Source organism: Symphalangus syndactylus, chromosome X (assembly GCF_028878055.3).
Source record: "Symphalangus syndactylus isolate Jambi chromosome X, NHGRI_mSymSyn1-v2.1_pri, whole genome shotgun sequence".
Classification (NCBI taxonomy): domain Eukaryota; kingdom Metazoa; phylum Chordata; class Mammalia; order Primates; family Hylobatidae; genus Symphalangus; species Symphalangus syndactylus.
Window position 1 is genome coordinate 95062556 of NC_072447.2, and position 72089 is coordinate 95134644.

Here is a 72089-nt window from a genome sequence, read left to right on the forward strand (position 1 = left end):
ATGAAGAGATGTCCTATCATGTATTTTGTTGAATCTACATATACAGATCATTTGGGGGAGAAATTTAACTTTATAATATTGTTTTCTAATTTGTGGTCATAATATATCACTTAATTCAAGCAGGAATTTTTCTTGGACCAGTTAGAGAATTGAGGTGACAGTGCCAAACTGCCACTGAAAACTTGAAGTGAATGATGAATTCAGAAGCCACAGCAGATATCAGCTTACCCAGAGCAGAAGATAGAACCATAAACTGACAGGATCACTAAAACAGTAATTATAAAAAATTGATGGAGGCTGAGTGTGCACTACAGCAAAAGTGATAAATGTCTTGGGGTCATATTTCTAAGGGAAAGTCCACATTTTTGTAAGTTTTACCTCCAGGAACTCACCAGTTTCTCATGGTAAAGAGAGAAAAAAAAAAAAAAAACCCTAAAATCTTCCTTTGTATGGCAAGGAGATGGAAAAGTTAACCATTTAAAATATGCACAACATATTCAACATGACAAAGGCCATTTCTGCAAAAGAAAGAATTTCACCAGGGTCTCATCCAAACTAGAAGAAAGACACTGAACCAAGTTTATCTCCTTCTAGGCTTTCTGTCTTATCTAAGCGGAAAACAAATAGCTATAGAACCACAGAGGAAATGTGAAAGTCACAACCCAGGGACACAAGCACTCTAAGAGACTAAGATTCTTCCCAGCTTCACTGAGGTATAACTGACAAATAAAAATTGTATATATTGAAGGTCTACCACATGATGTTTTGATATATGTATACATTGTGAAATGCTTACCACAATAAAGCTAATTAACATATCCATTACTCACATAGCTACTTTTTCTTGTGTGTGTAGTAAAAACTTAAGATCTACTCTCTTAGCAAGTTTTACGTATACAATACATTGTAATTAACTGTAGTCCCCATGCTGTACATAAGATCTTCAAAAGTTATAAATCTTATAACCTCAAGTTTGTACCCTTTTACCAATATCTCATTTCCCCCATTCTTGATCTCTGGTAACCACCCTTCTAAACTGTAAAATGATATAGTGTTATGTGAAAGTAAGCTACATTGTGAACTCTGGGGAAACCAATAACAAAATCAAGAATAAGAATAATTGATGTGATAAAAGAGAAGAGAAAATAAAGATACATAAAATGATGAATTAAAATAAAAAAGACAGAAAAAAGATAACAAAACTAAAAACAAAGAACAAGTGTAAGAAATAGAAAACAATTAACAAGTGTGTTAGATATTAATCCCATTATATCAATAATCACTCTAAATATGAATGGTTAAAACTCATCAATGTAAAGACAGACTTTCAGAGTAGATAAAAAGAAAGACTAAACTGTGGTTTATAAGAAATCCTCTCTAAATATAAAGACACAGATAGATTAAAAGTATAGAAATGTAGGAAAAGATGCCATGATAACACTAGTTTAAGAAAAGGATGCTTAGCTACACTGATTTCAGACAGAGTAGATTTCAAAACAAGAAATAAAACATTAAAAGAGGTATTACATAACAAAAAAGGGGCTGGGCACGGTGGCTCATGCCAGTAATCCCAGTATTTGGGGAGGTTGAGGTGGGTGGATCACCAGAGGTCAGAAGTTCGAGACCAGCCTGGCCAATATGGTGAAACTCAGTCTCTACTGAAAATCAAAAAATATATATATATATTAGCCAGGCATGGTGGCTTGTGTCTGTAATCCCAGCTACTCGGGAGGCTGAGGTAGGAGAATTGCTTGAACCTGGGAGGGGGGGTTGCAGTGAGTGGAGATCGTGCCACTGCACTTCAGCCTGGGCAACAAGAGTGAAAACTCCATCTCTAAATAAATAAATAAATAAAGGGGTTCATTTTCTACAAATACACAGTAGTCTTTAATATATATGTATTTAATGAGAGATCATCAGAATACCTAAGGCAAGCTTTGGAATAGTGACATCGGGAAGGTGTCAGAGTAGGAGATACCTGCTTTTATCCTCCTCCTCTACCACCACCACCACCAACAACAACAAAACAACAAACCATAAACAAAAATAGCCTTGAGAGGGCTTAAGGATCCTTTGCAGAATAAACAGTAACAAAGTAGAAAAAAAAAAACGGAAAAAACTGCACAGAAAGGATATATGATGAAAGTGGCATATCTGTAATGTCTGGAGATGACTAAGAGTTAAGAAATGTGATGGCTATCCATGTCAGCCACATGTTGAGTTCCACTGCAGACTCCAATGGCCTGATCAGCAGAGGATACTGGCACCTTTCATCACTGAGGTAACAAATAGCCATCACCACTGCAGACCCCCATAGAGAAAGATGTGGTTGCACCATGGCCACACAGAAGTCAAAACTGTGCTACTCTAGGACTGAAGCTGCCATCCCTCCCAACCCTGTGCATGCTGCTCCCCCGCACCAACCGCCACAGAGATGTAGCCACTTCACCAGTGTCCACATTCCAGACCATGGCTCTGTAATCTCTCTGTGCTTACCAGTGAACATCCACACCTTAAACACTGGAACTACCATAGTTAAGGACTAGCACCACCATAGGCCCTAAACCCTACAGTTACACTGTGTTTGCATAAACTACAGGTAATTGCCCTGTAGCCACCGCATGAAAACAATGTATCTGGTGTTTGAGCCACAGTCACAGCTAACCCATTCTCCAGTCCCTAAGGCTGCTATAGCCCCATTGCTGTACTGCATGCACCTGCACCTAAAACTCAGAAACAATGTTACTATGAGATAGTCTGCACAGAAAACTGCATTGCTATTGTTGTCCTACACACATTTGTGCTCCATACTTCAATTCCCCAACTACTTCACAAACACCTATACCTCACACGTTATTACCAATATGGCAATGAGGGTTACTGTACATGAGGCACCATTGTCAATGCAGCCCATGCTTCAGATCCAAGCTCCATCGCTGCTTCTTAGGCAATGTTCATGAGACACTAGGGGAAGCATGCCATTAAGCTGGATCCAGTGCTAATAAAGATCATCAGGGCCATGACTTCTCTGGTAGAAAAAAAAAATGATGAGAAAGATCCAATAGCCTTCACCATTAAAAACTTTAATGGCCTTCATCACCACTGCAGATACCTTCAGCCTTGGCTGTTAAGAACCACTGAAATCTTTGCCAACGTCAAACTTAGCTGGTAGATTTGCATGGAAACTATGCTGCTGTGCCCAAACCTGACGAATATTGATGCAAAAATCCTCAAGAAAATACTAGCAAATATAATTCAACAATATATTTAAAAGATCATTCATCATACCCTAGTGGGATTTATCACTGCAATGGAAGAATGGTTCAACATGCACAAATCAATGTGATAAATCATATCAATAAAATGAAGCACAAAAGTTATATGAACATTTCAATTGATGCTGAAAAGGCATTTGATAACATTAAATATCCCTTCATAATAAAACCCTGAGAACACTGCACACAGAGATAATATACCTCAACCTAATAAAAGCCATATATGACAAACCCACAGCTATTATCATACTGAATGGGGAAAAACTGAAAGCCTTTCCTTTAAGATCTGAAACATGAAAAGAATGCCCATCTTCACCACTGTTCTTCCACATAGCACTGGAAGTATTACCTAGAGCCAACAAACAAGAGATAGGAATAAATGGCTTTCAAATTAAAAATAAATTCAAATTGTTCTTGTTTGCAGATGGTATGATCTCATACTTGGAAAAACCTAAAGACTCCACCAAGAAACTACTAGAAGTGATAACAAATCTAGTAAAATCACAGGATATAAAATCGATATGCAAAAATCTGTAGCATTTCTATATGGCAATTGTGAACAATCTGAAAAGGAAATCAAATGTAATTCAATTTATAATCACAACAAATAAAATTAAATTCTTAGAAATTAGCTTACATGAAGAATTAAAAGATCTCTCTAAGTACAATTATAAAACACTGATGAAAGAAATTGAAGAGGATACCAACAATTGCAAAGACATTCCACATTCTTGGGTTGGAGGAATCAATATTGTTAGAATGTCCATAATACCCAAAGCAATCTACAAATTCAATGAAATCTCTATTAAAATAACAATGACATTCCTCACAAAGATAGAAAATAATCCTAAAATTTATATAAAACCACACACACACACACACACACACACAAAATAGCTGGAGCTATCCTAAGCAAAAAGAACAAAACTGACTTCAAATTATGCTACAGACCTATAGTAACCAAAACAGCATGGTACTGTAATAGCAACAGACACATAGACAAATGGAACAGCAGAGAGAACCCAGAACAAAACCACACACATGCAGTGAATTCATTTTACACAACAGTGACAACAACATACACTGAGGAGAAGAGTCTCTTCAATAAATGGTTCTGGGGTAAGTAGGTATTCATCTGCAGAAGAGAGAAACTAGACCCCTATCTCTTGCCTTACACAAAAATCAAATCAATATGTATCAAAGACTTAAAGACCTCAACCTGTGAAACTACAGCAAGAAAACATGAAGGGAACTCTCCAGGACACTGGTCTGGGTAAACATTTGTTGTGCAGTACTCCACAGGCATAGACAACCAAAGCAAAAATGGACAAATAAGATTACATCAAGTTAACAAGCTTCTGCACAGCAAAGCTGGAAATGATTAAGGAAACCATTAACAACATGAAAAGACAACCTACAAATTGGGAGAAAATATTTGCAAACTACACGTCTAGGAAGGGATTAATAACCAGAATATATAGGGAGGTCAAACAGCTCTATAAGAAAAAATCTAATAATCTGACTGAAAAATGGGCAAAATATCTGAATAGGCATTTTTCAAAAGAAGAAATACAAATGGCAAACAGGCATATGAAAAGGTGCTCAACATCATTGATCATCAGAGAAATGCAAATCAAAACTGCAATGAGATTAGTTAAAATGGCTTATATCCAGAACACAGGCAATAACATACGCTGGCAAGGATGTGGAGAAAAGGGAACCCTCCCACGTCGTTGGTGGAAATGTAAATTAGTACAACCACTATGGCGAATAGTTTGGAGCTTCCTCAATAAACTAAATATTGAGCTGTCATATGACCTAGCAATCATATGGATAGAATTGAAGGTCATTATGCTAAGTGAAATAAACCAGGCACAGAAAGACAAATATCACATGTTCCCACTTATTTGTGGAATCTAAAATTCAAAACAATTGGATTCATGAAGAGAAAGTGTAGAAGAATGGTTAACAGAAGCTGTGAAGGGTATTGGGAGTGTTAGGGGCAAGTGGGGATGGTTAATGGGTACAAAAATGTTAGAAAGAATAAATGAGACCTAGTATTTGATATCACAACAGGGTGACTGTGGTCAGTAATAAATTAATTATACATTTAAAAATAACTAAAAGAATATAACAGAATTTTTGTGTAACAGAAAGATAAATGCTTGAGGATATGGATACTCCATTTTACATGACATGAAGACTTTTGCATCTGTGTTCATCAGGGTCATCATCCTCTTTCTTTTCTTCTAGTGTCTGTCAGGTTTGGTATCAGAGTAATGCTGGCCTCATTAAATGACATTTTTTAAGTGTTCCCTTTCATTTTTTTTGGAAGAATTTGAGAAGGATTGGTATTCTTCATAAAATGTTTGGTAGAATTCAGCAATGAGGCTTTAGAAGCATAATTCCTAATCCAAATAACTACCTCCCAATGTCTTCCTATATTCCATCACGATAAATACCTCCAATTCCCAGGGCATAGCAAACAGCAAAAACAATAACAGTAACAAAACTAGTTATATATTAGTTGCTGTCTGTTCAAGTTTGATCAAGAAGTAGATTCTAAATTTTCCACAAAGAGGTCTCTAAAGCATTAAGAATCCTTTGTTTTATGCAAGAATGTAGTTTCACAGGTTCTGTGGATATTTTAATTATTATTTATTTATTTATTTTTTGAGACGGCATCTCACTCTGTTGCCCAAGCTGGAGTGCAGTGACACGATCTCAGCTCACAGGGTCTCTCTGTTGCCCAGGCTGGAGTGCAGTGACACGATCTCAGCTCACTTCCACTTCACAGGTTCAAGCAATTCTCCTGCCCCAGCCTCCCGAGTAGCTGGGATTACAGGCACCTGTCACCACGCCCAGCTAATTTTTGTATTTTTAGTAGAGGTGGGGTTTCTTCTTGTTGGCCAGGCTGGTCTTGAACCCCTGACCTCAGGTGATCTGCCCACCTCAGCCTCCCAAAGTTCTGGGATTACAGGCGTGAGCCACTGCGCCCAGCCTGGATATTTTAATTATGTTCCTTAGAAAGAAGTGCATTGATCATTATGGCTGAATTACTGCTATAATCTTTATATTCTTTTGAAACTCTTCTTTATATTATTATATTACCTATAAAACTGCTTTTTTGTTTTTGATGCTTAGCCTATTTTTGTCTTAATTCAGCAATAATAATTATTATGTGTATTAATTTTATAATAAATTGAAGTATACCCTACACTTTTTAGACAATATATCATAGGTAACATTGAAATTAGTTTATATACATTTATTAAAAATGATATCTACTAACGTGTAGATTTTGAAAAAATGTTGAAAAAAGTCTATAATGTTGCTTCCTCATCTGTAAAATAAATTATTTGTAATAGATTGTCTCTAGGTGTCTTACAACACCAAAATTTTGTGTTCTATAATAGACAGAAGTAAAAGAAGCAGTTTCAAAGAATGTAAGAATTATACCAATACTTCAGGGAAAAAAATGTCATATCTTTTGAACAATTCACTAAGTTACACACTTTGTGATGATAAATACCCAACTTTCTAAGGAACACACTTAGAAAACTTCAAGTGCTATGTTTTTGAGAGAATATTATATGATTGGTGCTAGAACTGAAATAAAATAGTCTCAGGCAGTTTTATAAGTATTACTATTTTTATTAATAAGCAGCAACCATGTCCCTTCATTTTCTTCTTATCACTGAACACAAAATGTAAGGAGAAAATCTTTGTCAAAGTTTTTGAAAAATTTTATTAACATGAAGAGGTCCTTCCCTGTTTCTGCGCTAAACAGTACATTTCAATCAGCAACAAAAGTAAGTGGTATCTGTAATTCTGACCATGAGTTTTGTAATACTGTGTGATGACAGCCGAAATGTGAGATATGGACCATCAAGTTTGCTTAACACTGATCACAGCTGCCTTTTCAAATTCAAGAGAACCCAGCATTCTTTCGTTATCATGAATTAATATATCAATATTAAATAACATTAAATTTTTGTGAGAATTTCTTATCTTTCACTCTCTAGGAAATAAACAGCTGTTTTTTTCTATTTGAATTAACATTTTGTATTGTCTTTGTTCTCCCTTGTTACATTATATCCACTTTTAAAAATGAAAACAATGAGATTCTCCAGGAACTTTGACTTTAGTGGAACGAAAAATTCATCTTGTAGCTGGTTGGTAAAAAAAAAAAAGTAAATATTAGTGGAATTAAGAATATATATGGGTTCTTTCCAATGCATGGTGCAATCCTGTCCACAGGCCCTCATTAGTAAGTGGTGGTGGTATTTATCTGAATGGATAGCCACACAGTTTATTTCCATAAAAATATCAGGGTTTTAAACTGGTATTAAAAAAAGGAAGAAAAAAGAACCCCAAAACCATGGGTTTCTAGCAATGATGACTGAGTGGGGACAAGGAAGACTCAACCTAAGTAGTATTTTAACAAATCTGTCATGTCTGAATAGTGAGAGCTCCATGGAAGAAAGAAGATGCCAAGTAGTGCTTCAAAGCTTCGGGCCACAACCAAAACACAGCATCATTTCAAACAGAAGCAGCAGCCAAACACTGTTCACTTTGATATGGTTCAAGGATGCTGACATCAATATTTAATCATCTGCTCACTCATCCAAGAAGAAGGGGAGATCAGTTACTACTGTACTTTGATTGTGTTCAACTCAATCATCATGTTATAAAAACAGCAAGCTGCCATAATAAAAAATAAAGTTCCTCTATCCAGTACCAGTAATCTTCAGTTCTTCACCTCCAAGCCTACAAACACCATAACCATATCCAAAGAACATAGGGGACCAAAAAAAAAAAAAAAACACACACTTGATGTATTAGCTGGGACCATGATACTGTTCAGGCTGAGTTATTCCTCTGCAGTGTTATTTTCCTTATATTTTTGGTGTTTCATCTAATCATAAGGATTTTTAGGTCTAAATTATATGTACTCAAAAAAATGGGTGCATATATTTATATATAAATTCTGACTGAAGATGCATGGCCATCAGCCCAGCGCATGTTACATAGTAGGTGCAAGCTTGCAAAGCCTCATTTTTACTGGTACAGCAGCTGTGTGTCAGTGTAAATTGCTCCTATGTCCCTTGTACATATCCAAGCTCTGAACAGGAAAATGTTACAGACCATTTTGCCCCTTTGGCTACTGGCATTATATGACTTAATTCTCCATGTTTTCCCTCCCCATCTCCCAATCACCTGCAATAAACCATAGCCTTTAAGATGTTGTTTCTTTGGTTTTGATTGCTTGAGGTTTGATTGGTCCAGTTCTAACAGGTTTGGTGGCTATGGATGGTGCAGGGGGTGGCTTTTCTTCTACTTTTTCCTGACAGACACCAGGAGGGTTGGCCAGTGTTTCAGGAGGTTTACTTGAATCACACCAGTTTTTAGCTGATGTTCATGAAGAACAGTGACTAGCTAGAACTGTGCCCCTAATTAAAGGAAATCCTAAGAAGGTGCATTTCTTTACAGAGCTGTGTCATGCTGTCCTTTGGGCCCCCTTCTGGAAAAGTAGAATCAACTCTCAAATAATGCCTTTTTAATTGTATCCTCTAGTATTATAGATATAGGACAGTACTGTGTCATACCTCTGTGAATATAAAATATCTTGTACTTGCTTTATGATACTTAGTAGTGACCATACTTTATAAGAGCTGTTTTTAATTAGGTTATTCCAGAATGTTTTCTTCCACATGATGATTCAGAAGCTAATTTTAAAAAATGGTGCCAGGTACCACAACAGTAACAGAACTTTGCAGTTTTCTGGGGTTTTGTTTTTTACCTCCCTCCCCCATTTTTTTTAAATGGAGTGCGCTGGATGTCTCTATAATTTTGTTCAGATGACTGCAGAACCTGGAAAAACTGTTGCTGCTATTGATCCAAAACATACTGCTATTATTGGTCTATATATATATACACACACACATATATATAATTTCAATTTTTAGAAACTTTAGATTTGCTGTCAACTTTGGAAAAAGTATCCCAGTTTACTGTGTTGAGTTGGCATTGTACAGAAATTAACAGCCATATTGGTCTACAAACATTAAACTTATCTTTTTCCATTTGTACAGGGGTAACACACTGTATTAAATATGCAAGGTCTTATCTACATGGGTTTGATTACAGAAACTAATAAAGTATTCTCTAAATAATGAAAAAAAATCAGGGTTTTAGCCACATAATCAGCAACATTGGTATATGCATGAAACTGTGCTAAATAGCATAAAAGAATGCAAAAGCCCTTGCCCTAGTATGAGAAACAAGAAATGAACACACACACACACACACACACACACACACACACGTAAACACATACACAAAAAATATAAACATTGATAGTTGACAAGCAGAACTTAACGGAGAATGACAAAGTGAGAATCGTGCCCCATAGGCATTTATTTTAAAAGCTGATTTGCCTGGAGTAAGGCAAATTTTGAAAGTGTCAACTTTTTATCAAGCAATTTTAACATGTACATGTAAATCCTTTATGTAAACTATTTATTTAAATCTCATGCAATCTTATGAAGCAGGTATTATTTTCTCCCAATTTTATAGGTTAAGAAACTGAGGTTTATGGGGATTAAGTCATTTAATCAAGATAAAATAGCTAACAAGTGATAAAGTTAGTTTTTTAAATCTAGGCCTATAGGCCCACGGATCTAGAATTCTTAATAAATAGAGATGCTACACTTTCTAAATTCCCCTGTACATTTCATTAGAAAAAATGATCTTATTTGTTTTCTTCATTATTCTATTTTTTGTGGCCAGCAAAATTCCAGGTATATATATTAGATATACAAGAAATATTTGTAGAGTGAATGAATGATCAGTAAAAGCATAAAATATGGAGGCTTTTAAGAAAAAAGACAGAAAAGAATAAGCCCAAAATGTACATAGTATATGGTTCATTGACCACTATAAATAAGATATAGACATAAAATTCACTAGATATAGAAAAATAAAATAGAAGAAGTAGAATTCCCCAAGTCAGCCCTGGTAGCAGGAGATTTGGCAGAGAACCTCTATCAAGTGGATGAAAAAAGCAGAGATTTTAAAAAAGAAAAAAAATAATGGAGAAAGATGACATTGGCATTAGCTCATTTTAAAACAATGTTTTCTTTAGAATATCCTTAAATTTTCAGAAAAGTTGCAAATACAGTACAGAGTATTCCCATGTATTCAACACCCAGTTTCCCCCCTTATATTAATAAATTGCCTTTGTAAGGCACATTTGTCAAAACTGACAAATCAATATTGATACAATACTGTTAACTAAAGCCCATACTTTTTTCAATTTTCTTAATTTTAACTAATGTATTTTTTTTATTACAAGACTTCATGCAGGATATCACATTATACTAGTTATCATGTCCCCTTAGACTCCTCTTGTCTATGACAGATTCTTAGAATTTCTTTGTTTTTGATGACATTGGCAGGTTTGTAAAGTACTAATCAAGTAATTTGTAGAATGTCATTTAATTGGAATATGTCTAATTATTTGTCACATGAGTAGACTAGTTATGTTTTTTTTTTCAGAAGATTGTGGAGGTAAAGTGTCTTTTGTATCACATTATTTCAAGGATACATGCTATGAACACACTTTCTCACTAGTAATGTTAACCTTGATCACTAGGCAAAGTTAGTGTTTGTCAAGGTTCTTCAACTATAAAAGTCAGTATTTTTACCCCTTCACGTACTATACAGTTCAAAAGAATGTCATCATGTTCAGCCAACACTTAAGAAGTGGAGCTCCTTGTGGGGGTAGTATCTAATTTAAATTATTTGGAATTCTTCTGAATGGGACATTTGTTCAATGTCCCTCATTTAGTTACATATTCATTTATTTATGTCAATGTGGACTCATACATATTTGTTTTTTCCTTATGTTATACTACAATGTAATTTATTCATTTTGTTTTTCAAATTCTTCCACCTTTGGCTATTGAGATATCTTTGTTTGTTTTGTTTTGTTTTGTTTTTGTTTTGAGTCAGGGTCTTGCTCTATTGCCCAGGCTGAAGTGAAGTTGTGTGATCATTGTTCACTGCAGTCTCAAACTCCGGGGTCTAAGTGATCCTCCTGCCTCAGTTCCCACATAGCTGGGACTATAGGCATGTGCCACCACATACAGTCAGGTGTTTTATATTTTGCACAGGTTCAGTCTTGCTCTGTTGCCCGGACTGTTCTGGAAATCCTGGCCTAAACTAATCCTCCTTCCTCAGTCTCCAAAAGTGCTGGAATTACATGGGTGTGCCACTATTCACAGCTGAGAGCTCTTTAAGTAAACTCCTATGCTAATTTGGCATACCCAATTATTGTGCATGTGTGTGTTTCCTATCATTTAATTGTTGAGTATTTCCTTTACTTTCTGTCATTACACAATGCTCCAAGTTTATCTTCTATATTTCTTAAAATGTCCTAAAATCCATTATTTCCCAGGTAAATCTGCTCCTGTTTATTGGATAAAGGTACTAAAAACCAGACCAAGTTTATTGGATCTGGTTTCTGGGTGTTCTTATTGTTATTGACGTGTCCTTTTTTCAAGGTCTTCTCAGCTAGCAGAGCAATAGAGGTACGCGTGTATGCCAGCCCATGTGTGTACAAATATTTATCAATCTAAGGTTACTCATTTATCATCTCTATCTATATGAAGTAATTATTAGTTCATACTTTTATTTCTAACTCTAATCAATTACAATGATAAATCTAGTTATTTTTATTTGCTTGTTCTCCAGAAGTAAGAAACAAGGCTATCATCATCTGACATTCATTTACTTGTTTATTCTAGCATGCATTTATACTAGTTTCAGAATTGTTAGTCCATACCTTATCAACCAAAATACACCAGACATGCCCTACAAGAAATGCTAGAAAGAGTTCTTCAAGCCAAAATGAAAGCATACTAGATGTTAATGTGAAGCCAGATGAAACTATAACTATATTTAGTGATGTTAAATACATCAACAGTATGAAAACCAAGATTATTGTAATATAAATTTTTCTTCAGAATTTAAAAAAACAAAATGCATAAAAATGTATAAGTCTATCTTAATGAATGCACAATATATAAAGATGTACTTTGTGATATTAAAATAGATTGTTGTGACTTTAAGGTATTATATTCAATCCCTATAATAACCACAAAGAAAATATCTATGAAATATACACAAAAAGAAATAAGAAGAGAATTAAAACATGCTATAAAAAAAGCTCAACTAAACAAGAGAAAGAGGAAGTAATGGAGGGAATGATTAATGCAAAAATTAATAAGCATACAGAAAATGATAATGAGATTGCAATATAAGCCCCTCCATATAAGGATTTTTTTAAAATATAAATGGACTAAATTCCTCAATTGAAAGGCATCGATAAGTGGATGAATTGTTTTAAAATAATCCAATTACATTCTGTGTACAAGAGACTCATTATAGATATAAGGACATATAGAGTTTGAAAATAAAAAGATGGGAAATATATTCCATGCAAATTAATAACCAAAGAAGTGTAGTAGTGGCTATACTAATATTAGAATAAAATAGTCTTTATGTAAAAAAACTGTTATGAGACAAAAAAGAACATTACATGTTGATAGGAGGTTTAACTAACCAAGAATATATAACAATTATAAACAAATATGCACCAAACATCAAAGCTCCAAAGTATGTAAAGCAAATATTCACAGAACTAAACAAATATATAGAAAATTCTATAATAATAGCTGGAGACAATAAACAGGAGTAGGTCATTCGATAACAGAAAGAGCACACAAAAAATTGGTAGAAAATAGGAAAGTTCATAGTACTACAGACCAAGTTGACATAACAGACATACAGAATGCTCCTCACATTGAGAACTGAATATACATTTTCTTCAAGTGATTATGGAACAATTTTCAGGAAATTTCATATTTTACACCACGAAACAAGTTTCAGTAAATTTTGAAAGACTAAAATTCAACAAATATCATATCTGAACTCAGTGGAATACAACCAGAAATCAAGAATGAAAGGAACAATGGAAAATTCACAAATATGTGAAAACTGAACAAACACACTCTTGACCAACCAATAGATCTAGGAAGTAACTATTAAAAATATAAAAAATATCGTGGGAGAAATGAAAATTAACTACAACAAGCCAAAAAGTATGAGATGTAGCAAAAAAAGTAATAAGGACAATTTAGAACTATAAGCAATTATATTAAAAGGGAAGAAAAATCTCAAATCAAAAGCCTAATTTTATACCTCAAGAAACTAGGAAAAGAAAAGTTTAAACACAAATCTAGCAGAAGGACGAAAATAACAAAAATAAGACAGGAGACAAACAATACAGATAATTTAAAAATTGAGAAAATTGATAACATCATGAGATGATTCTTGTAAAAAGATAAACAAATTGAAAAGGCTTTAGCTTCATTGACTAAGCAAAAAATGATAATACTCAAATACCTAATTCAGACATAATAGAGAAGACATGACTATTGACTTTATAGAAATAAACAGGATTGCCAGATGTTACTGTTATAAAAATCTATAGCTATTAAGATTGAAACAGTAATTAAAAACTTTACAACAAAGAAAATCCCCAAACATGTGACTTCACTGGTAAATTCTATAACACATTTGAAGAATTAACACCAGTCCTTCTTAATCTCTTTTAAAAATTTAAGAGTATAGAATATTTTCAAACTCATACTGTGAGGTCAGCATGGCCCTGATAACAAAGACAAAGGCATTATCAAAACACTCTAAACCATTATCTCTGATGGATGTTGATAAAAAAAATCCCCAAAATTACTCACAATGTAAAAGTGATGGCATATTAAAAGGATTATAAACCACGAACAGGTAGTATTAACTGCTAAAATCTAAGGATGCTCTATCATACTAAAATCAATTAATGTAATATGCCACATTAACAGAATAAAGGGGAAAATAATATCAGTCATCTTACTTGATGCAGAACAAAATTTATGTCAACATCACTTGATTCAAAAAGTTAAAGCTAGGAAACAAAACTATTTCAACATAATAAAATTCATATATAAAAAACACAGTAACATAATCAATGGTAAAGACTAAAAGCTTTACTTCTAAGATAAGGAAAAAGACAAGGATGTCTCCTTTAATAATTTTTATTTTATTTTATTTTATTCAATTTTATTTTTATAGTATGGGAAGTCCTAGTTAAAAGAGTTAAGCAAAAATAAATAAATAAATAAATAAATAAATAAATAAGTAGAAGTCTTCCAAATTGGAAAGGAAGCAGTAAAATTATGTCTGTTTGCAAATGACATTATCTTAAATGCAGAAAACTTGAAAGATTCCACCAAAAATACCCCTAATAGAACAAATAAATGAATTCAGCAAATTTGTAGGACACAAAATGAATATGCAAATACTACTTGTGTTTGTATACGTTAACAATGAACAATTCAAAAAGACATTCATTTACAAGTTCAAAAAATAAGACATTTAGAATACACATTCTTCTCATCACCACATAACACATACTCTAAAATCAATCACATAATCAGGATTAAAACACTCCTCAGCAAATGCAAAATAACTGAAATCATAACAAACTTTTGGACCACAGCACAATCAAATTAGAAATCAAGATTAAGAAATTTACTCAAAACCATACAATTACATGCAAATTGAATGACCTGCTCCTGAAGGACTTTTGGGTGAATAATGAAATTAAGGTTGAAATCAAGTCCTTTGAAACTAATGAAAACAAAGATACAACATACCAGAATCTCTGGGACACAGCTAAGGCAGTGTTAAGAGGAAAATTTATAGCACTAAATGCCCTTACCAAAAAGTTAGAAAAATCTCAATTTACCAACCTAACATCACAACTAAAAGAACTAAAGAACCACGAGCAAACCATTCTTAAAGCTAGCAGAAGACAAGAAATAACCAAAATCAAAGCTGAACTGATGGAGAGTGAGACACAAAAAACCATTCAAAAAAATGAATCCAAGAGGTGATATATATATATATCACTATATATATATATATATACACTATATATATATCACTATATATATACTATATATATCACTATATATATACTGTATATATATCACTATATATATCACTCTATATATATATTATATATATCACTATATATACTATATATCACTATATATACTATATATACCACTATATATATACTATATATACCACTATATATACTATATATATCACTATATATATACTATATATATCACTATATATAATATATATCACTATATATATTATATATAGTATATATATCACTATATATATACTATATATATCACTATATATAGTATATATATCACTATATATATACTATATATATCACTATATATAGTATATATATCACTATATATACTATATATATCACTATATATACTATATATATCACTATATATACTATATATATCACTATATATAGTATATATATCACTATATATACTATATATCACTATATATACTATATATATCACTATATAGTATATATATCACTATATATACTATATATATCACTATATAGTATATATATCACTATATATACTATATATATCACTATATAGTATATATATCACTATATATACTATATATATCACTATATAGTATATATATCACTATATATACTATATATCACATATATACTATATATCACTATATATACTATATATATTCTATATATCACTATATATAGTATATATACACTATATATCACTATATATACACTATAGATATCACTATATATATACACTATAGATATCACTATATATACTACATATATCACTATATATACACACTATATATATCACATATATACACTATATATATCACTATATATACTATATATATCACTATATATATACACTATATATATCACTATATATATACACTATATATATCACATATATACACTATATATATCACTATATACATATATAGTAGACTACTAGCTGGACTAATAAAGAAGAAAAGAGAGATGATTCAAAGAAACAGAAACAACAGGGGGGATATTACCACTGACAACAAAGAAAGGCAAATAAACATCTGAGAACGTTATGAATACCTTTATGCACATAAGCTAGAAAATCTAGAAGAAATGGGTAATTTCCTAGACATACACCCTCCCAAGACAGAACCAGCAAAACACTGAATCCCTGAATAAACCAAAAATGATCTCTGAAATTGAGTCAGTAATAAGTAGCCTATCTGCCAAAAAAGCCTAGGACCAGGTAGATTCATAGCTGAATTATATTAGATGTACAAACAAGAGTTGGTACCATTCCTACTGAAAATACTCGAAAAAATTGAAGGGGAGGGACTCCTGCCTAACTCACTCTTTGAGGCTATGAGGTCAACATCACCCTGATATCAAAACCTGGCAGAGAGACAATAAAAATAGAGAAAACTTTAGGTTAATATTCCTGAGAAACATTGACACAAAAACACTCAATGAAATACTGGCAAACCGAATCCATAAGTGCATCATAAAGTTTAGCAACCGCAGTAAAGTAGGATTTATCTCTGAGATGCAAGGTTGGTTCAACATGTGCAAATCAGTAAGTGTGATTCTTACATAAACATCAGTACAGACTAAAACAACATAATTATCTCAATAGATGCAGAAAATGGTTTCAGTAAAATTCAGTATTGCTTCATGTTAAAAACTCAACCTGGGTAGTGAAGGAACATACCTCAAAATAATAATAGCCACCTGTGACAACCCCACAGCCAATATCATACTGAATGGGCAAAAGCTGGTAGCATTCCTATTGAAAATCTGAACAAGACAAGGATGCCCTCTCTCACCACTCTTATTTAAGATAGTATTGGAAGGCCTGGCCAGGGCAATCAGGCAAGAGAAAGAAATACAGTGCATCCAAATAGGAAGAGAGGAAGTCAAACTACCCATTTGCAGACAACATGATCCGATATCTACAAAACCACAGTCTTAGCCCAAAAGCTTTTTAAGCTGATAAACACCTTCAGCAAATTCTCATGATACGAAATCAGTGTGCAAAAATCAGTAACATTCCTATATACCAACAACAGTCAAGCCAAAAGCCAAATCAGAAACATCTTCCCATTCACAGTTGCCACACACAATAAATAAAATATCAATGAACATAGCTAACAATGGAGGTGAAGGACTCTACAAGGAGAACAACAAAAGACTGCTCAAAGAAATCAGAGATGACACAAACAAATGGATAAACATTCCATGCTCACGGATAGGAAGAATCAATGTTGTTAAAGTGACTAAACTGCCCAAAGCATTTTCTGGATTTAATGCTACTCCCAATAAACTAACATTGACATTCTTCATAGAACTAGAAAAAACTATTTTAAAATTCATCTGGGACCGAAAAAGAGCCCAAATAGCCAAGGCAACCATAAGCAAAAAGAACAAAGCCAGAGGCACCGTGCTACCGAACTTCAAACTGCATAACAAGGCTGTAGTTTGGTTACAAGGCTACAGTAACCAAAACAGCATGGAACTAGTACAGAAACAGACACATAGACCAATGGAACAAAATAGAGAACCCAAAAGTAAGGCCACACACTTACAACCATCTGATCTTTGACAAATCTGGCAAAAATAAGCAATGGGGAAATGATTCTCTCCTCAGTAAATTGTGCTGGGATAACTGACTAGTCATATGCAGAAGATTGAAACTGGACCTCTCCCTCACACCGTATCCAAAAATTAACTCACGATGGATTAAAGACTTAAATGTATAACCCAAAACTATAAAAAATCTTGGAAGACAACCTAGACCATACTGTTCTGGACATAGAAATGGGCAAGTATTTCGTGATAAAGACACCAAAAGAAATTGCAATGAAAGCAAAAATTGACAAATGAGATCCAATTAAACTAAAGAGCCTTCTGCATGGCAAAAGAAGCTATCAAAAGAGTGAACAGAAAACCCACAGAATGGGAGACAATGTTTGCAAACTATGCATCCAACAAAGGTCTAATATCCAGCATCAATAATGAACTTAAACAAATCAACAAGTAAAAAAACAACCCCATTAAAATGTGGGCAAAGGACATGAACAGCCACTTTTGGAAAGAAGACATACATGTGGCCAACGATCATATATAAAAAAGCTCAATATCACTGATCATTATACGAACATAAATCAAAACCACAATGAGATACCATCTTATACCAGTAAGAATGGCTGTTATTAAAAAGTCGAAAATTAAAAGATGCTAGCAAAATTGTGGAGAAAAACGAAGGCTTATACACTGTTGGTGGGGCTGTAAATTATGTCAACTATTGTGGGAGAGTGTGACGAGTCCTCAAAAACCTAAAAACACAAACATCATTTGGCCCAGCAATCCCATTACTGGGTATATAGCGAAAAGAATATAAATCATGCTATTATAAAGACACATGCATGCATACATTCATTGCAACACTATTCACAATAGCAAATACATAAAATCAACCTCAATGCCCATCAATGGTAGACTATATAAAGAAAATGTGGTACATGTACACCATGAAATACTATGCAGCCATAAAAAGGAATAAAATCTTGTTATTTGCAGGAACATGGGTGAAATTGGAGGCCATTATCCTTAGAAAACTAACACAGGAACAGAAAACCAAATACCACATGCTCTCACAAGTGAGAGCTAAATAATGATAACACATGGACACATAGAGGGAAACAGCACATGTTGAGTTCTATTGAAGGGTGGAGGGTGGGAGGAAGGAGAGGATCAGGAAAAATAACTAATGGGTACTAGGCTTAATACCTGGGTAACAAAATAATCTGTACAACAAACCCCCATATTTTTGTACTAGACATAATAGAAAATCAACAGGAAGGTGTATAGCCAGTGTAAAAATTAATAGCTAGAGCTTTGCATGGAGCCTCTAGCCCCACTAGATATTTAAACATAAACAACGTCTCTATAGTAATGCAATAACATACTGGCACACTAATATACAGGCAGAAAATGAATTAGTAAAGAATTACAAAAGTAGACTCAAGTATATAGTTATATTTATAATATAATGTTGGCATTTTATATCACCAGAGCTAAAAGGGACACATAAGTACATTGAGATAATTGGATAGTCATTTTGAGAAAAAACAATGTCTATATCTCATATCACACAACAATCAAGTACAAATTATTTGGAGATATAAATTTAGCAGAAAATAACCAAGTAAAGAAAGATACCGTGTACAAATTAGAAGAAAGGATGAGTAAAATCTTATAATCTTTGATATGCAAAAATCTTTCTAACTATAACTCAAAACCTAGTTTCAATAACAAAAAGGAGTGATAAATTTTACTACATATTAATACATTTATTTAAGGCTAAAATCATAGTAAACAAATTTTGAATTTTTCACCAAAAAATAACTTAAAAGCAAATCTATATTCCAGGTTAACTATTTTCATATTGGAGAAAATAACAAAATAAAATACAAAATAGGAAAGTATAAAATAAGATAATCCAAAATATAAAGAAAATATCAAATACATGATATAAAACTATATAAATGAATTCATAACAGAAATATCTATGATAGCTACTTTGAGATACCATTCTATACCTCTCAAAAATTGCCAATATTCAAAACATTGGTAACATGTTTAGTTGGTAAGGATGTCGGGAAAGCGGCACAATCATATATAGCCATTGGAAACACAATATTATACAATCACTGTAGAAGGAGATTTGATAAATTCTAATAAAACTATACTATAGCATTATATTAATAAACTATACTTTATCTCAATTTTAGGAATTTATCCTTAAGTTCTCTCCATGCATATGGCACAAGTTTGTTCATTGTATCAGTAGTTGTAATTTTAAAATAATAAAAACAATCTATATGGCAAAATATGGAAAATAGTTTGGACAAATTATGTTACATACACCATACACCCCAGGAAGAACTATAGCAACCTGATAAAGAAAATGAGGATGATCTCTATAACCAATATGGAGTTATTTCCAAGATTGCAGTTAAATGAAAAAAAGCACAAAGAAATATACAAATTAAGGTTTGTGTGTGTACATACATATATACCCCATATATATACATATATACCCCATATATATACATATATACCTTATATGTAAAATTCAGTATTGCTTCATGTTAAAAACTCAACCTGGGTAGTGAAGGAACATACCTCAAAATAATAATAGCCACCTGTGACAACCCCACAGCCAATATCATACTGAATGGGCAAAAGCTGGAAGCATTCCTATTGAAAATCTGAACAAGACAAGGATGCCTTCTCTCACCACTCTTATTTAAGATAGTATTGGAAGGCCTGGCCAGGGCAATCAGGCAAGAGAAAGAAATACAGTGCATCCAAATAGGAAGAGAGGAAGTCAAACTACCCATTTGCAGACATGATCCGATATCTACAAAACCACAGTCTTAGCCCAAAAGCTTTTTAAGCTGATAAACACCTTCAGCAAATTCTCATGATACGAAATCAGTGTGCAAAATTCAGTAACATTCCTATATACCAACAACAGTCAAGCCAAGAGCCAAATCAGGAACATCTTCCCATTCACAGTTGCCACGCACAATAAATAAAATATCAATGAACATAGCTAACAATGGAGGTGAAGGACTCTACAAGGAGAACAACAAAAGACTGCTCAAAGAAATCAGAGATGACACAAACAAATGGATAAACATTCCATGCTCATGGATAGGAAGAATCAATGTTGTTAAAGTGACTATATAAAATGATATGATTATTTTATATATGATATATACCCTTATATATATAGGGTATATATACCTATAGGTATATATATGATTTTATATTTTATATATGATGTATATATATCATATATATGATATATATACATGATATATATACATCATGTATATATCATATCAGCAAATAATCATATGAAAAGATGTGCAGTTTCATATGTCATTAGGGAATCATAAAATAAATAATAATGAACTACTCTTAAATACTTATTAAGATAGCTAAAATCCAAAAGATTGACAATACCAAATGCTAATCAGAATGGGGAGTAACATGAACTTTCATTTTTTGCTGATAGCAATGCATAATGTTGTAGGCACTTTGAAAGACAGTTTGCCAGTATGTTACAAAGGTAAAAATTGTCTCATTATATGGTCCAGCAATTGCACACCTACGTATTTATCCAATTAAAATTTATGTCAACAGAAAAATCTGCATATAAAATCTTATAGCAGCTTTAAGTGTAATTGCCCTAAAACAGAAGTAACCAAGATAAATGGATGAACAATCATACATTCATACAACAGAATATTATTTAGTGATAAAAAGAAATGAGCAAGCAAGCCATGAAAAGATATAGAAAAACCTTGAATGCATATTGTAGTGGAATATGAATAGGTAAAGCACAGAGGATTTTCAAAGCAGTGAAAGTGTTGTCTATGGCACTGTATTGCTAGATACATGGCATTATTCATTTACAAAACCCAAAGAACTATACAACGCAAAATGTGAGCCTTAACGTAAACTGTGGGCTTTAGTTAATATTAACGCATCAATATTACTTCATAAATTGTTGAAAATGTGCCACATTCATGCAAAGTGTTTATAATGGGGGAAATGTGGATTTGGGGGTAGGGTATGCAGGAACTCTGAAGTACCTAATAATGTTTTTAATTTAAAACTTTTCTAAAAAATAAAGTCTTTAAGAAATACAATATGTTGACTCTAATAAAATATTTTGAAACTACCTGTCCAGCAAATGCTAGTATTAGGATAGACTTTTTTTTTAACACTCTAAACTCAACAGAAAAGAAGAGCCAAAGAATCCAATTAGAATAGGGCAAAAGGCATAAACAGACATTTCACTCAAGAGGATATCCACATGGCATATAGTAAATAAAATTGTATTCATTATTAGTCATTAGGGAAATGCAAATAACAACCATATTAAAATATCACAGCACACTTATCAGAGTGATTAAAAGTAGTGGCAATACCAAATGATGACAATGTGGAGAAAACAAAATACTAATACATTGCTTCAAGCAATGTAAGATGATAGAACCATTCTGAAAATTTTGGCAACTTTATGGAAAGGCAAACATGTGCCTTCTGTAAAACCGAGGAATTCTATACTTGAATATCTATCCCAGAATTTGTCTAATTTCATAAAAATTCCTTACATAAATGCTCATAACAGCTTTATTCGTAATATAAAAATTGTAAATAACCAAAATGCAATTCATTAGATGAATTGCTGTGCTGCAGTTAGCATGAATATACTATGGAATATTTCTCAGCAATAAAAAGGAATTATCAAGACACTCAACAATTAGTATTACATTAAAGGTAATTATACTGAATGAAAAAAATGCCAATCTAAAACAGTTACATACTCAATTATTCCATCTATAAAATATTATGTGACATTCTTAAAATGACAAAATATTAAAAATGAAAACAGCTTAGCATGTGCCAGAAGTTAGGGAAGGATGAGGTGACTTGCTATAATGGCAGCAGGAGGGATCCTTTTAATGGATCTCTTCCATATTTTGATTATTGTGGTGGTCACAGAAATCTGAACATGTAATAAAACTGCATAAAATTAAGTAGACATAACACACAAAAACGAGTCAATGTCAATGAATCTTTTTTTTTTTTTTTTTTTTTTTTTGAGACGGAGTCTGTCTCCCAGGCTGGAGTGCAGTGGTGCGATCTCGGCTCACTGCAAGCTCCGCCTCCCAGGTTCACGCCATTCTCCTGCCTCAGCCTCCCAAGTAGCTGGGACTACAGGCGCCCACCACCACGCCCGACTAATTTTTTGTGTTTTTAGTAGAGACGGGGTTTCACCGTGTTAGCCAGGATGGTCTCGATCTCCCGACCTCGTGATTCACCCTCCTCGGCCTCCCAAAGTGCTGGGATTACAGGCGTGAGCCACTGCGCCCGGCCCATGTCAATGAATCTTATCAATGTCAATATCCTGGTTGTGTTATTGTTTCCAGTTATGCAGGGCGTAACTACTGGGGAATACTGGGTGAGGGCAGGCAGGATTTCTTTGTATTATTTCTTACAATGGCATATTCATCTACAATTAGCTCAAAATAAAAAGTTAAATAAAATTCACAATAGTCCATGCTATTATAAATCTCACTTTTGTTTCCAAATTGACTCATCTTTGAGTCAAAGTAAAATTCAATAGATAAATATTGATGCAATATGGCTAAGTTTGTGATTTCTCTCTACCTATATGTTCATGTTTCATTCATGAAAAGTCATTAATTTAAAAAAAAATTAGTTATCCTTCAGGTCTCAATAATCCCTACTTCCACAACGGTAAAGTTACAACAAATGCACTTACTTAGAGCACAGAATCCTTTCACACCACTACCAAATTTGTCTTCATTCCCTTTGCTGGGCCAATGCTATCAAGATAAGATAAACCCTGGCCCTATTTTCTCAGACTGCATGATAAAGATAAGATAAACCCTGGCCCTATTTTGTCAGACTGCATGATAAGATGAATACCGTAATTTTGAATTGAACATAGAGTCAGTGGTACATTAGAAGCCTAGTAGAGGAATAGTATCAAGAAGTCAAAAATCTTTAATGTGAGACACTGGATAATGACTGGACTAGAGACAAATCATTTCTTTAAAAAAAAACCCAGAATATAGACTATTAAAATAGAACACAAAAAATTTAAAATGTTTTAAGGAGAGATGAAAATAATCAAATGAAATGAGAAGCAAATAAGAGAAAAAAAGAATATATTTTTCACACAGGTGAAACAAAAGGTGAGGGAGGGGACAGAACAGGAATTCAGAACTGTGACTAAAATCTGTCTGCTTATATACCTAATTTTTCATATTTGCTGTTTTAATGAGAATTTTCCGTAAAACAAAACTAACTTTTCAGTATTCTGTTAACCAATTTCCTCTTCTTCTAACTACCACACTTCTTCAAAAGGAGAATACACCCTAGAAATTGTCTGCTGAACTAGAAAACAAGAAGACTGTTCAATAAGCCAGTCTGTCATCTTGCTCACTGAAGGAACAAGTATATGTATATACAATTTTTTGTTAGTAGTTTTTCAGGTTTCACTACCAATTAAAGTACACTAAAGATAGAGAAAATGCAATGAACTACATAGATTTGAAAATGCATGTTGATTTTGGGAAGTTATATAAAATTAGTTTTAAATTTTCTCAACTTTTCCAATATATGGGGGGAAAAAGTTTTGAAAGCCAACTAATTCCATGAGTTCTATGGGATGCAAACACTGATATAAATTTTGCCTTAAAAGAAATTAGATTTTCTGATTAACTGGTAGAAGTTTTAAATAAGATCATAACACTTTACACTTCTGTTACACTTAGTTTAAAAGATATGAGTACAATAATGTTGAGACATTATTCTTGGCACCACAATACAGTAAATAGTTTTAATGCCTAACCAAAATAGCTATTTTAGGAAGCTGGCATAACAACCTGTGAATGTCATGCCTTCCGAAATGGCAAAAGAAGATTTTTTCATTTCCTCTCCACAATCCCAAACAATGAGAAAACAATGAAAAGTTTAATAGAGTGAGTTACAAAGCACAACTATGCAAAAATAAAAGATATATAGCACACTGGGTAAAAGTTATTTGCTGTCCCTAGGTAGTACATTTAATTTACAACTGATGTTCATAAAATAAAATGATAAATATTTTCCTTTTGTCATAAGTATCTACATATGTCTGGCTATGTTTTCAACTTTTTAATGTAACCTTTATAATGTGACTGTGATACTGGAAATTTAATGTTCATATATTATTAATTATGCTTTTCTACTATATTGACCTTTTTAATATTCTGCATGTTGGTCATTTATTCATCCGCAGATAATTGCTTCGCCTGTAGGTAAAAGGTGATATTCAAAGCCGAAGGCAAAATACTATTATTTAAAAGTTCAACTCTTTATTCAGAGTATAATATCAATTATTAAAATATGCATACTGACGTATGTATTTACTATTAAAACATATATTTTCATATTACATTTAAGTTTATTGTGTCTTGTAATATCTACACTTATTCAAAATCTTCAAATGAAAATAATATATAGATTGTATTCATACTTGCCAAAAAATATATCAACTCCAGCCTTAGTTCAAACTTATATTAATGTATAATTTTAAACTACTGATTAAACTAAAAATTTAGATATTTTCCTGCTTCTAAAAATATACTAGCAAAGATTGTTATAGTAGAAAAAAACAAAAAGAGTGTTTTCTTAATCTCAGCCATTAAATCAAATAACTACTGAGTCAAAGTGGGGTATATTTGATGGTAATCATGAGGCTTGGGTTTCAGTCCAGGTTTTACACCAAAATATTCTTCATGATTGGAAAAATTAGTTTCCATTATGGAGCCTTTTTAAAAAAATTTCATACACACACAAATTCTCTCTAAAGTCACATTCAAATCAAAATTATTTCTGATGATATGAAAATAAGCAATGGAGATAAAATACTCTTTTGCTACAAATTTTAGTAAAATTGTGACATATTGTATTTAATTACTATTTTCCAAGATAGAACAATCCTAGCTTGATAAAGCATATTGAGTAGATATCTGTATATTTAAAGAATATCCAGAATTCCCTCTTTAAGAGTACCTATCAGAGCAATACTACTTCAGATAACTATAAACTATGGAGAAAATATTTAAAATATCTTTTAAATCTAACAACATTAGAGCACAACAAAAAGCATGATAAAACCACAAAGGAGTCGACAGCTTAATATAACAGTAAGTTTCTGATATTTTAAAGGCTTCTTATGAAAAAGAAGACAAGCTCCAGTTCATTTCACATAAGTTACCTCCATTTACATGGAATTCCACAGTCTTGTCTGCATGACTATCCACATATGGTATCCACACGTGGTAGAGTTTAGGCTACCACAGCAACTGTAAATTGAAGAGGAAATGTTGGAGAAAAATTCCAGAGAAGACGAGTCCCAAAATTTATGTATAAATATTGCCCAAATTTCTAGCTGACCCAAGAAGTATGCAAAGTCAGGTCAGATGCCACACAGACCAGGTAAGGCTAAGACATAATATATTTTTAATTTCAGCTGATTCTCCATGCAGGGTAGTCAACATTAAAAAAATATATATCCAGCCAAGTTAATTTTGGGCTGAAACTACAACAAATAAAAAAAACTCCACTGTTTCAATGAATATAATAGAATCAAGAATCTCTGCAATATTTTATGATGTCTAAGATATAATCCAAAATTATTAGACATATGAAGAAACAGAAAAAATATTTCATGCTCAGGTTAAAAACAAAAAAACAACAAATGGAGATTGACTCAGGCATAATGTTGATGTTTGAAATTAGCAGACAGTTCTTTAAAACAGCTGTAATTACTATAACTCACAGACTTATGGGAAAATACGCTTAATGAATAAATTGATAGGCAATTTTAAGGAGATAGAGACTTTTAAAAGCAGACATGCTCAGATTAAAATTACAATATCTAAACAAACACAGAACCTAGATAGAATAATGTCAGATTACAAATAAAAGAAGAAACATACATTCACTTAAAGATAGATTGATATAAATTATCCAATCAGGAAAATAAAGAAAAAATAGATTGATATAAATTATCCAATCAGAAAAAGAGAAAAAAATATTTTAAAAAATGAGTAGATCTACAATAATCTCTTGTAAAGTGTGAAAATGTCTAAAATATATAAAATGAAGGTATCAGAAACTGAGGAGTGAGAGCATGGGACAGAAATACTATCTGAAGAAATAAAGACCAAAATCTTCATTTTAAGAAAATTCATATATGTGTAGAGTTAAGAAATTCAGACAACTTGAAGAAGAGACAATAAACAGAAAATAAATCATGTTCAGACATTTGAAAACTGACCTTAAAAGGCCATGAAAAATGTGAATCAGCTATCACTATAATTCAGAAATAATGAAAATGGAAAGGCAGTGGAGGGAGATTTTTAATGGGCTCAACAATAAATAAAACCATTAACTGAAAATCTGATTCTATATCTAGCAAAAATATCCTTTAATAATGGAAGTGAAGTGAAGACATACTCAGAAAATAAAAACTAAATACTAAGAAAATCTGTCATCTCTATAAATACCTGAGAATAACTGCTACAGAAAGTTTTTCTGGCTGAAGAGTAATTATTCCAGATGTAAATCAGACTTTTAGTATGAACAGAAAACACAGAAAATTCTGAAGATGTCAGGAAACTAACAGACTATATTTCCTCTTAATTACTTAAATAGACACATAACTGATTAAAACAAAAGTTATAACATTTTAATATAGCTTTGAACATATTTCGATATAATACACATAAAAACTATAAAATAGAAGATAGAGGTATAGAGAATGAACATATCCAAGCACAATGTTCTTATATTTTTTGCAAAGTGGTAGAATATGAAATCTATGGAGACTGTAAAAACTTAAAAATATATATTGCTATCACTAGAGACACCTCTAAAATATAATTGTAATAGGTATATCAGAAAGCTAATAGATGTTAATATTAAATGCTAACAAATATTTAGTGAACTAAAAAGAAGATAATAAAGGAAAACAGAGAAACAAAAATATGTTGTAAAAAGATAAATATTAAAGTGGTAGACCAGGCCGGGTGTAGTGGCTCATGCTTGTAATCCCAGCACTTTGGGAGGCCGAGGCGGGCGGATCACGAGGTCAGGAGATCGAGACCACGGTGAAACCCCGTCTCTACTAAAAATACAAAAAATTAGCCGGGTGTGGTGGCGGGTGCCTGTAGTCCCAGCTACTCGGAGAGGCTGAGGCAGGAGAATGGCGTGAACCCGGGAGGCGGAGCTTGCAGTGAGCAGAGATTGCGCCACTGCGCTCCAGCCTGGGCGACAGAGCGAGACTCCGTCTCAAAAAAAAAAAAAAAGAAAAAATAGGTAGACCAAATATAACTATTATTATATTAAATATAAGAAGATTAATAGCTCCAATTAAATAGAAGCAATTTCCAGATTGTACAAAAGGGCAAGACCAATACAAGGAATTCTCCAAGAGATGTATATTATAAAGATACAGATTAGTTTAAGGTAAATACACAGTACTTACACCTTTTACAAAAATTAACCTAAAATGGATCATAGAACTAAATGTAAAGTGCAAAATTATGAAACACTTAGAAAATAACATATGAGATGCCGGGCGTGGTGGCTCACACCTGTAGTCCCAGCACTTTGGGAGGCTGAGGCCAACGTGGGCAGATAACGAGGTCAGGAGATCAAGACCATCCTGGCTAATATGGTGAAACCCGCCTGTACGAAAAATACAAAAAATTAGCCGGGCGTGGTGGCAGGTGCCTGTAATCTCAGCTACTCGGGAGGCTGAGGCAGGGGAATTGCTTGAACCTGGGAGACGGAGGTTGCAGTGAGCTGAGATGCCACCACTGTGCCACTGCACTCCAGCCTGGGAGACAGAGCGAGACTCTGTATCAAAAAAAAACCCAAAAAACAAAAGACAAAGATTTTAAGGCCATAGAGAAGAAAAATTTAAGCATCAAGGCATCAAAAGCAAAAGTCTAGTTCAAAATTATTATTAATATTGTTGTGAACATGGAAGAATGGAAGAGGGGAGTCAAAGTACAGTAGTTACACTCTTTTATTGAGGTTAGTAGCTAATCAACAATTTGTTCCTGATATACCTAGATGAGCCAGTGAGACAATTATAATAAGAGGGAAGAACAATACCAGAGTAAAATCAAATAGGAAGAAAGTGATAGGCGTACTTACACTAATAGAAATAGAGTTCGTCAGTTAGTGGAAACTGGTGACAACAGCAGAGAAAACTCTGGAGAGCTATAAACTGCGTGAAATCAAGTGCATTGGAAGTTACAGAAAATACGCAAGAACAATGGGAAAACGAGAACTCCCGGAAATGTGGGGGAGGGCCAACGTGGAGAAGAAAGGATGTGACGTCACTGCAACAACTAGCTCAGCTGTTACCAACTCTGTTAGCAAGGCTGTTTTTCTTCCTCGGAAACAACAGGTGAGCATTCCCCTTGGAGACGTGCCCATGCTTTCTAAAGTGGCTCTCCCAAACCTACCTTTGTCCTAACTCAGTTGTCTGTGATTCTCAATACAGTAAAGACACGCCTCTTTGAATATGGAGGCCGCTGCGGACGGCTCGGCTGAGACCCAAAGCCTGGTGGAAAAAGACAGCCCGGCGAAGACCCAAAGCCCAGCCCAAGACACCTCAACCATGTCGAGAAATAGCGCAGATACAGGTAAAGTTCTTGCTTTACCAGAGCACACTAAAAAGCCCAAGGGATACTTGCCAGCCGAGTCCGTTAAGATCCTCCGCGACTGGATGTATAAGCATCGGTTTAAGGCCTACCCTTCAGAAGAAGAGAAGCAAATGCTGTCAGAGAAGACCAATTTGTCTTTGTCGCAGATTTCTAACTGGTTTATCAATGCTCGCAGACGCATTCTCCCGGATATGCTTAAACGGCGTGGAAACGACCCCAACATTGGCCACAAAACGGGCGAAGATGCCCATGCCACCCACCTGCAGAGCACCGATGCGTCTGTGCCGGCCAAGTCAGGGCCCAGTGGTCCAGAAAATGTCCAAAGCCTGCCCGTGTGGCCCTTGCCAAAGGGCCAGATGTCAGGAGAGAAGCTACCAGATCCGGAGTCGGCCCCTAGCCAGAACCCCACCGTGATAGCCCAGCCAAAGAAAAAGGTCAAGGTTTCTGTCACCTCCCCGTCTTCTCCAGAACCTGTGCCTCCAGAGGAGTACCCTGACTTCAGCAGCTTCCAGCTGCTTGTCGATGCAGCAGTACAAAGGGCTGCCGAGCTGGAGCTAGAGAAGAAGCAAGAGCCTAATCCATAATTGATGATGTTCCAAAAACCCAAGTAGTCAGTCCCTTATGTGCTGTGGTAAACCTGTTTATGTTCACCCCAACTTATTTGTATGCTTACCTTTTATAGAGGGATCTTTCTTTCTAGTGGTTTTATGAGAACGAATCTTAATTATTGGGACTAAATTCTGTCAGATATTTCAGAGTTTCCAGGTGAAAGACAATAAGGTGCCATCATGATGAACACTGCAGGAAAGATCTCTTAACTCTCCTTCCCCCTGTATTTGAACTCTTTAGACCATCAAACTAATACATCTGAGATTAAACATCAAGCTGAGATTTCAGAGATAAATGTTTTTGGCTTTCTAGACAACTTTCTTAATCCCAGGGTTGCTACATATAGTAAGTCACCCCTCTTTCTCCCTCTCTCTCGGTAATCTTCTCTGTTTATTAGTATGTAAGATAGAAAAGAAAGCCTCTATAAAAATGGCTATAACATCCCTCATTTTATTGTTGGAGTTTTGTGAAGCTTTCAACTCTTATGTTCCTTTTTGTACAGTTTATTGGCCAATTGTGAAGAAGTAGTTATTCTTTGCAGGGAGTTGACCATGAGAGCCAAAGTACAGTAAATTCACGAACATTCTCTTGCATAAAGGTGAACTCTTCTTCCTTTGAGCAGTGAAAAGTCTGAGTAAAGGTAAGAAAATTCCAAATGTTAATTTTGTCTTATTGGCTGTTGGTTAGATAGTTGGTTTTAGAGAATATTTTTTATTGATTTTAATTATAAAAGTGAAAACATAACAAAAAATAGTAAAAAAAAAAAAAAAAAAAAAAAAACTGACAAAAAAAAAATTCCCTGGAAGAAACCAAAGGAAGATAATTTAAAAAGAAAGAAAATGAATCAATATATAACATGTCAGCAAAAAGTAAAGTAGATCCAGGTATTCTATTATTTTATCTTTTTAATACGTTTATGTATTTTTCCTTTTAAAATTCTTGGTTTGGTAGGGATTGTGGTAGGAATGTAAAAAGCTTCAGACCGGTCCCGCATGAAAATAATCCTGTTATCTTACAAAGGCAGCTTTTTCACAAGTACAGGCAGATTTTCACTAGGATAGGAACAGAACGATACTACCCCCAGAGAGCTGTAGTTTTACTTCTCTGCTTTTAGGGAGCTAAAACCTGAGGAATCTAGGGCTATAAATTGGACTCTAGCCTGATTCTGATTCTGCTTTAATGTGAAATAGATCATAATTTGTCTACTTCTAGGGCCATTTTTTATATTGTTATCTAATTATTGGCAATGTTAAATATAAGATGCCATATCTTATTTAGGCATCTTAACAAACAATAGTCATAAGTTATTACTTTGCATATTATAAGTTTCTGTGTTACCAGAAAGGAAACAGGCCCCCACATTCCCAAACTGCTGTTTCTGAAATAAACTAAAATAGGAAGGAGTTGAGGTTTCTAAGACATACATGAATCCAGGGGCATTTAGAAGGAAGTGGTATAAAAATATTCATCGTAACCTTACTGAGGAGGGCCCGTAAACACTCAAGGAAACGCCCAAACCATTTTGTTTATTGTGCCTGGCAAAAAGCATTTTCTGCATATGGATACATAGAAGGCTCTTATTCAAGGAAAGGAAGTTTGCTATCTGGGTAGGAAGATTTCTAGACTCAGCCTAGAGTATTTCTATACACTCATTTCTGGACCCTTACTACTTTGTCCTGTAGCTTTCTAACTGGTCTTAGGTCTCAGGCTTTTCTCTTTCTCAGTTGAAAATGAAGTTAATTGCAACTTTAGTGCTGAAGTCTAAAAAAGGAAGTTTCTTATTGTCTAGCCTCTTATAGACAATATAAGAGGCCTGTTTCCTCTTGTTTCTAAAGGCTGAGGCCACTTGGACTGTTCCCGTAGAATGATTATTGTAGTACTTGTTTATTAATAACTTTATTATTGTAAAAGGACTGTGGAATCATTGTAAAATCATTGCTGCTGTAGAACTTACTCAAAGGTGAATATGTTGGGATTACAGTGGTATTTGTCCATTTCTGTTGTGCACTTTGTAATGGTGAATTGTGGTCTACAATTGTGTTCTAGCTTTAACTCTATTATATCAAAAGAAATTGGGGAGAACTGTTCTTGGTTTTGTGCTACAAACGTGGAGAAGAAGCAGTTGTTTAGTTAAATTAAAAACTGTGTACAACAGAATTTTTATTGTTGAAGTTTTTGCCAAATAAATGTAGTTTTTTTTTCAAATAAAAGGATGACTGTGTTTGTGATTCCACCAGGCTTTAACCACTTTGAAGTTGTAGCTTCTTTATGCATGGTTTTTTTTTATAAGAGTGAAATTTAGGAAGCTATAATCTACTTCACTTTGTGGAGAGAAAAGGGGATAATTTTCTAAAGAAACTAAGTTTGGAAAACATAACCACCAATTCCGTGTTATTTGAGTTTGAGAACTATGTAAAACCTGATAAAGAGTTTCTGAAACAATGGTCTTGTGGAAGTGAAAAGGTGAAGATAGCATTGAGAATATCTTGGTTATGATTTTTTCTTTTTCCTTTTTTTTTCTTTCAAAGTATTGGGAGTCATTTATATTTCCAGAAGTGTACAAGAATTTCTATTCCTCTACACTTTTACCAATACATAATATCAATTTTCAATTTTTCTCAAGCCAATAGGTATAAAACAGCCTAGCATTATTCATTTGCATTTGTCTGATTAATAGCAAAATTGAACACCTTTACATATTTTTCTTTTGCCACTCATTTTTTTCCTCTTCTGTTGAAATAAATTGCTTAATTTTTCCTTTCTGCTTTGCCTTACTTATCCAGTGGCAGTTCTTCATAAATTCTATTACAATTATTTTGCTGTATGAATTGCTAAATTCTTCCAATTTGTGCATGTCTTTTTAGTTTGTTGATGGTGTCTTTTGTCATACAAAATTTCAAATGTTATTATATGCAAATTTGTCAGTTTTCCTTTATGAGTTGTGCTCTTTGTGCCTTATTTAAGAAATCTGTCATTGCCTAGGTATAATGAAGATATTTTCCTGTGTTTTCTTCTGTAAGATTCTTTTTAAATTTTGCTTTAAGTTCTGGGATACATGTGCAGAATATGCAGGTTTGTTATATAGGTATACATTGCAGAATGTGCAGGTTTGTTACATAGGTATACATGTGCCATGGTGGTTTGCTGCACCTATCAACCCATCATCTAGGTTAAGCCCCACGTGCATTAGATATTTGTCTTGTCCCCGACCCCCTGACAGGCCCCGGTGTGTGATGTTCCCCTGCCTGTGTCCCTGTGTTCTCATTGTTCAACTCCCACTTATGAGTGAAAACATGCGGTGTTTGGTTTGTTTCTTAAGAAAGATACGTTTTTATTAATCTATTTGGATTTGGAATGACGGAAATATACAGTCAAAAGATGTAGGATTGCGTCTGGAATTGGTGGGTTCTTGGTCTCACTGACTTCAAGTATGAAGCCGCGGACCCCCACAATGAGTGTTATAGCTCTTAAGGTGGTGCGTCTGGAGTTTGTTTCTCCTGATGTTCGGATGTGTTCGGAATTTCTTCCTTCTGGTGGGTTCGTGGTCTTCACCAGCTGAAGAGTGAAACTGCAGACCTTCGCGGTGTTATGGCTCATAAAGGCAGTGTGGACCCAAAGAGTGAGCAGCAGCAGGATTTATTGCAAAGAGCGAAAGAACAAAGCTTCCACAGTGTGGAAGGGGACCCGAGCCAGTTGCCACTGCTGACTGGGGCAGCCTGCTTTTATTCTCTTATCTGGCCCCACCCACATCCTGCTGATTGGTAGAGCCAAGTGGTCTGTTTTGACAGGGCGCTGATTGGTGCGTTTACAATCCCTGAGCTAGACACAAAGGTTCTCCAAGGCCCCACCAGAGTAGCTAGATACAGAGTGTCCATTGGTGCATTCACAAACCCTGAGCTAGACACAGGGTGCTGATTGGTGTATTTACAATCCCTGAGCTGGACATAAAGGTTCTCCACCTCCCCAGCAGACTCAGGAGCCCAGCTGGCTTCACCCAGTGGATCCTGCACCGGGGCTGCAGGTGGAGCTGCCCGCCAGTCCCGCACCGTGCGCCCGCACTCCTGAGCCCTTGGGTGGTCTATGGGACTGGGCGCCACGGGGCAGGGGGCGGCGCTCATCGGGGAGGCTCGGGCGGCACAGGAGGGGGGTGGGGGGCTGGGGACTCAGGCATGGTGGGCTGCAGGTCCCGAGCCCTGCCCCGCGGGGAGGCAGCTAAGGCCCAGTGAGAAATCGAGCACAGCACCAGTGGGCCAGCACTGCTGGGGGACCCAGTACACCCTCTGCAGCTGCTGGCCCGGGTGCTAAGCCCCTCATTGCCCAGCCTGGCAGGGCTGGCTGGGCTGCTCCGAGTGCGGGGCCTGCCAAGCCCACGCCCACCCGGAACTCCAGCTGGCCTGCAAGCTCCACCTGCAGCCCCGGTTCCTGCTCGTGCTCGCGCCTCTCCCTCCACACCTCCCTGCAAGCTGAGGGAGCTGGCTTCGGCCTTGGCCAGCCCAGAAAGGGGCTTCCACAGTGCAGCGGCGGGCTGAAGGGCTCCTCAAGTGCTGCCAAAGTGGGAGCCCAGGCAGAGGAGGCGCTGAGAGCAAGCGAGGGCTGTGAGGACTGCCAGCACGCTGTCACTTCTCAGGATGAATAGGAAGTCTATAAGGTGTCTCTAATAAGGAATAAGACATAACTGGTTATGAATAAAGTTGTTCTTTTCAGTGATCCCTCCACCCGGCCCCTCACTCTGTCTCTCTTGATTGATGTGAAAGTGAGATTCATCAATGTGTACTTCAAGAATTTCATATTAAAGATATTCTTAGAATGGGATGTCATTTCAATGTTTCTTAATCCTCTGGCATAAGAGCACATTTATAAACAATGTAATCATAAGGGATATCTTCACTCATGTTCTTTCATATATCTCAAACTATACTAGATATATAATACCAGGGATTTTACTTTAGCTTATTTATTAGGACAAGAATGCCTTTTACATGTATTATAACATGCTCTAATGTATACAGTGTATCTCAATGAAGGGAAAACATTGGAGTGGAATTTTCCTGGATATTTTATTAAATGAACACTAAGGCAAATAATATATTTAATCTATCTATAGTCTCCTCAGCTAGCAGGGGCATACTTTGTGTGCCATGATTTAGTCACTTCAGTAAGCTTACATTCGGTCACTTAAAACATTAGTTTTCGATTTTCAAATAATCTCAACTCTGACATTTGACCAAATTTAGTTCTATTTATATTTCACCTAATATATTTCAAGGACCTAGGCACCTGTATTATAATTTTTTTTTTTTAAGAAATGGCGCTTTGTATATATGTGTTTACTGTTAAAAATCTGCCATTTACCTTTTGGCTTTTTTAGTTCATCATGGTAAAATGAGGACAATAAGAGTAAGATAATGTGGATTTACTAGAAAGATGTCATATCTTTTGCAACAGGTAGAAGGTAACTGAAAGTAGATCAAAGAATGTGGTTTGTCACATGAGAAGGCATACAATTATAATTGATTATTTAAGGAATTATGGATGGTTACTTTGGGTTTTTAGAACCTCATGATATAGAATACACTGAAACATAATTCAAAAGGACTTCAAAAAATTATAGATAACTAAGCCAAGATCAATTTTAAAGGAAAAGTAAAATTCACTGGCCGAAACCATTAAGGAAGAAATCTATGAGGTCAAACAGGGTCTTTCCTGATATAGTTTTGCTATCATTTGTACAGGCCAAATAACAGGTTGGATAGTCCAAATGTCTAATCTGGAATGGTACTTAATGCTTTCTATAAGATGCAAATTGGAAATGTGATAAATATGATTTAGAACATAACTGTATTTAAACCTATTTTGAGCTCATTTTCACTTTCAATAATGTTTTAATCTTATTTTAGCAATTTTCATTACTTCAATGATACTAGCAGTATTTGGACTTTTAAGTTTGCATTTCTTTATATAAAACAGACAATAACAATGGGTGACCAGCATTTTTCTACTAGATATTCTATATGTTGCAACCTGTAATTCCTTGTTATACCAATGTATAATAAATGATTGCTTTTTATAGGATAATTATTCATGATGTAGAGCAGGGAGTTCTCAAATATTAAAATCCTGAACAGAGATTAATTTCTTGGCTTATTATATAATATGATGAAAAGTGTTATAATTTATAATTTATTTTTACTTTTACTATCTTTTCGGAAATGCTATTTTTTTTCCTTATTATCCTAAAGACAGATCCTAAGGTATCTTAAAGTTCTTTCTTTAGCTTTTGAGGATATAATTTAGAAAAAGTTTAATAAGAAAGTATTGAAATCAATGATAATTTTGTAAAAGGTATAAAAAGGGGCTCTTTTTGCATGCTACTGTAAATTTAATATAAAGCACTTATATTAACATTAATTTTTACCTCTACATCATAATATAAACTTTTACTGTTTTACTCTCAAAGATATCCTCAGTTTTCTGATTTTTCCCCAGATAATCATTAAGTTTTATACAATATGCTTATGAAAACTTTAAAGAATTAAGAATCTAAAATTATAGTAACAAGCAAAATGTTGTATTGAATTAGAATAACATGCACGACTATGAAGTAAACTTTTAATAGAAATATGTGACATAATGTTAGAAATTATTTTACATCCTCCTTTTTGCCAACCATGTTAAGTAGTCTACTAAACAAAAGAGCAGTAATGAGTTTGAATCGTAACAGGAGTGTGTGTGCATGCATGCATGTGTATGTGCTTGTGTGTGTGTATTAGAGACAGAAAATCCAATAATCCAATAAGAAAAGCTTTACTTCCAAGTCAATGTAGTGTGTTAGCAGAATCTTCACTATGAAAGGAGAATCACAGTTGATAAGGTGACCATGATATTTTTACACACTGTGGGTATTTCATAAAGATCTCAGAGAATAATTTGATCTTTAATAAACAAAATGATTATAATAATTCAAGAGACTCTAAAAGCAGCTGTTGTGAACATGCATGAATATTACAATATAATACCAAGTTATTTTTCCCGAGTAAGTACTTTATGATTTCGAAAGTACCTGAAAAAATCAGGATTTTATTTGGTCAGGTGACCAACTTCCAGGATAAAAGAAACTCAGGAAATTAACTTAAGGTGTTAACTATAACATAGAATAATTATGAAGACATTCAATAAACCACTGTATATGATAATTATGGAAAATTGTATAGCTTTCCAAGAAAATTCCTATAAATTTTAATTGTTTATAAATAAATGCCTATGATAAGTCTTGCCTATACTTCTGACTTAATTATAATAATCTCTAGAGTCAGATATGATTCATCTTTCCCTGACATTCCAACATTTTTGTAAGTGAATTCATAATTGTGCAGCTAATAAAATAGATGGTTTATAAAACTTAGCTACTTTCAATTAACAAAGCTAAGACTCTTCCCCCCTACTGTCCATCAAAGATAATACTATTTCACTTTTTTCTTAGTTATTTGAGATGGCAATCAAAAATGATATTTTTGGCAGAAAATGAATATACCATGATCCTTCAGTTATAATAACAGATTCATTGTTAGAGTTAGCTTTTGTGAAATCTACCCTGTGTGTTTGAATGTGGAACATCTGCAACATTGAATGTATCACCTCTCACAGCAGTTCCTCAGACAGGAAATTATATCCCTCAGTGGGATGGTACAAAGGTAATTCTGTTGCTGTATATTGTGCCAAAGAGCTCCTTCTGTGACAGGTTAGATTATCCATGATATGTGTCTGTCATGCCCATTTTCTTCTTTGTCTACAGGAATCTCATACCGACAAAGTTTGTGGTATTCCAAGATAAAGCTTTGCCAAAGCTAGAAATTCCAACATACATGAATACTATTTCAAGTTAGAGGAGGGTCCCATTGCAATCCTTAGAAAAACCCATATTTTACACGTGTACCCTAATCATTATAGCCAGCTTATGCTGGGATTTAGAATGAAACATCTTTTTAAGCCTAAATTCTCAAAAGAAAGAAACATTTTTAAAGTATATTAGGCAACAGATGTATTGGGAATTTATTCTTTTTTACTTGTATTTTAAAACTCTATATATTTTAAATTATACTTATTTTGCTGTGAACTAACTATTGGAGAACAGTAATAACCAAATAACGATTTCATCGACACCACACCACTGGAGATGTGCTTATAAATAATAATGCCACTGAAGCATACGACAGAAGCCCTTTTCATGCCTTATTGCTTTAGTAGGTTAAATAAACGAATGTAATAATAGAAACTTCCATATATTCTGGAGGAGGCCAACATATCAAACATTTATCATAGGAATGAGAAGTGGTGAGAAAGGGCATCTCTAAATGCATCCAAATGAATAAAAGACATTTTGGAATGGCAATTTCAGTTCACAAAAATTAGTTTCTGAACCCTGCCAAGTGACTAAGTTCTAGACCTGTCTCCTTGCCAACTGTAGTAACCCAAAGTTTCACAAGGTCTTCAGAGAAATTATTGACCTGAATTCTTAAGAGTACGAGAAATGAATAGGATTTAACTTATAACCTTTGGGGTATTTTAAAATGACATTGTTTCTTCCTAATAACTAACCACTCGCATATTATTAATATACCAGCACCATCAACATGGTATTTTTATGTTGCTGAAGGATTTTCCAACCTTGGTACTAGCTAAACTGAACAATACTACTGTTCAATATAACAATTATTTCTAATTATGTAATAAACAATAACAACAAAAACCTTGCACATAATGTTTCTCCTTTGTGTCACTAATCCAAAAATGAAAATAAATAAAACAGAGAGCATAGGGATCTTGTTATAGTTATTGTAACAGTCTTTTTGTTGTGTATATCAAAACAAGATGTTATAATAAAACTGTGTTTCTGATATTGGATCATTGAAAATTTTGACATGTATGAACTTCTCCAATCAAAAAGCAGTTTTAATATATATCCAGTTGAATAATCAATTCAATCTAATGCAATTTGTATATATTTATTGTATACTCCAATTTTTTTTATTATACTTTAAGTTGTGGGTTACATGTGCAGAACATGCAGTTTTGTTACATAGGTATACACGTGCCCTGGTGGTTTGCTGCACCCATCAATCCGTCACCTACATTAGGTTATTTCTCCTAATGTTATCCTTCCCCTAACCCCCCATCCTGCAACAGGCCCTGGTTTGTGATGTTCCCCTCCCTGTGTCCATGTGTTCTCATTGTCCAACTTCCAGTTATGAGTGAGAACAGGTGGTGTTTGGTGTTCTAATCTTGTGATAGTTTGCTGAGAATGATGGTTTCCAGCTTCATCCATGTCCCAGCAAAGGACATGAACTCATCCTTTTTTATGGCTGCATAGTATTCCATGGTGTATATGTGCCACATTTTCTTAATCCAGTCTATCATTGATGGACAGTTGGGTTGGTTCGAAGTCTTTGCTATTGTGAATAGTGCCGCAATAAACGTGTGCATGTGTCTTTATCATAGAATGATTTATAATCCTTTGGGTATATGCCTAGTAATGGAATTGCTGGGTCAAATGGTATTTCCAGTTCTAGATCTTTGAGGAATCACTACACTGTCTCCCACAATGGTTGAACTAATTTACACTCCCACCAACAGTGTAAAAGCATTCCTATTTTTTCGCAACCACTCCAGCATCTGTTGTTTCCTGAATTTTTAATGATCCCCATTCTAACTGGTATGAGATGGTATCCCATTGTGGTTTTGATTTGCACTTCTCTAATGATCAGTGATGATGAGCATTTTTTCATATGTCTGTTGGCTGCATAAGTGTCTTCTTTTGAGAAGTGTCTGTTCATATCCTTCACTCACTTTTTGATGGGGTTTTTTTTTTTTTCTTGTAAATTTGTTTACGTTCTTTGTAGATTCTGGATATTAGCCCTTTGTCAGATGGATAGATTGCAAAAATTTTCTCCCATTCTGTAGGTTGCCTGTTCACTCTGATGATAGTTTCTTTTGCTGTGCAGAAGCTCTTTAGTTTAATTAGATGCCATTTGTCTATTTTGGCTTTTGTTGCCATTGCTTTTGGTGTTTCAGACATGAAGTCTTTGCCCATGCCTGTGTCCTGAATGGTATTGTCCAGGTTTTGTTCTAGGATTTTCATGGTCCTAGGTCTTATGTTTAAGTCTTTGATCTATCTTGAGTTGACTTTTATAAAAGGTGTAAGTAAGGAAGGGGTCCAGTTTCAGTTTTTTGCATATGGCTAGCCAGTTTTTCCAACACCATTTATTAAATAGGGAATCTTTTCCCCATTGCTTGTGTGTGTCAGGTTTGTCAAAGATCAGACGGTAGTAGCTATGTGATGTTATTTCTGAGGCCTCTGTTCTGTTATGTTGGTCTATATATCTGTTTTGGTACCAGTACCATGCTGCTATGGTTACTGTAGCCTTGTAGTATAGTTTGAAGTCAGGTAGCGTGATGCCTCCAGCTTTGTTCTTCTTGCCCAGATTGTCTTGGCTATGCGGGCCCTTTTTTGGTTCCTTATGAAGTTTAAAGTAGTTTTTTCCAATTCTATGAAGAAACTCAGTGGCAGCGTGATGGGAATAGCATTGAATCTATAAATTACTTTGGGCAGTATGGCAATTTTCACGATATTGATTATTCCTGTCCATGAGCATGGAATGTTTTTTCATTTGTTTGTGTCCTCTCTTATTTCCTTGAGCAGTGGTTTGTAGTTCTCCTTGAAGAGGTCCTTCACATCCCTTGTAAGTTGGATTCCTAGGTATTTTATTCTCTGTGTAGCAATTGTGAATGAGAGTTCACTCATGATTTGGCTCTCTGTTTGTCTGTTATTGGTGTGTAGGAATGCTTGTGATTTTTGCACATTGATTTTGTATCCTGAGACTTTGCTGAAGTTGCTTATCAGCTTAAGGAGGTTTTGGGCTGAGACAATGGGATTTCCTAAATATACAATCATGTCATCTGCAAACAGAGGCTATTTGACTTCCTCTCTTCCTATTTGAATACCCTTTATTTCTTTCTCTTGCCTGATTGCCCTGGCCAGAACTTCCAATACAATGTTGAATAGGAGTGATGAGAGAGGGCATCCTTGTCTTGTGCCAGTTTTCAAAGGGAATGCTTCCAGTTTTTGCCCATTCAGTGTGATATTGGCTGTGGGTTTGTCATAAATAGCTCTTATTATTTTGAGATACGTTCCATCGATACCTAGTTTATTGAGAGTTTTTAGCATGAAGGGGTGTTGAATTTTATTGAAGGCCTTTTCTGCGTCTATTGAGATAATCATGTGTTTTTTGTCATTGGTTCTGTTTATGTGAGGGATTACGTTTATTGATTTGCATATGTTGAACCAGCCTTGTTTCCCAGGGATGAAGCCAACTTGATTGTGGTAGATAAGCTTTTTGATGTGCTGCTGGATTCAGTTTGCCAGCATTCTTTTTTTTTTTTTTTTTGAGACGTGGTCTCGCTCTGTCACCCAGGCTCAAGTGCAGTCACGTGATCTTGGCTCACTGCAAGCTCCGCCTTCTGGGTTCACGCCATTCTCCTGCCTCAGCCTCCCAAGTAGCTGGGACTACGGGCACCTGGAACCACGCCCAGCTAATTTTTTTTTTTTTTTTGTATTTTTAGTAGAGACAGGGTTTCACCATGTTAGCCAGGATGATCTCAATCTCCTGACCTTGTGATCCACCCGCCTCGGCCTCCCAAAGTGCTGGGATTACAGGCACAAGCCACCACACCTGGCCTGCCAGTATTCTTTTGACAATTTTCACATCGATGTTCATGAGAGATATTGGCCTGAAATTTTCTTTTGTGGTTGTGTCTCTGCCAGGTTTTGGTATCAGGACGATGCTGGCCTCATAAAATGAGTTAGGGAGGATTCCCTCTTTTTCTGTTGTTTGGAATAGTTTCAGAAGGAATGGTACCAGCTCCTCTTTGTACCTCTGGTAGAATTCAGCTGTGAATCCATCTCATCCTGGACTTTTGTTGGTTGGTAGGCTATTAATTACTGCTTCAATTTCAGAACTTGTTATTGGTCTATTCAGGGATTCAACTTCTTCCTGGCTTAGACTTGTGAGGGTGTATGCGTCCAGAAATTTATCTGTTTCATCTAGATTTTCTAGTTTATTTGTGTAGAGGTGTTTACAGTATTCTCTAATGGGAATACCCACATTTCTGTGAGATCAGTGGTGATATCCCTTATGTCATTTTTTATTGGGTCTATTTGATTCTTCTGTCTTTTCTCCTTTATTAGTCTGGCTAGCAGTCTATCTATTTTGTTGACTTTTTTCACAAAAAACAGCTCCTGGATTCATTGATTTTTTGAAGGGTTATTTGTGTCTCTATCTCCTTCAGTTCTGCTCTGATCTTAGTTGTTTCGTGTCTTCTGATAGCTTTTAAATTTGTTTGCTGTGCTTCTCTAGTTCTTTTAATTTTGATGTTAGGGTATCAATTTTAGGTCTTTCCTGCTTTCTGTTGTGGGCATTTAGTGCTATAAATTTTCCTCTAAACACTGCTTTAAATGTGTCCCAGAGATTCTGGTACGTTGTGTCTTCATTCTCATTGGTTTTGAAGAACTTATTTATTTCTGCCTTAATTTTGTTATTTACACAGTAGTCATTCAGGAGCAGGTTGTTCATTTTCCATGTATTTGTGTGGTTTTGAGTGAGTTTCTTAATCCTGAGCTCTAATTTGATTGCACTGTGGTCTGAGAGACTGTTATGATTTCCATTCTTTTGCATTTGCTGAGGAGTGTTTTACTTCCAATTACATGGTCCTTTTTAGAATAAGTGCAATGAGGTGCTGAAGAGAATGTATGTTCTATTGATTTGGGGTGGAGAGTTCTGTAGAGGTCTATTAGTTCCACTTGGTCCAGAGCTAAGTTCAAGTCCTGAACATCGTTGTTAATTTTCTGTCTTGTTGATCTGTCCAATATTGACAGTGGAGTGTTAAAGTCTCCCACTGTTATTGTGTGAGAGTCTAAGTCTCTTTGTAGGTCTCTAAGAACTTGCTTTATGAATCTGGGTCCTCCTGTATTGGGTGCATATATATTTAGGATAATTAGCTCTTCTTGCTGCATTGTTCCCTTTGCTATTATGTAATGTCCTTCTTTGTCTCTTTTGATCTTTTTTTCGTTTAAAGTCTGTTTTATCAGAGATTAGGTTTGCAACTCCTGCTTTTTTTTTTGCTTTCCATTTGCTTGGTAAATATTCCTCCATCCCTTTATTTTGAGCCTATGTGTGTCTTTGCACGTGAGATGGGTCTCCTGAACACAGCACACTGATGGTCTTGACTCTTTATCCAATTTGCTAGTCTGTGCCTTGGGGCATTTAGCCCGTTTACATTTAAGGTTAATATTATTATGTGTGAATTCGATCCTGTCATTATGATGCTAGCTGGTTGTTTTGACCATTAGTTAATGCAGTTTCTTCATAGTGTCGATGTTCTTTACAATTTGGTATGTTTTTGCAGTGGCTAGTACCAGTTGTTCCTTTCCATGTTTAGTGCTTCTTTCAGGAGCTCTTGTAAGGCAGTTCTAGTGGTGGCAAAATCCCTCAGCATTTGATTGTCTGTAAAGGATTTTATTTCTCCTTTGCTTATGAAGCTTACTTTGCCTGTATATGAAATTCTGGGTGGAAAATTCTTTTCTTTAAGAATGTTGCATATTGGCCCCCATGCTCTTCTGGCTTGTAGGGTTTCTGCAGAGAGATCTGCTGTTAGTGTGATGGGCTTCCCTTTGTGGGTAACCTGACCTGTCTCTCTGGCTGCCCTTAACATTTTCTCCTTCATTTCAACCTTGGTGAATCTGACAATTATGTGTCTTGGGGTTGCTTTCTCAAGGATTATCTTTGTGGTGTTCTCTGTATTTCCTGAATTTGAGTGTTGGCCTGTTTTGCTAGGTTGGGGAAGTTTTCCTGGATAATACCCTGAAGAGTGTTTTCCAACTTGGTTCCATTCTCCCCGTCACTTTCAGGTACACCAATCAAACATAGGTTTGTTCTTTTCACATAGTCCCATATTTCTTGGAGGTTTTGTTCATTCCTTTTTATTCTTTTTTCTCTAATCTTGTCTTCTTGCTTTATTTCATTAAGTTGACCTTCAATCACTGATATCCTTTCTTCTGCTTGATTCGGCTATTGATACTTGTGTATTCTTCACAAAGTTATCTTGCTGTATTTTTCAGCTGCATCAGGTCATTTATGTTCTTCTCTACATTGGTTATTCTACTTAGCAATTTGACTAACCTTTTTCAAGATTCTTAGCTTCCTTGCATTGGGATAGAACATGCTCTTTTAGCTTGGAGTTATTTGTTATTACCCACCTTCTGAAGCCTACTTCTGTCAGTTCATCAAACTCATTCTCTGTCCAGTTTTGTTCCCTTGCTGGAGATGAGTTGTGATCCTTTGGAGGAGGAGAGACATTCTGGTTTTTGGAATTTTCAGCCTTTTTGCACTGGCTTTTCCCCATCTTTGTGGATTTATCTACCTTTGGTCTTTGATGTTGGTGACCTTTGGATGGGGTCTTTGAATGGATGTGCTAATCCTTTCTGTTTGTTTCTTTTCCTTCTAACAGTCAGGCCCCTCTGCTGCCAGTCTGCTGGAGTTTGCTGGAGGTCCACTCCCAACCCTGTTTCCCTGGGCATCACCAGTGGAGGCTGCAGAGCAGCAAAGATTGCTACCTGTTCTTTCCTCTGGAAGTTTTGACCCAGTGGGGCACCTGCCAGATGCCAACCAGAGCTCTCCTGTATGAGGTATCTGTCGGCCCCAACTGGGAGGTGTCTCCCAGTCAGTATACACAGCGGTCAGGGACCCACTTGAGAGGACAGACTGACCCTTAGCAGAGCTCGAACACTCTGCTGGGAGGTCTGCTGCTCTCTTCAGAGCCATCAGGCAGGGACGTTTCAGTCTACCATAAGCCCCTGACTGGGGCTGCCGCCTTTTTTACAGAGATGCCCTGTCCAGGGAGGAGCAATCTGACAGTCTAGCCACAGCATCCTTGCTGAGCTGCTGTGGGCTCTGCCCAGTTCAAACTTCCCAGCAGCTTTGTTTACACTGTGGCCCTAAAACTGCCTACTCAAGCCTCAGCAATGGCAGACGCCCCTTCCCCCACCAAGCTCGACCATCCCAGGTGGATCTCAGATTGCTGCTGTGCTGGCAGCCAGAATTTCAAGCCAGTGGATCTTAGTTTCCTGGGCTCCATGGGGGTGAGACCTGCTGAACCAGACCACTTGGTTCCCTGGCTTCAGCCCCCCTTTCCAGGGGAGGAAAGGTTCTGTCTCACTGGCATTCCAGGCGCCACTGTGGCATGGGAAAAAAAAAAAAATAAACTCCTGCGGCTAGTTCGGTGTCTGCCCAATTGGCCACCCAGTGTTGTGCTTGAAACCCAGGGCCCTGGTGGAGTAGTCACCAGAGGGAATCTCTTGGTTTTCAGGTTGTGAAGACTGTGGGACAAGTGCAGTATCTGTGCTGGAGTTCCTCAGGCTCAGACCCTGATGGCTTCCCCTGGGTAGGGGGGGGAGTTCCTGAACCCTTGTGCTTCCCAGGTGAGGCAATGCCCCACCCTGCTTCGGCTCGCCCTCCATGGGCTGCACCCACTGTCCAACCAGGCCAAGTGAGATAAACCGGGTACCTCAGTTGGAAATGCAGAAATCACCTGCCTTCTGCGTCAATCTTGCTGGGAGCTGCAGACCAGTGCTGTTCCTATTTGGCCACCTTGAATGTCTGTTTACTCCACTGTTAAATCAAGAATGCTGAAACCCCATGTCTACAAAAAAAAAAAAAAAAATTAGCCAGGTGTCATGGCACATGCCTATAGTCCCAGCTACTCAGGAGGCTGAGGTGAGAGGATAGCTTGAGCCTGGGAGGTTGAGGCTACAGTGAACAAGAAGTGCACCACTGCACTCCAGGCTGGGTGACAGAGCAAGAGCAAGACTCTGTCTCAGAAAAAGAAAAAAGACTAATGAATCCATTGTAGACTATTTTAATGCAATTATTAATACTTAATTAAAAATGAAAATGCGTAAAACTAAACAAGAGATGCTGGGAAAAAAGACATAAATCAGAAATATTACGTACAAACCTGAGTGTGTGATCTTCCTAGCTTGTAGACAATACACTGCATGATTTTGAGAGCAAAAACATTAATAGTTATCTCACTCTTTGAAGCCAAGGAATACCTACTATTAAATTATTTGAACAGCCATACACACATGAGTCTGGAAACTGATATTGATTTCAAAGGTGGAATTTAACAGTCTTCATAGGGACCTCGTCAATTCTTTCACATAAAACCAAGTTATTTATTTTCAAGGTACAATGGTGGTACAAGCATTGAGTAAACATTCCCATTCCAAAAGGGATAAATCATCCAAAAGAAAAGGGCAACAAGCCCCATGCAAGTCTGAAACCCCTGCAGGGCAGTCATTAAATCTTAAAGCTCCAGAATAATCCTTGACTCCGTGGCCACATCCAGGGCACACTAGTGCAAGGGGTGGGCTCCCTAGGCCTTGGGCAGCTCTGCCCCTGTGGCTTTGCAGGGTGACCCTGTAGCTGCTCTCATGAATTGGAGTTAAATGTCTGTGTCCCTTCTAGGCTGGGATTGCAAACTGCCAGTGGTTCTGCCAGATTCTTGGGTCTAGAGGGTGATGTCCCCATTCCCACATCTCCACTAGGCAGTGCCCCAGTGGGGACTCTGTGCAGGGGCTTTCTGGTCATTCGGGGTGCCTCTTCCAAGTTATTATGACAAAAAAGAAAGTTTGTTTTTAAATTAAAGTTTTTGCCGTCTGCACTATTTCTCCAATGCACAGCTTTATGACCAGAGCATTCCCTCAGGGCAAAGTCATGAGAGAAAGAGGACCAAACAACAACCAAAAACAAAAACAAGCAATTTTTGCCATCCACAATATTCTAGCTTGCTTTCTTTTTCTGTGTTTTTCGATACATAAATGAAGTACATTTTACTTTTCTTGTTTGATCCACAAGACTAGAAAGGAAGATATAACTGCTATTTAAGAGTCTGGGCTCTGAAATTAGGCTATCTGGATTTTAAATTTCAAAAACTATGTTGTGGCACCAGTGTCTCACAATAAATGAGTTATTTTTCTGTCTGTGTAAACATCTAAAGAAGGTGGTTCTTTTTCTAACAGTAGAAACCCAGTGACTTCATTTCAGTCTTTGGTATTTGCTTTCTGTAATTTGTCCAGGATTTATAATTATAAACAGCAAAAAAGATAGGCTATAGTGGGCTTATTCTGCTGTAGCATAATTGGAATTTATTAATTTTTATAAATTCTACTTACCTCCCTTTATGCTAATCATCCCATGTAAAGCCCAGAGAATACTAGAGTCGAGTTTGGTAGAATTAGCCTTTTTTCAGTCAACACATAATTCTTACTATGTTCAAAGGAATTACCTCAAAGATAACCAAACAGAGTCCTTGCCTTCAAAGTTTTAATTCAAGTTGCATTTATCTCAATGAGATAAACTGTGTGGGAAAATACAGTGTCTTGAATTAAAAAAAAAAAAAAAACAGAGAATGAGGTAGGTCACGAATACAGTTGAGGTCTAGATGTTTCCTGTTTTTCATCACTTAACTTTGAGTGGCAATAGAGCATTTCAGTAATTTTACCTCTATCCCTACAAGGAACCCGTCCCCGAAATGATTATCCCTATGGAAATAAGAAATAGCAATAAGATTTGAACATATTGCTGGGAGTTATCAGGTCATCCATTAAGTCAGAGGAGACCAAGAGGGATAGAAGCAGTTATATAGTTACATTTTGTGAAAACTATGTCCAACATTCTAGTTCTGTAAAGACATACTCTACAAACTTTGTTGAACCAGCATCCCATGCATTTTTGAGAAAGTGCTACCAATAAAAGCATCCAGATTTATCCCTAAATTTTACACAGGCATATTTATATCCTATACACATTATGAAGTGAACACAAATAAAAATTATAGTTAGATAAATGGCAAGCACAAGCCGTTCCAAAATTTTCCCACACCCCAATGCACTTTTTGGGGTATCCCATGGTGTTCACACATCTGAATTTTGAAATAATTATTATAAATGTAATATATTCCATGAAAGGAGAAAACTATATCAACAAAAATTTCTGTAAACCATATACAGTTTAATGAAAGATGATGATGATGATGGTGTGTGTGTGTGTGTTTCTAGTTTTATTAAAACAATGAATGCAATTTTATTTCTTACATAAATTCTTAGCCATTGTATGTTATAAAATATATATTCCATGAAAGCATAGAAAGTCGGTTCTTGCTATTTATCTGTCTCCCTCTGTCCTGACAAATATCTCCCTGGACTGGTTCCTTAAAGATGAAGTCCTACTGAATAAATTTTTTTTTAAAAGTATAAAAATTTTTTTGAGCTCAAAGGCTTCAGGAAAGTTTTCAGCAAACCAGCATCAGAAAACATCTTACTCAACATCAGAAAAAATATTTATGTTCTGACTGTTTTTGAGCTTGCTAGACAGTTCATTGTTTTTGACATTATTTGACATCTGTTTCAATATTTAGATGAAAGTAGAAAAGTACTTTTAGAATACCATCCCTGAGAAGGCAACTGGACATATTTTATGCAAGTATTTCTAAAATACACAGAGATAATATTTTGAATTAAGCCTTCCAGTGTAAGATGATTTAATTCAATTTCTGTTTATTTTTGAATTCTCAGAGGAAAAAAATGCCTTTAAAAATAATTTATTGTAACATATATACTTTTCTGTCCTTAATATATGCTTTAAAATATACAGATTCCCTTGGATTTCTAAAATTTAATTCTGTTAATATTTTAGTTTTAAAACACAAAGAGGTAAACGAATGCTTGCCTAACCAGAATTTAAATATTTTTGGAATCTGTTCACTTATTAAATATCTCATTGAGTTTTGCTATCAAATATCTCATTGAGTTTTGCTATAAAAAACATCTTAATTTTTTATCATTCGAATATCATGATTTTTACAAGATTATTCTCTTGCTGGAGAATAACATTCCTTTGCGATGTGCTTTTCAGATAACTGGTATCATTCTTATGTAGGGGTTAAGTGAAGATATTAAGGGTGGAAACAATTCCGCCAATGGGATGTACATGTCTTAGAAGACTTCTTGCTCATTATAGCTTTGATCGTAATACTGAGCTTAACACACAAACACATACACACACATAGCCTCTATCTCAAACCCTTGTTTTAAGTCATTTTCATGTCTTTGTTCTTTGCACATATAAGGAAATATATTTAAAAGCCAAGTATTGAACACCTTGTCTTCTGACCCCACCCTCTGACAAACTCTAATGTTTAAAAGCTGAAACATTTAATCAGAGTTATCATTTATGACACCACTACATCTTTGTTCTCTAATGTTCTTTATATATATGTGTGTGTGTGTGTGTGTGTGTATGTGTGTATATATATGTGTGTGTGTGTGTGTGTGTGTATATATATATATTGCTATTAGTAAAAAGAGAATATGAGAATGAAGTTAGGAAAATACTTTTGCCTAATATAAAAGCTTGGATAAACTGATGTCCTGTAGTAACATTCTTAAGTACCATAAGATGATCTGGGATATTTATTGGAGTACAAAATTTCACAATCATATGTTCTTTTCTTGGGTTGCTGGAAGCTTAGTTTATTATTAATTTTTTGTAATAAAAAAGATTAATTCTGTAGACATTTTCCTGGGAAGACAATCTAGTTTCCAGTATGTGTCACTGAAATAATAATTTAGGATCACTTATACAGCAGAAGAGTTTGTGGAGAAGAAAAATTTTTCAGTAAAGCAGCATAAAGAACAATTAATTTTATGATATCATGATTTAAAAACATTTCTTGATGATCACTTATTGATATACAATAATGGCTCTCCTCAAACTTAATTCTTCTCACGAAGTATCCATGGAATAACATTTAATACAAATAGTATCTTGCTCTTCTGACAGTTTCTTACACTTTCATGTGTTTGAGGGAAGGTCTAATTGTAAGTTTGAAGAAACTATCTTGGGATACATTTCTGCTTTATGATACTACTGATATTTTTATAGAAATGTGTGTGTGTATCTATCTATCTATCTATCTATCTATCTATCTATCTATCTATCATCTATCTATCTATCTATATAAAATACGGGAGGGGGCCAAGAAATTGTTGGGCAGAGAGGGTGGAGTCCCTGGCCACCCTTGGGCCTGTACCCATGGACCTAAGTGAGAACAGGCACTCCTGTTTTCATGCTGGAATGTTGCATTTTTCAAGACCACTCTGGCCTGCCACGACCCCCATCCTGTGACCATATAAACCCGAGACTATAGGGGGCACACAACACAAGTGGCTGAATGTCAAGAGGAGCAGAGGAACAGAGCGGCAGAGAGTGGCAGAGAGCAGTAGAGAGCAGCGGGGCGTCACAGAAGAAAAGGAAGGAAGAAGCGTCTGAACATGGAGAGTTCAGCAGAGAACTCCCCCACCCCTCCACCTTCCGGATCCCCATGCATCTTGCTGAGCTCCACCTCCAACACTCAATAAAACCTTGCACTCATCCTTTGAGCCCACGTGTGATCCGATCCTTCTGGGACACGGGCAAGTGCTCAGGATACAGAAGGCTGTCACACTGGCCCTCTGCCCTTGCAATGAGGCAGAGGGTCCATTGAGCTTATTTACTGTCAAGCAATCTGCAGATGGCAAAACTGAAAGACCTTTGTAACACTGGGGTTGCAGGTACCCACCCCTAGACACTGGCTCCAGCCTTTGCACCTGCCCGACTGCATGCTCGCCTCAGGGGTTTGAGCAGCAGGACAACCAAACAGGTGAGCCACACCCCTGTCACATGTCCTGTGAGGGGAAATCAGGGAATTCTCCCATTATATATATCAGATTTAGCAGTAGGAGATAAAGTGGCATAAGTTAAACATGAATACAGGCATGATAATATATTACATTTCTCCCTTAGTCTACCTTTATCATCCTTAAGAATGTGTCTTCTTCCATATTTTGTGCTTACAATATTTCATATTTTAGCCTGATGGAATATAGTTTAAGATTAGTTACTTTTCAGAGAGAAAGATAATATTATTTACAAAAGTTGTCTTCATCTTTAAATTTATTTCCATTTCTGGCATTATTTTCTCAGAATACATTTCCAATATATATTTTATGGAAAACACATTTTTAAATAATGGTATCAGCCCCAACATAATTTTTACAGGACATGTGGCATAAAAGTACAGGAACATGTTCAGTGCAACCTTTGCTGTGCAGACCTAGGCTCTGAGGGAACAGGGTGTATGACTCCTTTTCATTATTAGTGATGATAAGATGTAAAAATGATTCTTTCAAATTTGCTTGATAATAATGCTATTTAAATATAACTATCTTGAAAACATATGGTAGATAACTGTATACCTTAAGATACCCTTAAACATATTATTTTTCTTGCAAACACTGGTAATTTAATTTTTCTATTTCAAGTAATGATTTTAATTAAGGGGAAAGTGAAATACAAAGAATAGAGTTCATTTGCTCTTTTATAATATTATTCAAGGTGCAACTGAGAACAAAAGTCTAAAACTCTATTTTTTAAATGCCATGTTGATTTTATTTAATTCTAAGTATGCAATTTTAAAATGTAACTACATATGGTGAATATGAATATTTTTCAATTAACTTTTTAAAAGAGAAAATATTTCACTGAATAATAAATAAGCACATATTTCTGGCTAATTTATGTAATTATATGTGTTTGGTTGCACAATGTACAATATATTTGTGTTAATTAGCAGAATAAATTACAAATATACGATTCCTATACAGGCAGTTTCTAATTTATATAAAGATTTTACATATGATCAGGCATCTAAAAGATAGCCATCAAATAATTAATTTATAAAAAGAATTAAAGTATTAAGCAGGAGAAATATAAGGTGTTATACAGTCCTATTATAAAAGCTTACAATAATCACATATTAGTAGCCCGATTTTTGACAGAATTGCTGGGCTTATGATCTCCTTGCATGTCTAGTAGCATAATTTTACATGCATGAAAGCTTTATTTTAGAGTTAGAAGCTGAAGGAGCTTATTGTAAGGATAATAGACTTAGGAAGAATTAAGGGTGCTTAGTTATACTTTGGAACTTGAAGAATCCGTAGCTTTGATATACATTAGGATATATGACCAAACTATTATCTTCCAGGCATGACACATGTGCTGGAAATAACAGAGTACTAGCAGAATGTGAGAATTGGTAGACATGAAGTATAAACCTGTCCAGTAATTCACTTTCTTGATGATGTGAAAAACAGAGTGATTGTGGTTTCCACAGACATGCAGAAATATGATAAGAAAATAAGAAATATTAGAGGAAAATATTATCCTCCAAAAACAAACAAACATCATAGAGAGTCTGGGCTTCAGGTCACAGCCTTTAGCCTTAAGACCAGACTTGTATAAAACCTAGAGTTAGGATTGTTAACCATTTTTTATATGACTGACAACCAGCCTCTGAATGTGTTTTGCAATAGCAAAATATCTATCTGCTACCATCTGTGAATAATCCCTATGTGTGATTATTTTAATCACCCAAAATTACATATAGATAGATGGATAGATATACATATTGCATTACTATATGAAAATAAAAATGCTGTCTTGAATTGCTGATTGGAAAACAAATATGCAGTTATCTCCATTTGGAATTTCAGGTTTTTAGCAACTGAAACATATTATTATAAACATGGGTTTCATGAAATTGCTCTTGTTGTGCTTTATGTTTGAATAAAATTGTATTTCTTAATTTGCTCACCTTTTTCTTTAATAAATGCAATAAATAAATAATATCTGCAGAAACTTACATAATGTAGGTAATAATAGAAGTAAAATAACACAGTTGAGACTCTCATTTTATGCCTCATAGTAGCCTTATAACCAGAACAAAAGCTTTCTAAAACAACTGGAAATATCAGTTAACATACAATTAAATGCATAGATACATTTTTAATAAATCGAAGAAAAAATTCTATGGTATAAAAATGAAGAGGATCATGAAACTAGAGCAACAAGAAAGACTCACCCTTTCTGATATCATGTGCTGATGTGAGTGATATTGTTTGGATGTTTGTCCCCCGCCCAGACCTCATGTTGAAATGTGATTTCCAGTGTTCTAGGTAGGGCCTGGTAGGAGGTGACTGGATGATGGGAGCAGATCCCTCATGAATGGTTTAGCACCATCCTCTTGGTGATGTCTGACTTCTTGTTCACTTAGTTCACACAAGATCTGGTTGTTTAAAAGATTCTGAGGCCAGGCGTGGTGATTCACCCCTGTAATCCTAGCACTTTGGGAGACCGAGGTGGGCAGATCATCTGAGGACGGGAGATTGAGACCAGCCTGGACAAAATGGTAAAACTCTGTCTCTAGTAAAAATACAAAGATTAGCCAGACGTGGCGGTGCACACCTGTAATCCCAGCTACTCGGGAAGCTGAAACGGGAGAATTGCTTGAATCTGGGAGGCGGAGGTTGCAGTGAGCTGAGATCTGGCCACTGCACTCCACCCTGGGTGACAGAGTGAGACTCTGTCTCAATAAAAATAAAAATAATAATAATAATAAAATAAAATTTAAAAATAAATAAAAATATAAGATTCTGGGATGGCCCTCTTTACTGTCTCTTGCTCTCTCTTTTGCCATGTGACATGCTCATTTCCCTTTTTCTTCTGCAATGATTGTAAGTTTCCTGAGGCTCTCACCAGGAGCAGAGGCAGGAACCCTGCTTCCTCTACAGCCTGTAGAACCGTGAGCCAAAATAAACCTTTTTCTTTATAAATTATCTAGTCTCTGGTATTTATTTATAACAATGCAAGAACACACTAACACATATGAATACATACGATTATTGTGTCTTGATGGATTTTTGGGCCAGGAGATAAGGGCTTGAAACTGAGAAGAGTGGGAGTTAAAACTCAGCCCTTACACACAGTAAGCACCATTAAAGCCCTATATCCTCAATGAAATGGTAAACTAGGAATAATATGTTTGTCATCAAAGAAAGTCTTCAGCAAAACTTTTCTGTATCTGCCTGGGGTCTAGGTATATATGTATGGTAAGCAGAATCTTAATGTGTCTCTCATGATCTCCACTCACTGATGTTATATCCATGATTATGTTATATTACACGGCAAATGGTATTTTGCAAATAACATTAATAAAAGGTTTAACTTACAATTGGATGATTATCTGCTTCTTCAGTTTGTTGCATAAGGGAAAGTCATAGATATTTAAAGCATGAGAGGAATGTGATGCATGGGAGGTTTTTTATTTCTGAGATGAAGGGCCATGTGGCAAGGACTTGAGAGAGGCCTCTAGTTGCTGACAGTCGTCGCCAGTCAACAGGTAACATAAAAATGAAAACTTCTGTCCTACTACTTCAAGAAAACAAATTTTGCAAAAAATCTGATGGTGCTTACAAGTAGATCTTCCTTAACTGAGGCTTCAGATAAGAACATAGCCCAGCAGAAATTTTGATTTCAGTTTTTTAAGACTCTAAGAAGAGAATCCAGTGAAAACATGCTGGATTTGTGAAACATGGGAACTATGACAAAACAAACTTTTGTTATTTTAAGCCAGTAAGATTTTGGTAATTTTGTATGCAGCAATATAAATCTAATATACCTACTTACCTCAGTCATGAGAAAAGTGATTCCTGCATTTTCCTATGGGATAATATAGACATTAGTAAATGGTGTTTGGACAAATAGTTGACTTCATACCTCCTGTACATTAAGAAATATACCACTAGATGAAATATGTGAATGCAACCAAAAAAAAGCCAATGCATGTATTAGGATAAAAATTTGTATAATCTTTTGTGGAAAAGGTCTTTCTAATTATGACACAATATATAAAAAAATTCATAAATTTAACTACATAAAAATAATGAAAATTGTTTTATGGTAAAAAAAAAAATACCCCACCAAAGCACAGTAAACAGATAAAATCTTTGTAAATTTTATACCATAAGTTATCTACGTATTATCTATCAGTCATCTATCCATCTGTCCATCGATATGTCAGAAGAATAAAAAAACAGACATAACCCAGTAAAAATATAGGCAAATGGCCTAAACCATTATAAAAAATGTGCAATCATCCCTTAAACATATAAAACAGATGTGAAATTTTTATTGCTAGTATTGAAAGGTAATTTAAAGCTTTATTGAAATAACCCTCTTATCTATGAGATTAACAAAAACACACAAGCTTGACAATACACAATGTTGTTGAAGCTGTAGAAAAATAGGATCTTTCACACTGTTTTATGGGGCATAAAATGTTATGATCCCCTAGGAAACAATTTCAAAAGAACTGTCAAAATTGCAAATGCATTTACTCCAAATATTCTACAAGTATGCCTATAAAATACATATGAACAAGGATAGTTATTGTAATAGCAAAATGGGAAAATTTGGGGAAAAAAACCGACTGAACATCTATATTATACTGGTTTAAAATTACAGTATATCCATATAATGCAGTTGCTAAAAAGAATAACAAATCTTACCGTGTACTGTTGGGGATAAATACAAAATGTGTTGTTCTACAGCAAAATGTATGTGAGAAATGGGGAAGAACAGATCGAGTATTCATTTTGTGCTTGCCTTCTATAAGAAATTTTACAAGGAAATACAAAAACATTATTAAGAGCGGTTATCTATAGGGATTGAGAAATACTTTAGATGTGGAAAAGAAGGAAGCGTAGTAGTAGACATTTTGCTACCTGTATTAGTTTGTTCTCAAGTTGCTATAAAGAAATACCTGAGACTGGGTAATTTACAAATAAAAGAGTTTTAATTGGTTCATGGTTCCAAAAGCTGTACAGAAAGCATGGAGGCTTCTACTCAACTAGGCAGGCCTCACGGACCTTTCAATCATGGTGGAAGGCAAAGGGGGAGTGAGTCACTTCATATGGCGAGAGCAGGAGGAAAAGAAAGGCAGGGAGTTGCCACACAGTTTCAAACAACCATATCTGGTGAGAAATGTATCAGGAGAACGGCACCAAAGGGAAAATTCAACCCATAATCCAATCACTTCCCATCAGGCCCCACCTTCAACATTGAAGGTTACTATTCCACGTGAACTTTGGGTGGGGACACAGATCCAAACCATAACATTCCACCCTTAGCTCCTCCCAAATCTCCTGTCGTTTTAACATTGCAAAATCCAGTCATGCCTTCCTAGCACTCCCCCAAAGTCTTTACTCCTTCCAGCATTAACTCCAGAGTCTAAAGTCTCATCTGAGACAAGGCTAATCCTTTTACCTATGAACCTGTAAAAATAAAAACAAGCTAGTTACTTCCAAGATACAATGGAGGAACGGGCATTGGGTAAAAATTTCCATTCCAAAAGGAAGAAATCAGTGAAAAGAAAGGGGTTATAGGCCCCATGCAAGTTCAAAACCCATCAGGGCAGTCATTAAATATTAAAGCTTTAAAATAATCTCCTTTGACTTCATGTCTCACATGAAGCCCTGTAAGATTGCTTAGCTTAGAGTCAGAGAAGTTAATGTCCTCAAGGGCAACTCTCAATCATTAGCAAAAAATTGTGAGGCATATTCTACACTGTGTCATAGAATTTTCAGCAGAAATAAGCCTTAGCTTCCCACATAAGTTATCAGCGCAATAATGCACCATTTATTCTTTTATCATCCTTACCCCAAAATGCTATCATTTAATCCTCCTTCTTGTTTAATGAAGGCAATTCCCATAATAAATTGCCTGCAGTGATTGACTTTTCTCCAGATCCGCATTTAAACTATTAACAACAAATATTTCAGTGTATATAATTTTACATTGTTTTGATATTTTAACTATGTGACTATAATACCTATTTTTGAAAGTCTGAAATACAAATATTGGCTCTAATATGGAGCTAACAGTTCTTAGAAATTCATTAGGGGAATTAAATTATTTATGAAAATTTTGAAAATAACTTGGCAAATTCTATTTAAGTGTAAGATATACATATCATCACAATTTCAGTCCTAGAAAGCCCTCACATACATGTTCAGGAATACATATTCAACAATGTCCATATCAGCATTTTGACAATGACAAACAAGAGTAGCCTGAATGTACCATAGTCAACAAATTCTGGAACAGTCATAAAATTGAATTCTATTTAACAGTAAAAATGAAGGAACTAGTGCTGCAACTATAAATGTAGATGACTCTTAAAAACATTGCTATGTAAAAACTTATTGCAGGAAAATTCACAAACCATTCTACACATTAAACGTTAAAGCATGAAAAACATGCCACTTGTTGTTCAGGGTGTGAAAGGAAAATATATTGGGCCCCAAAACTCACTAAGGGAAGCAGCTGAGAACTGCTTAGGGCAAACCTGCCTCTGATTCCATTCAAAGTTATCCCTCCGCTTACTGAGATAAATGCTATCTGATTGCTTCCTTTGGAAAGGCTAGTCAGAAACTCAAAAGAATGCAACTATTTTTCTCTCACCTATCTGTAACCTGGAAGCCCCCTCCACATTTCAAGTCTTCCTGGCTTTGCTTCGAGTTGTCACTCCTTTCCAGACAGAACCAATGTACTTCTTACATATATTGCTTGATGTCTCCTATCTCCCTAAAATGTATAAAACCAAACGGTGTCCAACCACCTTGGACACATGTCGTCAGGACTTCCTGAGGCTGTGTCATGGACATGCATCCTCAACCTTGGCAAAATAAACTTTCTAAATTAACTGAGACCTCTCTCAGATTTTCTGCATTCAAATTTTGTTAACCACAGGGGAGATTCTGAGTGGCGATGCCCCTGACCTTTGACAAATCTCTTATTGCTGCTTGATGAGCTAACTTTATGGCTCAAACCGATAGGAAACGTTGCTGAGGTCTGAGAGCAACCGCTCCAGACAATTCCTGATCTCCCCAAATTTGGTCAAGATCTAAAGTTTATTTTGCTGTACAACTCCTCTTTTTTGGGGAGTTTTACTTGCTTCCAACACAAGGAAAGCAAGTTTTTCTGTTTCCATGATGATGAAAGGCAGGCAACACCTGTATGGAGTTTGAGCTCGCTTCCAACAGGGAAGATGAGGGGTGTGTGTGTGTGTGTGTGTGTGTGTGTGTGTGTGTGTGTGTGCTTCTAGGATGGTAGAGAGCAGGAGAGCAGTCTGGCAGTCTACAGCCTGAGACCCATCCCTAGGTAAGTAACTGAATTAGGGTTTGTTTTGGCTAAAGGTAAGATTGACCACCAGATGGTCTTAATTTATCCTTACTATTAGAGCACTCAGCAATCATATAAGTTGTGCAATCATTTGTATTGCTTAACTGTTTTTGTTGTTGTTATTGTTGTTTGTTTCTTTCCGTTTTTGTTATTTCAGTCTTTTTGATACTTGGTGCTTCTGAAATAGCAGCAATTTGTCCTAGCTGAAACATAGTACTGAGATTTTAAAATATGTTTTTTAAAGGAGCTCAATGGTTAAAAGTCAGCTTAATTAAAAGCTAGCATCCCAAGTGTGTATGTGTGCACGAGTGTGTTTGTATTTAAAAGGCCTTCATGTTTTTGTTGTTTTTCTCTTTCAAGACCTTTTTTTTTTTTTTTTGAGCAAAAGATTTTTTTCTTCTCAGTTGACTGAATTCTGTTTTTACCTGATTTTTTGACTAAAATAGTTATTGCAACAGGGATTACTCTTGGGTTTTTAATGAAGAGTGTACTTTAGACACTCAGAAATGTCTTTGTTAAAAAAATTAAGTGCACTGTAAAAGCGTCTCTAACACCACCAGACTTTTTCTCTCTGTACCTTATAATGTAAATTTTGCTATTTAACTTTCACCTGAGTTGTTTCCTTTAATATGCAAATTTAAGGCTATTTAGCTAACAACCGCCTAGTGTTGTAAAACAGGTTATCAAGAATCTGAAAGTCTAAGATAGAAAAAAAGGATCTTTATGAATCTATAATATGTGCTTTCATACGTCTATGTATTTATGTGTTGTTTACACAATGTTTCACTGCTGAAAATATATAAAAGGCCTCTGATTGGCTTAAAGAAAAATAAAAATGTTAAATCAAACATTTTATCAGGAAAAAAGAAGACTAGTCAAATGCTTTTTCAAGTTTATGTAACTTAAGTAAAATCTTTAATAAATAAGATAGCTTTAGAATGATTGGTAAAATAATATTAGAAATGTCTTAAGAATTGACACCAAACATTTTTTGTTTGCATTTATTAACCAGGCAATTTCATACTTATTCCTGCCAAATACTATAAGGTGTCAAAATAAACTCTCTAGATTACCTGAGCCCTGTCTCAAAATTTGGGGTTTCGAGTGACACCTACAAGTGCAGTGAAATATGAGGAAAGTTATGGTAATGACAATCACCAAATTATAGTGATCACTTCTAGAGAAAAGGGAAAGTAATAAACTGAAAAACATTTATACTATACATTTCAACACCATTGCAAGATTTAATTTTTTAAGCTGAGTTGTATGTATAATGATATTTTTTATATTATTATTTATGTCTTCTATAGGCTTTGACTATTTCACAATCAATTCAAAAATTTAAAAAAATATATGATGCAAAATGATTATAGTAAATTTTTAAAGAATCTTTGCAGTAAGTATATTTATGCCACTTCTTTGAAACTTTTCCTAAAGTTTTTTTCTTGTAACTTGTACCTTTTTGAGGAGTGTTTTCGAGGCAATATCCCTTTGCTGGAATACTAATTAGTGAGTATTTTATTCATTCTCATCTATCCATCTATAATTGATATGGTTTAGATTTATGTTCCCACCCAAATCTCATGTCAAATTGTAATCCCCAATGTTGGAGGAATGGCCTGATAGGAGGTGATACAATCATGGGGGCAGATTTTTGCCCTTGCTGTTCTGTGATAGTGAGTGAGTTCTCATAAGATCTGGTTGTTTAAAAGCTTGTAGCACCTCCTTCCCACTTTCCTCCTGCTCTGTCCATGTAAGACATTCCTGCTTACCCTTCTGCCATAATTGAAAGTTTTCTGAAACTTTCCCAGTTATGCTTCCTATACAGCCCGTGACACTGTGAGCCAATTAAACGTCTTTTCTTTATAAATTACCCGGTTTCAGATATTTCTTTTTAAAAGTGTGAGAACAGACTAATACAATGATAATAGAAATCTCTTCATCTATGATATCTCCCCATATCTGATGATATTAAGTAAAAATAGTTTAATCCATTTTTCGTAAGTTGCTGTAAGTTTATTTTTAAAACCAAGTATTAGTTTCAGGCCATTTTCTGCTATATGCTTTCTATAGAAAGAGCATTAAATAACTACATGTACAATGAGTAAATTATTGAAAACTTTTTATAGAGATATAACCAAGTCATTTCTTATTGTTAACTATTGACAGAAAACAATTCTATAAATAATTACTACATATTAAAAAGCTGAAGGAAAACTCAAAATACTTTTAATTTTATTTATGTAAAAGAAGAATTTTTAAAATTCATGGACATGCTGTCTCATTGACCATAAACACTAAACAAAGTTATTTCTTATTTTTAAATAATTTAACAGCTTTTTCAACCCACCATTTCTACCATTTCTATTAGAATGCTAAATTTCTCAAAAACAGGAATAAATCAACATCAGAGTTTTATAAATCAGAGTGTCTTGGTACTCTACAAATTAGTTTGCCAAATATGCAACTTGAAGTCCTTCAGAGAAAACATTAAACAGAAATGCCTTCTACCCAGGGATATGAATGTCCATTTGGAATAATAAAGAAGAGACTAAAAATTGTATAGCAATACCTAGTATCTGACCAATATATTATTTCATAAAAATAATAAACTATCTTGCATCATACATGGAAGAAGGTGACTTATTCCTGAATCTACTATATCTACAGTCTTTCTTGTACCAAATATTTACTATAAGTACATACAACTATGGAAAATGCTGTGCTATGCCTTTGAGAGGCAGAATACTGTAGAAGTCTACACTTTTTAAGAGCATAATATTTTACTCTTTTCCCTTTTCTATAACATCTCTTCACTAGCCCCCTTCTTTCTATGTGTGTGTGTGTGTGTGTGTGTGTGCGTGCGTTTATTTTGTGTCTATTTCAGTCAGCTAGGCTTCAAATGTAATCATTGTCTATCACATGTTCAATTTATTTGAGGCATGAAGTTTTTCCAGGACACTAAAGCAAGAGGCACCTTAGGAACTGAAGCAGAATAACTAATGCAGAGTTCTCCTCAGACGTCAGAAATAATTATGACATCATAGTTTTATGTCATACTATATAATAAGAAAAAAGTTAAAATCTTTTCCTGGACTGTCCTGGGTAGTGTTAACAACATGACAGCTATTCCCTCTGTACACACTTAGCTGAGCAGAACTAGTTGAAGCATTACTTGTTGTTATCACAGTAGCATGGTTAACATGCTCATAAATATTATCTTGGTGACAGATTAAAAATTAAAAGGCCAGAAATTATGTTGTAAAAGTATTAACAATTTTAATAAGCCTAAAGGTGGTCAATCTGCCAACCAGGAGATTACATCTTCAAATATATTCAAATACTAGTAATGGCATGGACATTTGGTACATTAAACAATCTAAATTTCACTTGATTTACCATGTCAAATCAACAATAAAAGAAATGAGTTAGGTCTCCTCTATTTCCAGAAGAGGATTGATGGAGCTACACTAGCCAGCAGATAATTTGCATGCAGCACCACTACCATCAGATTAAAAAAAAAAAAAAAAAACAGAAGCATGGTAATTAAAAGAGATCCAAGGGTATCAGTGACAATTATAAAATGTTGTTTTAAAATGTGCTGTTAAGGCTCTCCAGGTAATGGACTGCTTCCTTTAGTTTCTGGCAATTTACCAGAATGCATTCTAAAGCATTTGATAAACCGGTAGGGCAATGTATGTTATTCCTAGACAGTTGAGAACTCAGTTAATTAGAGCCTCCAGAATAAATGGGTCCCTGAGTAGTTGGTTTGTAAACCTATTGTTATTAATCTGATCTTCCTTATAGCCACTTATACATTAAATTGCTTATATTTCATTGATGCTATCTATCTTGAATATTTTGGAGAGAGAACTGTTCTATATGTATTATTATTAATTAAATATTATTCCACACATTTTCCTTTACAAATATCACTCCATGTTAGATGTCACTAATTTAATAGCTTGGCAGTATAATTATATTGAGTTGAGGAATAAATACCACAAAATTTCTGATCAATCAACCTGAAAGTTCCATAAATGTCTTTGTCACTTCTCAACAATGAGAATAGCTTAGTAATCACTTCTCTAAAATATGTTTTTATCTAAATTTATTTCCCTGCTCACTTTTTGCCCTCAACCTTCATGTTTTATAGTTACAGATGACATTTTGCAAAACAAATTTAAATTTATCCTATCAAAAATATTAATTGTAATTAATAATGAATGCTTACAATTTGTATGGCATATTTATTGCTTTATGTGTGTTGTATCTCCTTTAGTCATCAACATAACTATATGAATTGTACTACACTTTACATATATTACAAAACAGAAAGTTTGGGAGGCCAAGGGGGTTGGATCACCTGAGGTCAGGAGTTCGAGACCAGCCTGGCCAAAATGGCGAAACCCCGCCTCTACTAAAAATATAAAAATTAGCTGGGGGTGTGGCAGGAACCTGTAATCCGAGTTACTCTGGAGGCTGAGGCAGGAGAATCACTTGAACCTGGGAGGCAAAGGTTGCAGTGAGCTGAGATCGCATCATTGCACTCCAGCCTGGGCGACAAGAGTAAACTCCGTCTCAAAAAAAAAAAAAAAAGGCAATGAACAGTGATTTGCTTCACACAGTCTGATGAAGTAAGGATTTGAACTTTGGTCTTTATAACTCTGAAGTACACATCACTAGTGCCAAAAACAGTAAAATGCTACTATTTTTAAAAAGCAGGAGAATGGCGTGAACCCGGGAGGCGGAGCTTGCAGTGAGCCGAGATTGCGCCACTGCACTCAAGCCTGGGTGACAAAGCGAGACTCCGTCTCAAAAAATAAAAATAAAATAAAATAAAATAAAAGCTTATTTCACCATGAGAGAGATAGAAACTCTATTGAAATACCATATTTACTGATACAAATAAAACACAATAATTATTTTTTAGACATGAAGATAAAATATACTGTCATGCCAAACCTCTATCATTTAATTTTAATTTGTTTTGCAGATATAGTTAGAAAAATAACTTAGAAAAAGAAGCCTATGCCAAATTTACTGGAAAAATTCAGTGATGAACTAAAAGTGATCCTGAATTATGCAGCACTTCAGTCCTATACAGAAAGCTATGTGTGTCACAGACAGCAGTATTATTTTTAGTAGTAAAGCTTAGCAAACAGGTAGGGTTATTATACAGAATATAAAATCAAAGCCAAGACTACCAATTAAAAAAATACAATTTGGCAAAAATGTGTAAATCTTTCCAAGCATTATTAATCAAATTATTAAACGGTACTAATGCTATTTATTATATCAGCAAGGAAGACATTTACAACGATTACTAAAATTCTAATGAAAAAGACCTATTAGTCAGTTATCCTCCCTAGCACTTGCTTTAGAAAGTACAAATATGTAATATAGGCCCAGTGTAGTGGCTTATGCCTATCTTCCCAGCACTTTGGGAGGCCAATATTGGAGGATCACTTGAGGTCACGAGTTAGAGACCAGCCTGGGCAACAAAGTGAGACTCTATCTCTGCAAAAAAATTTTAAAAATTAGCCAAGTGTGATAGCAAACACCTGGAATCCTAGATACTCAGGAGGCTGAGGCAGGAGAATTGCTTGAGCTCAGTAGTTCGAGGCTGCAGTAAGCCATAATGGCATGCCACTGCACTCCAGCCTGGGTGACAAAGCAAGACTCTGTCTCAAAAATTTATAATAATACAGGCTATTTTAAATGGTGTTGAAACAGACACACACACACATATGTTGTAAGGTTAAGTTTGACTTTAATATTTCATTGTTGGGAATACAAAAATTTTAAAGCATGTATTAATTTACCCAGGAAATGTATTAATTTTATATAACACAGTCATCATCCAGTTACAAATATATAAATCAGTAGAGAAACCAAGATTGCAGGTGATATACACACACACAAATGTGTGTGTGTATATAAAGAATCTTTGAAGCCTCTATTGAGTTACATTTTTGTGTATATAATAGGAAATTTTTCTTACATATTAAGCAGACCACCAATGACATCTTTTGAAACTAAGTTCAACATCGTCAAATATTTATGAACACTCCCTATATGCAAAGCACTATACTAGCTACTGGAGACAAAAAGAGTCATAAGGCCTATACCTAATATTTTTATGCCTCAAGAGGAGACCATAATTCAGACCTTTCATAGCACTTACACTGATTTCCTTGTATTTACTTCAAATTAATAAAGGTTTCTCCATGGAGTATATAACACTAAAATACTTAGATTTAGCTGAAAATCATAAAATTATTTGCTTAAGCAAAATTTTTTTTAGATTTCCATATTTCTATTGAACCTGAATTTTGAACAGTTGAACTGTTTTATTGGAAAGAAAAGAGACACTTCATTGTATTTCTCAACCTGAAATTTTCGAAGACAACCTATAATGCTGTAGTATCAAAGAAGTGGACAAAATTCTACACCTCTAGCCATAATTTTAGAAATGGCTATTAGAACTAGTTTTTTTTACTCCTATTAATAATTGAGAAACTATAAATGAGCTATATTTCAAAGTTAGCATGGATTGAGATATATTAAGACTGGAATGAGTGCACTCGAAAAATATAAGTGTTGGTTTCAATAAACAAGACTTTCCTGAAAGCCTATGGATAATGTACTCTTTCATATATGACATTCTAAGCTTAGTAAATTTTCCAGTGCTATAGAAATAAAATAGTTTTATCTACAGGAGGCATTCATTTAAACAATAAAACCATATTACAAAGTTAAAAATAAATGTAATTTTCACAATACTTTCACTATACCCACTAACATTTATATCCAACTTACTACAGCAAAAGAGCTCATTCATGAATAAGTAATATGACTGCACATCCTATTTACATACTGTCAATCCTTAGATTCCTCAAGATAAGAATTAGATTACTCAATACATAACAACATAGCAGCACCTCTTTCCATTGCAAGCTTTGTATAAGCTTCATTTTAATTAAGGGATAATAGCTCTGACATTAATTTCATTTAGTTTCTTTATTATATAGCTAAGATCAGAGAAAACAATGTTTGTCACAGATAGCAGTATTATTTTTGGTAGTAAAGCTTTGCAAACAGAGTGATTATACAGAATACAAAATTAAAGCCAAGACCATTAACAAAACAATTTTATTTGACTGGGCACTGTGGCTCATGCCTGTATTCCCAGAACTTTGGGAGGCTGAGACGGATGGATCACCTGACGTCAGAAGTTTGAGACCAGCCTGGCCAACATGGTGATACCCTGTCTCTACTAAAAATACAAAGTTAGCTGGGCTTGGTGGTGAGCACCTGTAATCCCAACTACTAGGGAGGCTGAAGCAGAAGAATCGCTTGAACCTGGGAGGTGGAGGTTGTAGTGAGCCGAGACGGTGCCATTGCACTCCAGCCTGGGCAAAAAGAGTGAAATTCCATCTCAAAAAATAATAATAATAAATAAAATAAAATAAAAACAATTTTAATTTTTTCTCCGAGAAGAAGGTGCTGAACTTTCCATTTACAAGCCAACTAGAGCCACAAGATGATGCACTTCTTGAAGTACAGGCATGCCTTTTTTTCATTGTGCTTCATTTTATTGTCCTTCACTGATACTGTGTTTTTTTAGAAACTGAAGGTCTGTGGCAACTCTGCATCCAATAAGTTTATCAGTGCCCTTTTTCCAAAAGCATGTGCTCACTTTGTGTCTTTGTATCACATTATGATAATGATTATGTGAATCCAAAATATCCGAGAGAAGTTTCAATCAATTTAGAATGTTTATTTTACTAAGGTTAAGGATGCACCCATGACACAGCCTCAGGAGATCTTGAAGACATGTGCCCAAGGTTGTCAGGGTACAGCTTGCTTTTATACATTTTAGGGACTCATGAGACATCAATCAATACATGTAAGATTTACATTGGTTCTACCTGAAAGGATGGGTCAACTCAAAGGAAAGGGGGATCCTAGGTCATAGTAGATTTAAAAATTTTCTGATTGGCTATTGGTTGAAAGAGTTATCAGTGGAAAGGAATGTCTGGGTTAAGATAAGGAGTTATGGTAGACCAAGCTTTTATCATGCCTTGATAAAGTCTCTGGGTAGCATGATGAAGCCTCTGGGTATCAGGCTTCGGAAAGAATAGATTGTAAATGTTTCTTATCAGACTTAAGCTCTGTGTTGATGTTAATTCTGGAGGTGTAAAATGAGGCATGTCCAACCCCACTTCCCATCATGGCCTAAACCAGTCTTTCAGATTAAATTTAAGAATGCCCTGGCCAAGAAGGAAGTCTGCTCAGGTGGTTGGGGAGCCTTAGAATTTTATCTTTGATTTATACTTCCAGCATTTCCAATTTTTCATTATTATTATATCTGTTACTGTAAAGAACATGGCTGTGCTCTAGCCAAGAAGGCTTAGGGCAGCAGGCATAGGCTGAGGTAAACAACCTGGATGATGCAGTGGGTTTGTGGCACACACACACACAGTCCAGGGACTTATATAACCATAGCCATGTAGACATAACATGGAGAAAGCTTACTTCCATAGCCATAACATAGGGAAGCTGACCACTTAGCTCTCAGCTACTATTGTTTGTGTAATGTATAAAAGTAACACTGACCCTGTGAGGGGCTGCTGAAGAAAGCCATGTCTCATCTACCTGCTGTCTCTTGAGTGTTCTTCCAGCTCCCTGCCCCACAACCTTCCACTCCCCTCAGCCCTCAGCTGGAGCTGGAACCAGAGTATGAGAGTTGTGGTGACCTGTGATCACTGATATTTGATGTTACTATTGTAATTGTTTTGGGGTGTCACAAACAACACCCATATAAGATGGTAAACTTAATAAATGCTGTGTGTTTTCTGATTGCTGCACCTACCAGCCCTTGTCCTATTTCTCTCTGTCTTTCTGTCTTTGGTCATCCCTAGTCCCTGGGACTTAATGATATTAAAATCAGGCCAGTTAGGAACCCTACAATATCCAGTAAGTGCCCAAGTGAAAAGAAGAGTCAGATGTCTCTAACTTTAAATCAAAAGCTAGAAATAATTAAGCTTAATGAGGAAGGCATGCTGAAAGCCCAGATAAACCAAAATTTAGGCCCTTATGCCAAACCACCTCGCCAAGTTGTGAATGCGAAGGAAAAGTTCTTGATAAAAATTAAAAGTGTTACTCCAGTGAACACACAAATGATAAAACGTGTAAGAGCCTTATTGCTCATATGGAGAAAGTTTTAGTGATCTGGGTGGAAGATCAAACCAGCCACATCATTCCTTTAAGCGAAAGCCTAATCCAGAGCAAGACCCTAATTCTCTTTCAATTCTATGAAGGCTAAGAGATTTGGAGATGCTGCAGAATAAAAGTTTGAAGCTAGCAGAGGTTGATTCATGAGGTTTTAAATAAACTATCTCTATAATATAACAACATACTGTGAAGCAGCAAATGGTAATGTAGAAGCTACAGCAAGTTACCCAGAAGATCCAGCTAAGATAATTGATGAAGGAGGCCATACTAAACAACAAATTTTCAATGTCAATGAAACAGCCTTCTATTGGAAAGTCCTACTGTCATCTAGGACTTCTATAACTAGAGAGGAAAAGTCAATGGATAGTTTTAAGGCTTCCAAAGAACAGGTTATGTATAAAAAGAACAGGTTATATATAAAAAGGCTTCAAAAGTAGGTGCTATATATATGATAAGGCACCTACTAAGGATATACACTGATATTTCAAAATAAAAGCTAAAAGGAAATACATGTAATAGAAAACATCAAGCTTATGAATATATTCATTCTTGTGTGGTCCTGATATGTTTGTTGAAGTTGGTATATTTTTAAGTAAATATCTAAATTGTCACCCCCAAAGCATAATATTCCTATAATACATAAAGAGTTATCACATTTTAGTTGCAAAAGAAATTATTTTGTTGGTAATGGAAGATCTTTACTTAACTACAAATTTTATTTTATAAATACATATAAGATGAATATGGTTTAAAAAGCCACATCATAGATTCCCTATAAATTCTAGATTTTAGACCTCTGTCACATGCACAGTTTGCAAATATCTTTTCTCCTTCCGTAAGTTGTCTTTTTACTCTGTTGATAGTTTATTTTACTGTGCAGAAGCTCTTCAGTTTAATTAGGCCCCACTTGTCAATTTTTGCTTTCATTGCAATTGCTTTTGGGGACTTAGCCAAAACTTCTTTATCAAGGGCAGTGTCAAGAAGAGTATTTTCTTGATTGTCTTCTAGGATTTTTATAGTTCTCAAATTTGAAAGGTCTTAAATTTAAATCTTTCATCTGTTTGGGGTTAATTTTTAGATATGGTTAACAGTAGGCATTCAGCTTCAATCTTCTGCATATAGCTTGTCAGTTATCCAAGCACAATTTCTTGAATAGTGGGTCCTTTCACCATTGCTTATTTTTGTTGACTCTGTTAAAAATCAGTTGGTTGTAGGTGTGTGGCTTGACTTCTGGGCTCTTTATTCTGTTACATTGGTCTGTGTGTCTGTTTTTTTACCAGTGCCTTACTCTTTTGATTACTGTAACCGTGTAGTATAGTTTCAAGCTTGACGATGTAATGGCTATGGCTTTGCTCTTTCTGGATTAGGATTGCTTTGGCTATCAGGGCTCTTTTATTAGTTCCATAAGAATTGTAAATGTGTCTTTTAATTCTATAAAAAATAATGAAGAAAATGTCAGCAGTTTGATAGCAATAGCATTGTGTTAGTCTGTTCTTGTGTTGGTATAAAGAAATACCAAAAGCTGGGTAATTTGTAAAGAAAATAAGTTTATTTTAGATGATGTTTCTGCACTGTACAAGAAGTATGGTCCTGGCTTGTTTCAGGTGAGGTTTCAGGAAGCTTACAATTATAGCAGAAGGCAAAGGGGGAGCTGATATATCACACGGAAAGAGAGGGAGAAAGGGAGAGAGGTGGAGGCGCTATTCTCTTTTAAACAATCACATCTTGCATGAACTAATAGGATGAGAACTCCCTCGTTACCTCAAAGAACAACCAAGCCATTTATGAGGGATCCTCCTCCACGACCCAAGCACCTCCTACTAGGTTCCACCTCCAACATTGGGAATCACATTTCAACATGAGATTTGAAAAAGACAAAACATCAAAATCATATCAAACATTGAATCTGCACATTTATTTGGGCAGTGTGGCCATTTTAATTATATTGACTCTTCCAATTTGTGAGCACAGAATGTATTCTCATTTGTTTGTATCATCTATGATTTATTTCAGCAGTGTTTTGTAGTTCTTTTTGTAGAGCTCTTTCACCTCCTAGGTTAAATATATTCCTAGGTATTTTATTTTTCTGTGGCTAATGTAAATGAGATTATGTTCTTTCTTTGGCTCTGAGCTTGAACATTACTGGAACATATAAATGCTATTGATTTTTCTACATTGACTTTGTATCCTGAAACTTAACTGAAGTTATTAATCAGTTCTGGGAGCCTTTTGGCAGAGTCTTTAGGGGTCTCTAGGTATAGAAAAGTATCATCAGTGAGGAGGGATAATTGACTTTCTTTTTTCCAATTTGGATGCCTTATGTTTTTTCTCTTGCCTGATTTCTCTGGCTAGGACTTCCAAAACTACCTTGAATAGGAGTGGTGAGAGTGGGCATCTGTGTTTTTTCCAGCTCTCAAGTGGAATGATTCCAGGTTTTGCCCGTTCAGAATGATGTTAGCTGTCAGTTTTTCATAGATGGCTCTTATCGTTTTAAGATATGTTCCTTCAATGCCTTGTTTGTTGAGGGTTTTTATCATGAAGGGATGTTGGATTTTATTGAAAGCTTTTATTACCTATATTGAAATTATTATATGGTTTTGGTGTTTCCTTCTGTTTATGTGATGAATTGCATTTATTGATTTGTGCATATTGAAACAAGCTTGCAACCCAAGAATGAAGCCTTCTTGATCCTGGTGAATTTACTTTTTGATGTGCTGCTGGATTCAATTTACTATTGTGGCATTGAGGATTTTTGTGTCTATGCTCATCAGAAATATTGGCCTGTAGTTTTCTTTTTCCTTATTTCTTTGCCAGATTTTGGTATCAGAGTGATGTTATCTTCAAATAATGAATTAGGGGGGACTCCTTCCTCCTCTATTTTATGGAATAGTTTCAATAGGATTGGTAGTAACTCTTTTTTGTATATATGGTAAAATTTGGCTGTAAATCCATTTAGTCCAGGGCTTTTTTTGGGCTTGTAGGATTTTTACTATTGTTTCGACATTGGAATTCAATACTGGCCTCTTCAGGGTTTCAGTTTCTTCTTGATTTAATTTAGAAATGGAATGTTCCAGGAATTTATCTATTTCCTCTAGATTTTCTAATTTGTGTACATAGAGATGTTCATATTACTCTCCAAGAATCTTTTGCATTTCTGTGGGATCATTTGCAATATCACCTTTGTCATTTCTGAATGTGCTTATTTGGAACTTCTCTCTTTTTTCTTTGTTAATCTAACTAACAGGCTATAGATCATTTTTATCCTTTCAAAGATCCAACTTCTGGTTTTGTTGATCCTTTTTATGAATATTTGGGTGTCAATTTCATTCAATCCTGCCCTGTTTTTAATTTTTTTTCTTCTGCTAGCCATGTTGTTAGTTCGTTCCTGTTTTTAAGTCCCTCTGTGTGCAATGTTATGTTGTTAATTTGAGATCTTTCTAACTTGATGTAGGGATTAAGCCCTCTGAAATTTCCTCTTAACACTGCATTTGCTGCATCCAAGAAATTTTGGTATTTCATGTCTCTGTTTTCACTTATTTCAAAGATTTTTTTTGATTTCTGTATTAATTTTGTTGTTTACACAAAAGTAATTCAGGAGCAAGTTGTTTAGTTTCCATGTTGTGTGGTTTTCAGAGAACTTCTTGGTATCGATTTCTATTTTTATGCCAATGTGTTCCAAGAGTATGATCGGTATAATTTCATTTTTTTGAATTTACTGAGACTTACTTGCTTTATGGCAAAGAATGTTGGAAATCTTACAATATGTTCCATGTGCACATGAGAAGCATGTACATTCTGTATTTGATGGGTGAAGAATTCTGTAGATGTGTATTATGTCCAATTAGTCAAGGGTCAAATTTAAGTCCAGAATTTTGTTGTTAGCTTTCTGCTTTGATCATCTGTCTAGTGTTGTCAGTGAGGAGTTGAAGTCCCCAATATTATTGTGTGGCTGTCTTTTTGTAGGTCTAGAAATACCTGTTTTATTAATCTGGGTGCTTCAGTATTGGATGCTTATATGTTTAGGATAGTTTATCTTCATGTTGAAATGAATTCATTATCATTATGTAATGTCCTTCTTTGTCCTTTTTTACTGTTGTTGGTTTAAGGTCTGTTTTATTTGATATAATAATGATGACTCACCCTTTTTTTTGTTTTCCATTCACATGATATATCCTCCTCCAACCCTGTCTTTGAACCAATTGCTGTCATTACAAGTGAGAGGGGTTTCTTGAAGATAAAAGATGGATGGGTCTTTTTTAAAATCCAATTTGCCACTCTGAAACTTTTAACTGGGAAGCGTAGACCATTTACATTCAAAGTTAATATTGATATGTGTGGTTTTCATCCTATCATGAAGCTGTCAGTTTGTTGCCTT

General features: G+C 35.2%; 1 protein-coding gene across 1 annotated transcript; it reads left to right on the forward strand.

Annotated features, from left to right (window-relative positions):
* The first annotated feature begins 29316 nt into the window (after positions 1–29316).
* Positions 29317–30479, forward strand: TGIF2LX (TGFB induced factor homeobox 2 like X-linked). The gene is made up of 2 exons (XM_055268638.2): positions 29317–29377; positions 29474–30479. The coding sequence occupies exon 2, from the start codon at positions 29495–29497 to the stop codon at positions 30218–30220; it is 726 nt and encodes a 241-aa protein (XP_055124613.1). The 5' UTR covers positions 29317–29377; positions 29474–29494; the 3' UTR covers positions 30221–30479.
* Positions 30480–72089: the final 41610 nt, after the last annotated feature.

Bases quoted from the DNA above. Each gene is read 5' to 3' on its own strand.
- TGIF2LX (XM_055268638.2), top strand. From the start codon at position 29,495: ATGGAGGCCGCTGCGGACGGCTCGGCTGAGACCCAAAGCCTGGTGGAA.